A 72,089-nucleotide genomic window follows, 5' to 3' on the forward strand; every position below is an offset into this window, starting at 1 on the left:
TTTTTTCAGAAATACATGGCATGTAAAAAGCTAAATTATAAAATGCTGCAAGCGAAGTTATATCACCTGTAATTCACTATTCATCTTGTAATTAATAAAAAATTACAATTGTTGGATGAACAGTATTTGTACACTCCAGCTAATTCCAAAAAAGATAAGACACTTGGTCACACAGCAAACAATTAACCCCTGTTAATATACTGCAGACTATAGTAAATCAAAATGAAAACAGAAATTATTGGTCCAACGTTTAAATAAAATATCGATTTGTTTAAGTGAATTTTATCATGTAAAAAAAGTATTTTATTACCCTCTAAGGTTAAGAAGAGCCACCAAATGTTTCCTGATTGGACTTGATGGTAAGATTCAGTAAGTGATAAATGTTGTCAATTATCAAGTAGTTCTATAGTGTGAGAGTTTAATTTTGTGTAATTTTTTTTACAAAATAAAATTCACTTAAACAAATTGCACAGTTTAATAAGTGTTATTCATACTTAATTCTCTCAACTTGGGAATAAGATAAAATCCTTAACATGTTGACATTAAGGATTTGATTTTATTCTGAAATTTAAAAAAGAAAAGAGTGGCATCTGTCAGACACTACATGATGAATGAAGAGTTAATTAAGACCATAAGGCATCAATATATCTTTCGAGGAAATGGAATGGGCAGAATTTTTTCTGAGACATTATCTAGGCAAAAATCCCACCCATTCCAAGTTTGTTTCCTGGAAAGAGTTCAGCCCACATTGACTTCAGTCATCCACAGATCCAAAACAGCAGTGGTAAGTTGATCGTGGATGGATAGCTCAATTTTCTTCCCAAAATTCTAAAAAAACTTCTTTTTCTCCTATTCTTTCTACCCAGGGGTGGACTGGTCATAAGACTTACCAGGGAAACCCTGATGGGCCAGAGGCCGTTGTGATATATCACACTCTGACCTCCGATACATTCTCTTTGTTTTCCCCGATAAGAATTTTTGACCCAGTCCGCTAATATTTCTACCCTATTAGAAAAAGGCAAAATATGTCAATCTAAATTATGACAATCTCAAATCACACAAATTTATGAAAACCGAAAAGGGGAATAAAAGCAATAATGGTTTTCCATTAGATTCGGATTTAGTATTAGTAGTGGCAAAATGATGTAAGAAAACAAGGGTTTTCTTTTTTTTAAGTTTAGATTTATTTTATGATTTTTATTTTATTTATTACTATTTTTTTTGTGTTCCTCTGCCCAAAACTATCATTTTTTTTCCCAGGTTGTAGCACAGTTACAGTGACAACCAACCTGAATTTTTCAGGACTGTAATGAACTCCCATTATTTTTGAATGTGCTCTTTCCTCTTTTTAATTCACAGTCTTTTTATTCAGTTTTGTATTCTTAATTCATATCTTGACAAGGTCTTTCTGGCTGAATAAGACAAGGAGAGTGGATCTATATATAAGAGATGGTTGAATATGCTTTGTTTCCATAATTAAAACTTAATATTCCAAACACATTGAAAATGAGTAAATTTGTTTTATCTTTTAAATGTCAAGGTCATTTTCAATTATTCAACCCTTTTTTGGGATGACAAAAAACACCAATAATCATGAACTATGAAAATCTCTATTGATAATCTATATGAATTATTCAGAAATATGCCAAGGATGTGTTTTAGCAAATGAGGTTAAACCAAGAATTACTACTCAAAGTTAATTCTTCAAATAGAATAAAAAAAAAAAAACTCAATGCCAACTTCATTTATAGTTGAATAATGAAAACAAAAGTGTAATGTTATCGATATCTTTTTTCAATGAATTCTATGATTCTTTTCCTGTTATTTTAATTTCTTTCAAAAACCAAAATGATGAGAATCATCCTATATTTATTATTATACAACACGTAAAATATTAATGAGAGATATATAAAATAATTGTACATGTCGGGCATAGTCTCTTTCTGTGCATGGCTCGAGCTTTTTGCCCTAGACTTAATATGGCGATATATTAACTCATTCGCTTACCTGCAGGATGCTGCCACACTGGCTGAAATTTTGCAGGTACGCGTTTATCTAAAGATGCAATAAATGTTCTATATAGAGCTGCCATTTTGTTTCCCTGAATTACCCAATAACTGTTACAATCCTCTCAAGGTCATAACGATAGAGCAATATCCTACGAAGGAATAAGGAAATGCACCATTTCTAATATCCAAATTTTTGCTCTACAATTAGCGCTTACATAATACAGCAGTTGGAATTCTCACTCATGATTAGAAAAACAGTAATTCAATTTAGTTAGCTCATCTTTTGTGATTAGATAATAATACTTTTATTTACTTAAATAATTATTTTTAGTGTTATTCTTTAAGTACTAAGTGAATTTAGACAAGGCTGTAATTATATTTCAGACACAGCATGGGTTTGTTTTTAAGGGGAAAGCTTGTCTGACCAATTTGATGGGAAACTACGATGTGGCCAGAAAGGAACTGGATGCAAAAATAATTTTGATATCATATTAGCATTAGCTTTAGTTGAGGCATATGGTGCAAGAAAGCAAGCTTATAGAGCATTAGCCAAAAAAAAAAAAAAAAAAAAAACTCTTCCCATTTGACCCATCTGGTCACTCCAAATCTCTGTCTAGTTCAGCCTTAAATTTATTTAAGCTATCAATTTCCACAACAACAGATGGAAGTCTGTTCCAGCAATAAATTACCCGCTGGCTAAAGGCAAACTTCCGCACGTCTATTCTACAACTGTCTTTCCTTAGATTTCAGGAAAGCTTTTGATACTGTTGCACATAAAAGACTGCTGTACAAAGTGGAGCACTGCAGCATAAAAGGCTAGTTGCTGTTACGGATAAAGGGATGGTAGTAGTAGTAAGATTTTAGAAGCATCAGTGATTAGGACCACATTGCTTCGTATATACTGTCTGTAAATTGCGTGTGTTCTGTGGTCGACTTTCCGTTTGCTGGATGAAAACCACAATTTTCCGGGAGAAAAAACCATGCTACCCTCCATGAGACCGACTAACTTAGCCACGTTGTGAAAAAGCGTCTTACAAATTTCTCAAGTCATCGACGGGACTCGAGCTCAGGTCTTTTCCACACGGTGTTGACAGGACGGCGATTCTACTAAGTGTGCTACCCACGGGGCACAAAGGGATGGTTGAGTGGGAGTTTGTTTGTTGTTTGTTATTTGGTTTTTAGGAGCATTAGCAACTAAGGCCATATTGCTCCGGAATATGAGGTGATCATTCCCTGACCTTTCCGTATTTGGTGGTGACGGGCTAGAACCCCGGTCTAATCAAGAATCGTGTGCTACGCACTGCTGCTCCTTCCCACCTGGCTACGGAGGCGCGTTGAGTGGGAGAAGACAGAGAGAGGTAATCAATAGACACTGCTCTTCGTGGGCTAATGTTATTAGTGGAGGTCCCCAGGGCTCGATGTTGGGACAATTGCCGTTTTCTATATTTATTCAAGATATTGATGAAGGCATATCAGGCTTAATGTCCAAGTTTGCAAATGATACAAAGGGTTGTTAATGACAGGAATGATGGTATGCTACTTAGTTGGTATGAAAAGTCCAAGATTAATTCCTTGAATGCTTCCTATTTAGAAATTGCTGTTAGTAAAGTCATCAGTTAGTCCTACTGTATAGAAGTTAAAAACTGTCTCAAAGCACTGTAGTCACCTTTACAAAAGCCAACCCTTCTCATTACCCTGAAAGATATTAGAACCTACAGTACTTAGTACCATGCATGAGTTGAAGGTTGAGTTGTTGACATTTAACTTGAATTTTTATACTTTGTAATTTTCAGAAAATACATATTAAAGAAACTTATTCCGGAAAGGTAGTAGATGAATAAATGAGGAAGAGGAAAAGTTGTTTCAGGATTTTTGGAGTTGAACAGTGACTGGATGATGACTGCCTGAGGCACATGTTCTGACTGATTTGGAAGATAGTGGGGAAATTACAGCTGCCAGTTCAGAAGATTAGCACAGAAAAGGCATAGTAGTAGTAGTAATAATAGTGGCATGTGATGCAAGAAAACAAGTATATGAGCTTATGCAGCATCAGCCAAAAATAAAAAATAAATAAATAAAAAAAATACAGCAGAAACTGATCGTCTGTGAGACAAAGAGTGGAGAGACATTGTAAAAGATGGATCATTGATTAACCTGAATGCCATTTTTTGAATGGAGTAAGAAACTTGAGAGAGGTTTTAGGTGTACCACCTAAACTCTGGCAGAATACTCTGTAGCAGGGAGCATTATACAGAGTAAATTACTGTTTAGAAGAAAGTAAAACCGAGAGAACGATAAAGAAATCCCAGTTTTTGATGTAGAAGGGGGGGGGGGTTGATGGCGCATAAGCTGCTGTGATAATGCATGATGCAGAGGGAGCAATATTTGTGATGTGATGCATTTATTCCAAGAGAGATATTACAAGTTAAGGCAATTCCTAGTAGAGCTATGTGATCTTGTCTAGAAATCTGAGTGTCATCAAAGAAGATTATCACAGAAACAGTAAGTTCTTTTTTTGGGCTGAGTTTTAGAAGAATTGAAGTCAGTTATGTTTTCTCGCTCCATTCGAAAATTTTTTGGAAATCAGGAATTCATGGTGTATATTGCAGAAGTTGAAGCTGTTTATGCAGGGCAAGGATTCTCAAACTGGAAGGCGAATGTAGTATGCTGTAATCAGCAAAACTATGGATAGGGTTTTCATTCTCGGGGTTCTGAGCTGGATATCATCATTCTTCTCTTTCTTGGTGGTTCCTCTTTCTCTCTCAGGGTAACTTGGGAATTTTTTTGACGGATGTAGCATAAGCCTCAGGCTTCCTTGCACCATATGGCTAATAATAATAATAATATACGAGGAAAAGAGTGGTTGAAACAACGGCACTTTAGGAATACCAGATATAGTGGACAGAACATCATCTACTATCACCTGAAGTGAGTGTTCAGAGAAAATAATTGGATACCCAATTGCAAAAAACAGTCGACAAGCCATAAAATTGGAGCTTTTTAAAAAAACTTTTATGACAAACACTATCAAAAGCCTTATAAATATCAAGAGCAACTGTCTGAGTTTCACTAATTTTTTCAAAGATGACATTTAACCCCAGGGGCTCGCATCTGGTGAGTATGGGCTTGGCACACCCAGGGTCCTGAGCTGGATATCATTATTCTTCTCTTTCTTTCTTGGTGATTCCTTTCTGCTTCTGACTCTCTCTCTCTCTCTCTCTCTCTCTCTCTCTCTCTCTCGGGGTAATTCAGAATTATTTTTTTGGCTCGTGCAGCATAAGCCTCAGGCTTCCTTGCACCATATAGCTAATAATAATAATAATAATAATAATAATAATAATAATAATAATAATAATAATAATAATAAGCCATTATATCACCAGTAGATCGACATTGAATGGAACACAGAATTAGGCCAAGACCAAGAAGGCCGTCTTCGTTAATGGAGCACAGGAATGCTTTGTAGTGGTTCTTATTCAAAGTTACTTATTCTTTGAATAAGTACACTTTTTTTTGTTCGTAACTATATGTGTTTCGTGACTTTTTTTTTTTTATTTTTGAATTATTTTTAACATTAAAAATAATTCAAAGTGGTATAAGTACGTTAAAAAGAGAGTGGCGCTGCAGCCTGTGTGTTATTGAGCATACGAAGAAGTGACAGTTTGTTTATGTTGACTTCTGTTGAGTAGTAGGTTTGTTGCTTGAATGAATTATTATTGAAAAAAGAAAAACAAACAAACTTTTGTGTCCAGTTATCCTAGAGTGATGATGATCCGTGCAGCCTGATATAACAAATGATTTGCCTGTGTTTTGGATAGTAACTACAGAACCAAACAATGCTAGTAAGAAATCAATGTGTGACTGCTGTGTTTAGTTTTAGGTTTGGATGGAGACATCAAAATAACCTTAGATCTAAGTGTGAACGCTGTGGATAAAAGTATAGCGTCTTTAGATAGGAATAAAAAAAAACAAACACACACATAGGTATTGTAATTCTTGATGAAGGTCCCCCCTTTTTTTTCTTCTTCCACTAATTTATTTATTTTTCTTCAACTGTTGAGATAAAACGTGGGTAAAACTCAGTTTCTGGAATTTTTCTCGCTGGCATGGCATCAGACGATAACGAAGATGATGTTGTTTTTCCAACAGATCAGCCACTTTTGCCAAAAGAATCGGAGCACGAACAAGAAGAAGAAAAGGAAATTTCTCATACAGGAAATAATGGCACTTCTACCACTGTATCTCCAGAATGTTCAAAGGATAAACTAATTCCTCCATCCACTTCTTGTAAAACCAACACAAATATGAAATTAACAAGTAGTGCTCATATTATGCCCACGTATCCTGAACATACCATGGCAAAATCACAGTCAGAGAGCCAAGTATGCAATACAAATTCATTACCAGTCAGCCAGACAAGCAAAGGTAGTCTCATTACGTTTTCAAGTTCTGGCACTTTCTATGACCATTCGACATCAAAAGTAAAAACGAAAATGGATTTTCGAATTACACCGAAAAGAGTGCCACGAACAGCAGGAAAAGGTCGGTGTTGCTTTGTTCACTATCATTTATAGTAACTAATATCTTAGGAAATGTTATGTATTTTATTCAATAACAATTTGTTTCCTCCAGTTTGCCATAGTATGACATTTTAAACTGGAACAAAAGTTACATTTCAGTATGTTTAAATTTAACATATTGAAGTGGAACTTGAGTCAACTTTATTTCATTTATACAGTTAGCTTGATCCGTTAATGAACATGCATGTTAAGTGTTGTAATCTGTATACTGCCATAAAAATGCACAATCTGTTATTGACTGAGGGATCCTTATGTTTGTGGCCATAATGCCACTATATACCTACTGCTACTTTTTATTTTCATTTGACATTATAAGATTGCAGAAATGCAGCAATCAAACTGTACTGCATGTAGCCTGTGTAAGTTTGAAGAAAGGGTAGTTTTATTTACTGTGAATTTACCCAAAAGGGAAAGCTTGCACTATAAATTGGACTGGGAAGTGAGTAGTCAAGATGCTGATTTTGGAAATCTAAAATTTGCTAAGTGACAACCAAACCATAATTCAGTGTAGTTAACCTTCCACTGCTAGCATGGCATCTGACAGATGCCATTTTTTTAATTTTTTTGTTATTTTATCTGGAAATAAAATCAAATCTTCCCATATAACCTTTTTCTACCAATATTCTTTAACTAGTTATACAGTATTTTCTGTTTTCATTTCGATATACTACGAATTACAAGGCATTAAATTTTTGTTTGGCATTAAAATTCCCCAGGTAAGGAAAATCATATACCTTTCTTTTAGGCAACTCCCATTCCCATATGGCAGAAAGTGTCAAATCTTGCCATAGAGCTTTGATTTTACTGGCTAAATGCAAACAGCTGAGAAAAATACAGGTATTCCCATTGCATCTGCCAGACACTGCAGGGTGAATTTGAATATTCTAAAAAAATATTATTGTTATTATTATTATTGATTTCTGCTGTCTAGTTTTCAATTTTTTTTAATTTGGTTTAGCAAATCATAATTAATAAATCACTGTTTTTGATTCAGTAAAAAATCTATTTTTTTTTAATTAAAACAAAAAAACAGCAGGTTTAAATAGATGCTGTGCGAGTGACCTGGTTAAAATTGAGGATGCAAGTGATGGATGGTTAATTATGCTAGATTATAATTGATATACGTGCTGCATTTTGGTGTTCATCCCTTGAAACAATGCAGTACAGTTCAGTATAATATAATAACTGGTTGAAATGTTAAGGATTTTTGTTTAAAGTTAACAAACTTAAGTTAGCAGTCGGTGTGCTACTTTCAGTTGTCCATTTTTTTATATTCATCTTACTGTTTTATTGGAGAGAGAGAGAGAGAGAGAATGAATGAATGAAATTGAATAAATCAATTGAAATATGATAGGAGATTCACATCTAAAAGTACCTAAATGTAAATCCTCCATGAAAACATAACCCCATCTTTGTCAGTAGAGCATTTTTAAAATTTTTATTTTTAATGATCTAATGATATATATTGCCATCATAAAGTGCCAGGACCAAATATATTAAATATATCTGAACTCAAATAAGAAAAGTGTTTTATTTTATTTTATTTTCAGTAAACCATTGGTTCCATGCTTGCAAACATTATTTTCACCTGTTGTCGATGGAAAGTAATTTCTTATCATTGTTTAGAATTTCCCTTTTTGAACAAATGTGTTCTATAAAATTTTGCTTTTTATTGAAAAAAATCTCTCACGGCTACAGAAATGATTATTGAAGTATGTTGGTGAAAAAGCTTTGTACAAGAAGTAAGATTTGAACATTAGAAACACTTCAATAAATGATATATTGGCTTGTCTTCCCCATTAGAAGCATATTTTGGACTGCTTATCAAATAAGAATTGAAGATATAGCATCACAAGCTGGAATATCATGTTGTAGTTGCCAAGTAATCATATCTGATATTTTAAACATGAAAAGATTGCATTTTTTTTGGCCCATTTTTTTAACATCAGTTAAAAATCAAAGAAGGGTAGAATTTTTAGTTTTCAAAAATGTTGAAATTTGATGATCCCAGTCTAAGAATGATAGTGGTAAGATGAAACCTGGTGTTATTTTTTATGACCACCACACAACAAAAGTTCAGTCTTCTGAATAGAAGTGATATGTCTCCCAGGAATCAAAATGTTCTGATTGACAGATATAAAGTAAAGTTGTGCCGGAATTTTTTTTTTTTTTTTTTTGATTATTTATAAGTCATAATTCATTATGAATTTATACTAGGAGGTTATACTGTTAATAATGTGTACTTTGAAATCATTAAGTGTTTGAGAAATGCAATTGGAAGGATGGGCAAGGAAAAACTGTAAAATATTTCATGACAGTGCTCCTGCTTATTGTGCCACAGTAATTTCTGACTATCTTTCCAAACATAGTGATGTCATATAAATCCTTCTTAATAACCTGACCTCGCACCATGCGATTTTTATTTTTTCCCAAACTAAAGAACTTATTAAAGGCATGACCATTTTCTGGCAAAGCAGATGTTTTGGAAGCTATGATAAATACAATCAAGGAACTTTCAAAGACACTTTTTTGCAAGTATATGACTAATTTAGAAAATGTATAAATAGCGAAGATCATTATTTTGTCAAATTTGGTGTGTAATTATCTAAATATTATATTGCTTTAAATAAAAATTCAATGCTGAAACTTTTTGAACCTACCTTGTAGATGAAACTGTATACATCAGAAAGTGGATGAACCATATAATAATAATAAATAGTGGATAATGTATCAGTAGTTCCACTGTAAATTTTTTTTTATTTACCAGTGGTACCCTAGGTATTAAGTCCTTGCATCTAGCACAGTGGCTATGACCACTGATATTTCAAACAATACATGTCATGTATTTTGTTGATCATATTCCTCAGTGTGATGATTATCATTATTCACGCCATACTCTGGAAGATGTTGGAAAAATACCTTGTAATGCTGTATTACAAGTCAGAGTCTGAATGTTCTTGTGATAGTCTTTGTCCTTTAGAAATTATAAGCCTCAAAACCTTGGTTGAGGACAAATAACGGAATGTTATTTGTCCTCAACTAAAAGTTGTTTAATATAATGGGATGTGCCAAGCATTTTAGAAACTGGAAGAAATGAAAACCATTGATGAATATATTGTGAAGAAATTATATCACTGTGTGAGCAGTATAGGAAATTAGTGCCTCATCTTTCACAAGGAGCTGTGTACTACCAGTGACCTCATTTTTGAAGTGCAGGAAATAAGATCAAGTGAGCATTTAACAGTAACAAGCACCTCTCATGCAACTAGGGCACTGAACCTCTTTAAAAAAGAAAAATCCAGTGATGAAATCAGCTGGAGCTTTCTTTCACAGCTGCTGAAATCAGCAGCAGTGAACTCAAGTCATATATGAAAACATGAATATTGAAGTGCTACTTTTTAGATTTTTTGAGGCATGTCTGTTTACAGTTATAGGTAGGCACGCTATCATCTAGCTGGAGATGTGTGGTCCTATAATATTTTGTGGTTCAAGAGCATTGTAGGGCCATATTTCATTCTATCCTTTCTGAGGGGGTGTCCAACCCTTAGGCCACATGCAGTTCACATCTTCGCATAATGTCGTCAGCTCTAAGTGTTACACATCCACCAAAAACTAGTGTCACAAAATAGTTTCACGTTGACATTTAAAAGTATCTATTTAAAAGTTTTTATTAACATTAAATTTTTCTGTATTGCTTTTTTATGATGATTTTATATATCTTCCTCAGTATTTAATAGTATTATTATGACTTTGTTTATGTTATTAGTGTTAATGTTATTATTAGTTACTTGCTAATATTATTAGTATCATGTAATAATTAGTGTTGGATTTTTGTGTAATTAAGCTGTATATACAAACACTGATTGGCAGAAATTAAACTGTTTTTTTTTGAAAAATACATAATTGGCGGTAAGGAACTATTTTCATGGCCTATTATCTGTGAGAACCTATGTGGCCTTCAGATTTTATTCCATTCATCATAAAACAACACCACATGACTTATAGTACGAACACAACACGTCTGGCTAAGCAGAATTGCTGATCATCAAAGAAACAATGGTGCAGTGTGAGGGAATTCTTAGGAATCATATAGCCCAGAGGTTCCAAAAATGTAGGCATATATCCCTGGGGGATGCACTTACATTTTGAGGGGCATGTTGTTTTTATGAAGCACTTTTTTAACAAAATATGTACAAACCATCCCAAATATCCAAGTATGAAGTTTATTTTAAACCGTAACTCTGTGCTGTACATATAGTCAACACGAGGGTTATCAGGTGTCCCCAGAATTTATTATCCGTCCTCGGATTGTTTCTGATGTTTAAAATTATCTCTCCCTGGAAAGGTGACTCAAGAAAACTGCAAATCATCATTAATGTTCTACACGTTATATCATAAGCTCCTCCCAAATGATCAACGATGACATTCACTTTGTGGCCCGTTGGATTCAGATGGCTTTATTATTACAATATTCTTAATACTCACAGTATAACAAACCTTGCCTTCACAGCAAGTTGCCCTGGCATTGCACTACTTTGAAATACTTTTGTTTTGAGGTACTGTAGGTTGGCAGCTTAACTTTTGGCAATATCATTGCATCATCAAAAAGCGATTTAGCTATGGCCTCATTTCTTAAATAAATGGCAGTTTAAGCTTTAGAGCTGTCATTTGTTTTATAGTAGTGTAGAGCCAGGCAATTCATTGTGAAGAAAAATTTTGTTCTGCTGTGAGCATTAAGCCATTTGTATCAAGTAAGCAGTTTAAATCCTGCTTGCTGCAAAAAAAAAAAAAAAACACGATAGGACAGGATAGCCAAATTCCATACAAGTTAATAATTATTTTATTAATTTAATATTATAACCACTTAATATAATATTACTATAATTTCATATTTAATTATTAATTAAATAAATTTATAATTTAATTTATTTAATTATTATTACTTTATTCTATTCACAGAAATATATATATATATATATTTTTTTTTTTTATGAAAACCCCAAACACAACTTCTCCTTCAACCCATGCACGGTACTAAGTACTATAGTACCGTGCATGGGTTGAAGGAGAAGTATGGGGGGAGGGGATGCCGGAAACTTTGCTCTAGACACTAAACAACTTTGCTTATTGGAGGTTTGAAGTGGTGAAACCACTTCAAACCTCCAATAAGCAAAGTGGTGGTATTTCACCGGTTGATGTATATAGAATGGTATATCCTTTTTTTCCATATTCTTTAATTTGAGAGCATTTTGTCTCTATTTTAACAGGGAAAAAAATGGCAACTCTAGTCAACCCATCTGTTTATATGCATTTTTCTTGTTTTGTAATTGTCAATCGTGGGTGCTGTAAGCAGCACCCAGTCTTTGTTAATACTCTTTTAAGTAGAGCAGAATGTAGAGGCTCAAGGTTTCATTTAAAAAAAAACACAATTATTGGCATCTTAATAAGTTAGTATTAATAGTGACAAATGATACAAGAAAGCAAGCTTATAGAGCATCAGCCAACAAAAAAAAAAAAAAAAATCCCATTTTACCTATTCATTCCCTTCAATAGTTTATCAAGCTCTTCTTTGAATTTATTCAAACTGTCCACTTTCACTTCACAATAATGGATGGAAACTTGTTCCACCAGATAGCCTGTCTGCAATGCTCAGAAAACTTCATAAATGCACAAAACTCTGAATGCACAATTACTCCCCGTCCACCACCCATTGGCTAAACACAAACTTCTCCACATCTTTTCTGCACCATTGTTCTCCAACTTGAAATTATACCCCCTCATGTGTGTAATCTGAGCAAGAGGAAGAATCCCATCAGCATTGAGCTTATTCAAACCATTCAAAGTCTTAAATACCTCAATAAGATCGCTTCCCAGGTGCTTGGTCTTGACACACTGCAATTTGCAGCACTGAAGTTTTCCTTGGTAAGAGTACCTCTTTGCTCCCCTCACCAACTTTGTTGCTCTTCTGTGTACCCACTCTAGCAGCTCTACATCCTTCCTAAAATGAGGCCTTCAGACCTCTATACAGTACTCAAGATGTGGCCTGACAATTGCCTTATACAATGGGATAGTCACCTCCTTATCCTTGCTAGCAAAATTCCTATATACCATTGACAAATGATATATAGGAATTTCCTATATGCCATTGACAAATACCACACAGCTTTCCTGACAGCCTATCTGCAATGCTCAGAAAACTTCGTATCTGGATGCACAATTACTCCCATGTCTTTTTCATTTTCCAGTACTCTGATTATAATACCAAATAGTTCTTACATTAATCTGTTATTACTGCTACCCATATGTACTACTTTGCATTTGTCAATGTTCAACCCAAATTGCCATTTCTTAGCTGAACTGCCTAATTTTTCTAGATCCTATTGCAGTAGTATACTGTCATTTACTGCCATTAACCATGCTGCCAACCTTCATATCATCTGCAAACTTAGACATTAAGCCCGATATACCCTCATCAATATCATTAATGAATACAGAAAACAACAATGGGCCCAGCACCAAACCTTGTGAGATTCCACTAATAAAATTAGTCGAGAAAGAGCAGTGTCTCCATTGATTACCACTCTCTGTCTTCTCCCGCTCAACCATCGCTTTATCCATAGCAGCAATTTGCCTTAATGCCATACTGCTCCAACTTGTACAGTAGTCTTCCATGTGCAACAGTATCAAACACTCCTAAAATCCAAGCACTGTATATGATATCAAAATTATTTTTTGCATCCATTTCCTCTGTGACCACATCGTAGTATCCAGTCAAATTGGTCAGACAAGATCTTCCCATAACAAACCCATGCTGTGACTGAAGTATAATTGCATTCCTGTCTAGATGATCCTGCATTACTTCTTTAACCAGTAACTCCATTATTGTCCCTGGAACAGAAGTTAAGCTATTAGGTCTGTAATTATTCGTCACCGTTTGATCCTCCTTTGTGACTTGAGGGTACATTTGCACATCTCTGTCTACAGGGACTTCTCATAATCATGACTAAGGGTTTGCTTGCCTTCTTTGCTGCTGCCTTTAATATAATTGGATAGATCCCATCCACCCCAGGTGCAGGGTGGCCAACTGTCCCAATAAGAGAGGAAAAAACTGTTAATTTATTGATTTTACATATTTTTAATTAATTCTTATTGGAATCTAACAGATGTGTTAAAAATTAATTCTAATATTTAATTTTTTATTAATTCTTAGATTAAAAATTAATTCTAATTTTTAATCTAAACAAACAAAATGACTCTAAAGACATTTTGTTCGTCACTGAGTAATGAAGAAAAGAAAATGCATGTTGATAAAAAAAAAATGGGTAAACTTTTTCTCAAAATTTCTGAAGGCAAATAATTTGTTTCAAATCGTAAGCTCCATATTAAGCATTCCACATTCAAATGCTTCATCAGAAAGAGTTTTCATTTTAATGAAAACTGCTTGGCGGAAAGAGAGAAACCGTCTTTTATTAGACAATTTAGAAGCCGAACTTAGGGTGAAAGAAAACTATAACATGTTCTGTTCAGACTTTTTAAAATCTTTGGAAGGAGAAGAAATTTTAAAATAGCAAAATCTGAAGAAAAATATATAAAGTAAAAGTAGTCTTCCTCGCTGTTTTTAAAACAACTGTTATAAATAATATTATAGTTTATATAGGACAAATACATATTAACAACAATCATATAACAAATAAATACTATGATTGATTGATTGATAAAAAAATTTATTTTAATTGTAATTTTATATTTTCCTTTTACTTTTTGAAGAAAAAATGCTATACTACACATTTTGTTTCAAGCTGTCCCACTTACCAATTTTCAAAATATGGCCACTCTACTCAGGTGCCTTTCTTATGTTTAACTTCACCAATTTCTCTTCCACTTTCCTCTCAGTTATTGCAAAATCATTTAGCTCCCTTAGAGTTTGATCAACTTCTGGCATCTGTCTTCGTGAAGAATTCCTCATGTGAATGGTAGATGTAATGTTATTATTCAGCTTGTCAGCAACCTGAGCAGGTTCATTGGCAGTTAAACCATTGATATCAAGTGGACGAATTTGATTCAGCCTCTTCCTTGTAGTGTTTACATAAGTAAAGAAGTCTTTTCTGTTTTCATTTGCATCATTTGCCAAAGATTTCTCGTAATCTGCCTTCACTTACCTAACCTCCTTTGTGACTTGATTACAGACTATATCTCCATAGGCTTCTGTATCACCTGATCATTTATATTCATCCCATGCATTTTTCTTTGCCACATGTCAGTTCAGCTGACATCCATTTATGTCTAAGCCTTGAACTGTATTTCTTAGTTGTTGGTAACAACATTAGTTGGCCCCATTCTATAGAATTATGAAGACCACTGTAGTCACCCTTTAGAAAACAAAAGCCTTTCCCTTTACTCTTGACAGTAGTTATGTCTTTAATTAAATAACACATTAGTACACTGTGATCGTTGCCACACAGTGGGTCTTTTATCTGCAGATTATTAATGCATGTAGAATAACTGCTGATAACAAAATTTAGATTATTGCTTCCTCTTGTTTCCTCTCTAACATGCTGTTGTAGAAAACAGTCAACCAAGAAATCTACAAAAGTCTTTCTAGTATGTGTGTTACCAACCCACAAATTCCATTCATATCTGGAAAGTTAAAATCCCATATTATAAGGCATTCTGATTTACTTGCCTACTCTGTTTCTCTGTAGAGTTGCTCATTTTACTCATCAGTCATTCGGCCTATAATGCACTCCCACTTTCATTTTTGTTTTTCCAGTGCTTATGTTCCACCAAACTGACTCAACACTGCCTTAGATTTTATGTTCTTCAACAATGCCATATTCAGCTAACCTAGTTTGATCATAGCTTAACTGAAATTTAAATCATTCTTTTGGTGGCACAGTGCTAATAAAAAGAAAATAATTGAACCTTTAAATATGAGATGGCAGTATTTTACTGTCCATCTCTTATTTTGTGTTTCCAAAAAGTTGGCTAACAAAAGCTGAAATTGAAGAAATTGTCTGGAATTCAGATACAAAAGTTTATAAAATTGAATTAAATAATACATAAATAGATCTAGAGGATACTATTTAATTTAATATTAAGTAGATAAATTATAATTTATACTTCATTATATATAAATTAAGCAATGTAGTGTATGATAACTAATGCTTAAGCAATTTATAGAATTACTTTGTTTTGAGGCTGAATTAGAAAAGTAGCCGTATTTTATAGTTATAATAATTTTATTATTTGAATTTAAAGATCTGCTATAGCTTACATATTAGATCTGTCAGTGTAAAATAAGATCCATTATATTTTTGTGTTCAAGAAAATTGTTCAATAACTCAAAATGAAAGAGAGATGATTAACACCTTATTTTGCCTTCTGTTTATTGACCTCTAAAACCACATAAATGAACAGTCATCCAATATATATAGAAAATATATATTAAGCAAAATACACAGCACTTTTTCGCGTAAACCCACATGATAATGGAAATTAAATAAGAAAAATACTGCACAAATTTTCATGACACATTGCAAATGAAATAAGGTGGAAAATATTCCATAACTTTTTGATATGGTGCATACCTATGGCATTCTCTCCCCCCAAATATTTGGTTAGTATGAACAATTTTCATTCAGATTAAATGTAACATTCCTATAATGCAGTGGTTGCCAAATGGAATGCGTCTCACTGTCTGTGGGAAGGGGGGGGATGGAATGCATCTACAGGTTAATTCGTTGTGGATTGCTGAAATGAAAATGTTGCTAAGTGGGGAGCAACATAAAATAAATTTAGAAACTGTTTCAATTTTTAAAGGTATTTTTACTCTTGATTTTTTAAGGAGTCCTTATGTGCTGTAATGTAATAACTAGATCGTATGTATAGCTTAGCTTAATTTTTAGGTATTTTTAGTAAAATGCTCTTCTTAAACATGAATGAATATGTTTTGGTGGCTGCCACTGACTCCATTAATCTTCAATATGCAGTTTATACTTTTTTTGGAAAAAACAGAATGAAAGTTTTTTAGCACTGTGAAAATTTATTGGATAGGAAAATGTGACATTCTGTTTAGATATTTTCTATTTTATAAGACAAAGTGATCCATTATATATTTAATGTTTTAATTCAGTCCTGTGTATGTTGTTCAGTATACACTTTCTGTTTGCTACATCAAGCCATGCTTTTTTTTTTTTTTGGATTGCTGGTGTTATGTATTTATCATAATTTCCTGAAGAAATTTGGATTGTTTTCTTTTCTTTAATTTATTTATTTGCTGTATGTTTTCTTTTTCATTTTGTAAATTTTCACTTGATAGATTTTTAAATCGTTGAACCTGGCTTCAGAATAATTTTAAATTCTAGATTCTGCAGTGTTGTTAGAGATGCATAAAAAATAATTTTTAAATGAATTCTGATTTATTTATTATTTTTTATTGTTTTCAGGAATTTTATGCTTATTAATAATTTGAGTTAGTCTGTATTGCTCAATTTAATTTTAACTAATTTGAAACATTATGCGCTTGCTTTTGCTTGGGCCCTACTTTTGTTTTGCATGATTGGGTACAATTGCTTGTGTTCACCTCTTTATATTTAGTACGTCTTCCTCATAAGCCTCAGATACTTAGTAGCAGACCATGTCAACAACCATCCTTCCATGCAGAATCAACTGACTTCCGACAGATGGAACAAGGTTTATTACAACTTCTGGATGATTTTCACTCAGGAAAACTGGAAGCATTTGGTAAGAAAATATTTTACTATTTTATTTTTTTATTAAATTATTATTTAGCTTTTATACAATATAAGTTTTTATATATAAAAAAACCCAAATGAAAGGGAGTAACTCATAGGAAGTAAACCATAACTTCCAAGTCTCAAAAACTTTAATAAGAATTAAGTAATTAAAAAAAAAAAAAAAGCAACCAAAACATAATTATCAAGTTCAGCAGTACCTGTTCAGCATGACTAGATACAAAAAAATACAGGTTAGAGTGGAGATATCTGCATGAAACATTCTTATTTAATAATGGGGAGGTAGTGTTTCAAAAAAGATAATAGAAAATCACATTACAAATGTCAGTAATATATATTGTATATATATATTTTTTTTCTTACAGTATTTTCCCTTTCATTTTATGATGGGTATATGGTAACTTTATTATAATTATTAGTTTATCATAACCTATCAGGCCCCATAATGAAACCAATTGCTTGGATATTGTCCCAACCAGGAAAAAAAAAATTTTTTTTTTTTTTTGAAAACTGTTTCTGTGCATTGCTTTTCAGTCTTGACTGTCTAGAGCAGTGGTGTGCTGGTAAATTTTTAACTGGCTCACTTTAAAAAAAAAAAACATTTATAAATAACAGAAAAATTTAAATAATATTGCGAAGTATTACACTTCCCTGCCCAGCTACTTCACAATACTACCCGACTGGCAAAATTTTCTGGGAGAATACTGCCTTTCATTTATTTTTTATTTTATCATTATTTTTTAATGGTACTGGACTTGTCACTTATACCTATATATGTGTATTCTGTATGTAGAAATGTCTGTTATAGGTAAATTTGCATGTTATGTGAGGACTGAAAAAATCTGCATAACTCTCAATGCACAGGGGAACCCTGTGCATTGAGAGTTATGACCAGCTAACTACAGACTGTTGGAGAGAGAACTTTAGAAATTTCTCCAGTCTTTAATGGAAATCATACAAATGGGAGATGGTGATGTATCTTGCTAATTGAGCTTCCATGAAGGACGACTGTCACTTCTCGAAATACATTTGAATAAACAGTTCTCCTTCAAAAGGATTATATTGTTATTTATTTGAAAGAGTATCACTGCTCTGACTCACAGTTGTTTCAGTGCGGTACCACCCAAAATCCCGACAGCCAGATTCCCAATGGCCAAAATCCTGATGGCCGAAAATCCCGACATACCGATTGTATTTAAAAAAAAAAAACAAAGTTAAAGTCTATATCTCATAAACTGTTTTTTGCAATAAAAAATGTTTTTCATGTAATCAAAACGGCCACTAAAAACATTAAAATTTTATTCGAACACATGGAACATGTATATGGCAGTTATGCAAACAGTATATGATAATGTTAATATTTCATGTCATATTAATGAATAAAACAACAAACACTTATATATATGCACACTAACAGTATACAATCAGTTCACAAAAACCATATTACTGACAATAATCACAGTTTATTAATTACAGTATATCACAATCGCACATTAAAATTTCCAAAAAATCTTACAAATTATAATCAAACGTTTTAAGTATTATAATAATCTTAATATACTTCAACAATCTTAATAATAATACTTAAATAATCTTAAGTATTATAATAATAAGAAGAAAATTGGATATTTTTTCCAGGGGATATTAATGTGGGAAATAATACTAAGTATAATAATAATAAGAAGAAAACGGGATATTTTTTCTTGTTACCTCTTTCAAAATATCATGCCGGCACCCATGGTCAGGCCTAATGTACTTGTCAAAAAATTCGTGAAAGTACAGATAATAACAAATACCTGTATAATTATAGTTTTAGTTATGCTAATGATCTTTATGACGTCGCTGCCAAAATACATTACTCTAAATTTTCATATTCTGAAAGTATTCTTATTTCAAGTTTTTTATCTTTAGCATTTCAATGCTATACCTATAATTATTGCTCAAATGCCCTATAAAAATACCAAAAATTAATAGTTAAATGCAATATAATAAAGTAAAATTAATTAAGTTGTTTTTATTTGCTGATTGTATTTTAAAACTGTTTGTTTCTATAACAGGAAACATGATCTTCAAATTGAGAGAGGTATTTGTCATTAAAATCTTTGTTTTTTATATTCTTTCTATAAAATTAATCTAATAAGTTAAATTTTTACTTACTAAAAAACTAATAAATATATAGAATTATATTTTTACAATATAGTAGATACTGTCGGGATTCTGGCCGTCGAGATTTTGGGCCAGGCCCGTTTCAGTGATAGTATACTACCTTATGAGAGAACAAAGTTGATGCTTGGTTTCACAATGAAAAGACATTGAAGTTGATAAAAGAATTAGCTTTATGTAAACTACTATGCAATCCTCAAACTGTTTTTTTTATGAAAAAAATATACTTTTCACCTTTTTGTACATATTAGCATTAGCAAAGGCACATGATGTAAGAAAGCAAGTATATAGCATCAGCCAAAAAAAAAAAAAAAAAAAAACCATCCTTATTTCACCCATCCACTCACTCCAAATGTTTGTCAAGTTCTCCCTTGAATCTATTTAAGCTATCAACTTCTACAACGACAGATGGAAGTTTGTTCCAGCAATCAACCGCCCGCTGGCTAAAGGCAAACTTCCGCACATGTATCCTACAACTCTTTTTCCTCAATTTGAATATATGCCCTCTCAGGTGATTATTCTGAGCAAGAGGAAGACTCCCATCAGCACTGAGCATGCTCAAGCCATTTAAGGCTTTATACATCTCAATCAGATCACCTCACAGGTGCCTAGTCTCCAGACACTGTAATTTGAAAAATTTAAGCCTTTCTTTGTAAGAGTAACCCTTTGTTCCATTCACTAATTTTGTTGCCCTTCTCTGTCCTCATTTCAACAGCTCTACATCCTTCTTAAAATGAAGCCTCCATACCTGTATACAGTACTCAAGGTTATTTTTTTTGCCCTGATTATTTTTTTTCCTTATACAAGGGGATAATCACCTCCTTATCCCTGCTAGAAAAGTTCCTATATATCATTGAGAAGACACCATGAGCTACTCCTGCAGACCGTCTGCACTGCTCAGAAAACTTCATATCTGCCTGCACAATTACCCCCAGGTCCTTTTCATTCTCTACCACTGTCCGTGTGGTACCACAGAGTTGATACGTTACTCTGGGATTACTGCTTCCCATATGTAGTACTTTACATTTGTCAATGTTAAACTTCATTTGCCACCTCTCAGCCCATCTGCTCAACTTTTCTAGATGCTGTTGCAGCAGTGTACTGTCAATAGTGTCATTAACAACCCTGCCAACCTTTGTATCGTCTGCAAACTTGGACATTAAGCCTGAATACCATCACCAATATCATTTATAAATAAATGATCCCTGTTTACTAATACTCTAATTTATTCAGATATAGCTATGTATTTCTGATGCGCTTGCACTATATTTATACATGGTAAATACAGAAAACAACAATGGACCCAACACTGAACCCTGAGGGACTCTACTAATAACATTAGTCCACGAAGAGCAGTGTCCATTGATTGCCACTCTCTGTCTTCTCCCACTCAACCATCCCTTTATCCATAGCAGCAATTTGCCTCCAGTGCCACACTGCTCCAATTTGTGCAGCAGTCTTCCATGTGCAACAGTATCAAAAGCCTTTCTAAGATCCAAATATATAATATCAAAGTTATTCCCTGCATCAGGTTCTTTTGTGACTGCATCATAGTATCCAATCAAATTGGTCAGGCAAGACTTTCCCTTAACAAAACTATGCTGTGTCCGAGCTCTAACTGAAGTCTTGTCTAGATGATCCTGCAATGCTTCTTTAACCAGTGCCTCCATTAATTTCCCTGGAACAGAAGTTAAACTAACAGGTCTGCTGTAATTACCTTTGTCTACCTTTGATCCTTCTTTGTGGATTGGACCACATTTGCATATCTCCAGTCCATGGGTACCTCCCCTGAGTCCAGGGAAGCTCTCATATGGCTAAGGGTTTGCTTGCTTCCTTTGCTGCCTACTTTAATATAACTGCGTAGATTCCATCCACCCCAGGTGCCTTTCTTGTGTTTATCTTGAACAATTTCTCCTCCACTTTACTCTCAGTTATTACAAGATTATCTAGCTTACTGCCAGAGTTGAACACACCTCTGGAATTCCCCTCCCTGAATAACTCCTCATGTGTGAATGTCGATGCAAAATATTCATTTAGTTTGTTAGGTACCTGAGCAGGATCATCAACAGTTGAACCATCGATATGAAGTGGACCAATCTGATTAAGTAAAGAACTCTTTGCTGTTTTTCTTTGCATCCTTTTCCCAAAATTTCTCATAGTCCGCCTTCGCCTGCCTAACCTCCTTTGTAACTTGGTTACAGACCAGCTTATATCTATCATAGGCTTCTCTATCACATGTCTGATTAGTTTATCTGACATCCATTTAGGCCTAAATCTTGAACAATGTTTCTTTGTTGGTATGAAAAGCCTAGATCCAAGATTAATTCTTTGAATGCTTCCCATTTTGAATTTTCTGTTGGTAACATCATCAGTTGGTTCCACCGTATAGAATTTAAATACTGTCTCAGACCACCGTAGTCACCTTTACGAAAACAAAAACCCTTCCCTTTACCCTTGATGGTAGTTACCTCTTTGAGTAAATCCCACTTCAGCACACTGTGATCACTACCACTTAGTGGTTCCTTTATCTGCAGATTCTTGATGCATGAAGAATCATTACTGATAATCAGTTGCCTCCCGAACATGCTGATGTAGAAAACAATCATCCAATAAATCCACAAAAGCCTTGCTAGTGTGTGAGTGACCAACCCACAAATTCCAGTCAATATCCGGGAAATTAAAATCCCCCATTATAAGACACTCCAATTTACTGGCCCACTCTATTTCTCTGCACAATTGCTCATTATACTCATCAGATTCATTAGGCCTATAACACACACACACCTACTCTCATTTTTCCTTTCCCAGTGCTTATGCCACACCAAACAGACTCAACATTGCATTGCCCACCAACATCAATTGGATGCACCTCCTTAGATTTTATGTGTTTCTTAACTAACAGCATATCCCCTCCTGTCCTGTCTATCCTTTCTGTACACATTGCACTCCCCAAATTCCAGTTCTGCACTTCTTATGTCTGTGACACCATGTCTCTGATATCCCAACAATATCTGCCTTTGATGTCTTGACTAGCACTTCAAGCTCATCGAATTTATTAACTATACTCCTTGCATTGGTGTACATGCAAGTATACATGCACCTATTTCTACTCTTAGTTACCCTAACACAGCCCATGTATTTACTTGTTCCACTATGACTCCCAGCAGTCCTGGAAATTCCCATTGCCTTGCTTTACAGGCTGCTGCTCAATTGCATTTCAATAGAAGTAGTGCAAAAATCACTTTTACCTCTGTCAGCAGCTACTGTTAATCTATTTGTCCGCGTATCTCCCCAAGCTAGCAGTTTTCCGACCCACCTAACTCTGCCTCGATAGCATCAGCAAATATTCTTACACCCTTTCTATTTAAGTGTATCCCATCCCTGTAGAAGCAGTCTCTCCTGTTAACAAGCACAGACCAGGCTGAGAAAAATTTTACCCCTCTTCAGGGCCGAATTGATTGACAAGGCTCTCATCATATACTCCCTCCTATCGTGTCTGGGCAGAATTGCAGATACTTTCAAATTCAATCCCTACCTCACTGCTTTTTTTCAGCATTGTCTTGTACTTGTTAAGTAATATCTGGTTTTTGGCAAGAAAAAGCATTCTGTGGGTTGGTCAAGTTATACGAAATAATTACCAAAATTCTCTACTGTTATTTTTTAGCATTTCCAACTGCATATACATGCTTTATACCATTGTTTGCATTCAATGTATCCAAAAATTTATTTTTAATGTGATGTAAGTTTATACTTTTAATTTCTAATCATATTGAGACATATAACAAAGAAAACAATTTTTGTAAAAATAATTTTCTCTAATTTTAATATTTTAAACAATCCAAGGTGTCATTTTTCATTAAATACCTTATGTAGCTGAATGAGAGCTGCAGAATTTTGATATTTTAAGTTTACAAATTACAATATGTATAGTATATTGGGAATGTGTGTATGGAACAGTTGCGTAACTGAGAGATTACTCATTTGCTTAGTAAAAGTATTTAATTGTTATAGAAGACTGTAGTAATCCAAATGTCAGGTGAGGTTTGTATTTGTTCATGGAACAGTCTCGTGTGTTTACAAGGAAATACATGAACAGGTATAGGATATATTAATATAAACAAAAACAGATGTTGAAAATTTACTATCATTATAAATAAACATTTATTTTTAGCTGGTAATTGTTTTAACTAATATTATGAGCTGTAAATATTTTTAATGAAACCATTTATTATGTTTAGGACAAGATTGTACATTTGAAAAGATGGAGAATGTTAGAGAACAGCAGGAAAGACTTGCACGTCTTCATTTTGATTTAAATGCACAGCAAGAATTATGTGGGTATGTTGTACAATGTAGAAATCAGACTTTATTATTTTGAGAAATATTTTTACTTATTCATATATTTTTATAATTTTGCTAAACAGGCATTATCTGCTCTGATTATTTTTTTTTTTCCAAACTTGAATTAGCTGTCTTTAGAGATTATTTGGAAAAGAATTAATTAAATTATCTTTAGCTAAGAATCCTGAACAAAAGACATAAAAAAAAACAAAAAAAAAACAGGATTACTCAGATAGCACCTTGTGTAAAAATATTTTTTCTGTTAATTCTTTTTTATTATTATATAACCTAAGTTATTTCTGATTTTACCCAAAAAAATGGACTTGCTCAATAGACCTTTCCCATTTAACATGTTCAATCCTCACAAAAATGTGGCATCAGATTTTTATTCCACATGAAGGGAAAACCACCGTACTTTTAGAATGTTTTCTTCCAGTTTGAAAGAAGAACAAATGGATAGTCTTGTGAAGCAACTTCACCAGAGACTAATTAATTCAGTCATAGTGAGAAGAAAGCCCAAAAATATCTCTGCCCTTTCCAGTCCAGATGGATTCAATTCTGGGTCAAAAAGGTTATCAGAAAAGGCAGCAAAAGTGTTAACTGATTTTTGTAAACCAGATTCTTGATCATTCACAGTTTACCCCAAGATCACCATTTCACCAAAAATTAGTATAAACTGTAATCTGAATGGAAATTACAATAATGAAAAAAAAAAAAAAAATGTGTGGATGGTCAACTATTTACTGCATAAATAAATAATTATCCAGTGCTATTGTAAATTATCTTGTTTTACTTTTACAACACAGTAATTATTTTAATTAATTTAGCACATCCTTCAGTAAGTTACCATTCAAATATCCAGAATGCACATGCTTTGTAATAAACAAATTTAAATCATTAATTCTGAACAGTTGCATAATCAGAAAAACAATTAAGCAATGCAAAATAATAAATACAAGTGACACATAAATTCAAGGTCACACCCATATTATAACTATATATAAAATGCAATAAATGAAATTTAAAAAAATAATAATAAAAAAATATATATATATAATTTTTTTGAGGTAAACTCCTCTTATTATTTTACAAAAATTATTACCAATGTAGAACGTATTGAGTATTACAGCTCTGATTCATACTATCTAATTTTTCAGTGCATAAGGGCAACAATTATTCAAATCCATTGCATCCGTGGAGCAATCAATGTATTGGTTGTGTATGCACGGATTTGTCTAAAATTCGAAATGCTGTGATTCCCTGATCATTATTGGCCTTGTGGTCTTCCGTCAAGATGGGGCATAATGGTCAATCTATTTTGTTGGTCCACTGCAGCATCAGCCACTGTTCCAGTGGCTGGTGCTGCAGTGGAACAGTGGCTGATGCTGCAGTGGAACAGTGGCTGATGCTTATGCAGCATCAGCCACTGTTCCAGATATTTTTCAACTCCTCTTTTTCGTGATATTTCACATAATTTGGACCTGGTGCCATTAAATTTCAATTAATTGACTTTTTCTAAAATATTTTTGTTATTTGGTATTGTATATTTTGGCTTTTCTAAATTATTTTAGGAGCACTCTTTCTGCAATACCCTTTCTCTTCTCCCCCTCCCTTTCATTTTGTTTTATTATGTATGGTTTATTTTTATTTTCACTTTACTGGTTGGCTATGTATTTTATTTGTTTTTATCTTTCAATTTATTATTAGCAGAATGCAGTGGAATACGCATTAATGCAACCACCTGATGTTTGCAATACTTTTTTTTTTCTTTTTATGATAATTAGATAAAGTTTTCAGTCTATATGTACACTGTGCTGCCACTTTATTAGGTACATCCCTGCTGCGCACACAAATGGTTTGTCCCACAATGTTGCAAGTCACATCACCACAGTTGTTGATATAAATGCAGCAGAGCAACCTTTCTAGTATCAGTTAAGTGTACAAACCATAGCAAGAATGGGAAAAAGGAGCGATCTAACGGACTTTGAACGTGGCATGGTAGTAAGCGCAAGACGTGCTGGACAAAGCATCTCTGAAATGAGAGTTCTCCTGAACTTTTCATGCACCACAGTTTAAAGGGTATATCAAGAATGGTGCAACGAACAGAAAACATCCTCTGAATGACACTCCTGTGGAAGAAAATTGCTTGTTGATGAGAGAGGTCAAAGGAGGATGGCTAGAATTGTGCAAGCAAACAGACAAGCCACAATGTCACACATCATTAGCATTAGCATTAGTAGAGGCATTTGATGCAAGAAAGCAAGCTTATGCAGCATCAACCAAAAAAAAAATAATAAATAAATAAAAAATAACCACTTCCACTTCACCCCTCTGTTTGTTCGAAATACCTGTCCAGCTGAGCCTTAAACTTATTTAGGCTATCAACTTCCACGACAAGGGATGGAAGTCTATTTCACCAGCCAACCACCCGCTGGCTAAAAGCAAATTTCGTCATGTCTATCCTACATCTGTCTTTCCTCAATTTGAATTTATGCCCTCTCAGGTGAGCAGGGCATAAATTCTGAGCAAGAGGAAGAATCCCATCAGCATTGAGCATGCTCAAACCATTCAAGGCTTTATACACCTCTATCAGATCACCTCGCTGGTGCCTAGTCCCCCAGACACTGTAATTTGTAAAACTTAAGCCTTTCTTCGTAAGAGCACCCCCTTTGTTCCATTCACTACTCTTGTTGCCCTTCTCTGTACTCGTTCCAGCATCTCTACATCCTTCTTGAAATGAGGCCTCCAGACCTGTATACAGTACTCTAGGTGTGGCCTGACCATTGCCTTATACAAGGGAATAATCACCTCCTTATCCCTGCTAGAAAAATTCCTATATATCATCGACAATACACCATGAGCTACTCTTGCAGCCCGTCTGCACTGCTCAGAAAACTTCATATCTGCCAGCACAACCAACCCCAGGTCCCTTTCATTCTCTACCACTGTCAGTGTAGTACCACAGAGTTGATACGTTGCTCTGGGGTTGCTGTTTCCCATATGTAGTACTTTACATTTGTCAATGTTAAACTTCATTTGCCACCTCTCAGCCAATCTGCTCAACCTTTTCAGATCCTGTTGCAGTAGCATAGTGTCAGTAGTGTCCTTGACAACCCTGCGAACCTTCGTATCGTCTGCAAACTTGGACATTAAGCTTGATATACCATCATCAATATCATTTATAAATACAGAAAACAATAATGGACCCAATACTGAACCCTGAGAGACTCCACTAATAACATTAATCCACGATGAGCAGTGTCCATTGATTATCACTCTCTGTCTTCTCCCCCTCAACCACCCCTTTATGCATAGCAGCAATTGGCCTCCAATGCCACACTGCTCCAATTTGTGCAGCAGTCTTCCATGTGCAACAGTATCAAAAGCCTTTCTAAGATCCAAGTATATAATATCAAAGTTATTCCCTGCTTCCAGTTCTTTTGTGACTGCATCATAGTATCCAATCAAATTCGTCAGGCAAGACTTCCCCTTAACAAAACCATGCTGCGTCTGAGCTATAACTGAAGTCTTGTCTAGATGATCCTGCAGTGCTTCTTTAACCAGTGCCTCCATTAATTTTCCGGGAACAGAAGTTAAACTAACAGGTCTATAATTACTTGTGTCGCCCTTTGATCCTCCTTTGTGAATTGGGGTCACATTTGCACATCTCCAGTCCATGGGTACTTCCCCTGAGTCCAAGGAAGCTCTCATAATTATGGCCAAGGGTTTGCTCACTTCCCCTGCTGCCTCCTTCAATATAACTGGATAGATCCCATCCACCCCAGGTGCCTTTCTTGTATTTATCTTCAACAATTTCTCCTCCACTTTACTCTCAGTTATTACAAGATTCTCTAGCTTACTGCCAGAGCTGAATACACCTCTTGCATTCCCCTCGCTGAATAACTCCTCATGTGTGAATGTCGATGCAAAATATTCATTTAGTTTGTTAGCCACCTGAGCAGGATCATCAACAGTTGACCCATCGATATCAAGTGGACCAATCTGATTCATCCCCTTCCTTCTAGAGTTTACATAAGTAAAGGACTCTTTACTGTTTTTCTTTGCATCCCTTGCCAAAAATTTCTCGTAATCTGCCTTCACCTGCCTAACCTCCTTTGTAACAGATCAACTTGTATCTATCATAGGCTTCTGTGTCACGTGTTAATTTGTAGGTATCCCATGCATTTTTTTTCTCTGCCATATGTCTCATTAGTTCATCTGACATCCACTTAGGCCTAAACCTTGAACAATATTTCTTAGTTGGTATGTAAAGCCTAGTAGCTTCCAAGATAAATTCTTTGAATGCTTCCCATTTTGAATTTGCTGTTGGTAACATCATCAGTTGGTCCCACTGTATAGAATTTAAATACTGTCTCAGTCCATCGTAGTCGCCTTTACGAAAGCAGTAACCCTTCCCTTTACCCCTAATGGTAGTAACCTCTTTGAGTAAATCCCACTTCAGCACACTGTGATCACTGCCACCTAGTGGTTCATTTACCTGCAGATTCGTAATGCATGAAGAATCACTACTGATAATCAAATCAAGAGTATATCCCTCTAGTTGCCTCCCGAACATGCTGATGTAGAAAACAATCATCCAATAAATCCACAAAAGCCTTGCTAGTGTGTGAGTGACCAGCCCCCAAATTCAAGTCAATATCTGGGAAATTAAAATCCCCCATTATAAGACTCTCTGATTTACTGGCCCACTCTATTTCCCTTTACAGTTTCTTATTATACTCATCAGAGTCATTAGGCCTATAGCACACTCCTACTCTCAATTTTGATCTCCCAATGCTTATGTCACACCAAACTGACTCGACACTGCACTGTCTAGCAATGTCGACTGGCTTCACTTCCTTGGATTTTATGTATTTCTTAACTAATAGCATAACCCCTCCTCCCTTCCTATCCTGTCTATCCTTTCTGTAGACATTGTACTTCCCAAATTCCAGTTCTGCATTCCTTATATCTGTGTGACACCACGTCTCTGAAATCCCCACAATATCTGCCTTTGATGTTTTGAGCAATACCTCAATTTCATCAATTTTATTTACTAAACTCCTAGCATTGGTGTACATGTAAGTATACATGCACCTGTTCTTTTTCTTAGCTACCCTAACACAACCCATGTGTTTATTTGTACCCCAATGATTCCCAGCAGTCTCTGAAATATCCTGCATCTTATTTTCCAGGCTGCGGCTCATTCCAATAGAAGCAGTGCAAGAATCACTTTCACCTCTGCCAGTGGCTACTGTTAATCTATTAGTCCTTGTATCCCCCCAATCTAGCAGTTTTCCGACCCACCTAACACTGCCTCGATAGCATCAGCAAACACCCTTTCTATTTAAGTGTATCCCATCCCTGTAGAAGCAGTCTCTCCTGTTATCATTCAGAATACAACCTTGATTCGCGGAACTAAATATCGCAAATGCGACCACTAGTTGCACTTTGTCGCGAATGGGCTACAAAAGCCGACGGCTACATCGCGTACCTTTGTTATCAATGAAGAACAAGACAGCACGCATCCTGTGGGCACAGCAACACCAGCACTGGACTATCGAGGATTGGAAAATAGTTGCTTGGTCTGACGAGTCAAAGTTCCTGGTGCATCATGTTGATGGAAGGCTCAGAATTTGTCAAAAACAACACGAATCCATGGACCCCGTCATGTCTGACGGCAAGGTGGTGGGGGCAGTGTTATGGTGTGGGGAATGTTTTCTTGGCACACGTTGGGTCCATTGATACCCATAGATTCACGTCTGAATGCCACATTGTACCTAAACATCGTTGCTGACCAAGTGCATCTGTTCATGTTGACAGTTTATCCTCAGTCAGATGGTTACTTCCAGCAGGATAATGCGCTGGTGCACAAAGCCCAAATCACTATGGAATGGTTCCAGGAACATGACAATGACTTTTCTTTACTGCAGTGGCCTGCTCAGTCCATGGATCTCAATGCTATTGAACATCTTTGGGATGAGCTGGAAAGGGCTGTTTGCTGCAGCCCTACACCTCCGTCGAATCTCAAGGAACTGCGTGACACACTCATGTCTGCATGGTATCCATTCCTGCACAACGTTTTCAGCATCTTGTTCAATCCATGCCTAGACGAATTCAGGCTGTTTTGAAGGCTAAAGGAAGCTCAACACGCAACTAGGTAGATGTACCTAATAAAGTGGTAGCACAGTGTATATATATATATATACATATATATTAAAAAGATAGGAATCTCCTAAATGCTTCTATTTCTACTAAAATCACTTTCCATATACTAATCTTCATACAGTTGGGCTCCAGAATGCTTTCCTATTTCTCCAACTTTACATTTATTCCTTCACTGTCCCTATTGATCAGTACAATATTATCAAAAAATAGTAAACGTGAAATTTCTTCATATACCCTCCTTGTTTACTCATCCAAAATCACGATAATCAGTTATGGGCATAATGTGAATCCCTTGTGGAATGCCTACTGGAATGTTCCTGTTTCCTTACAAATACTAATTGCACTTATAATGACCCCTTCATACATGTCCTGAAAAGCCCTAATATACCTAAAATCCCTTGGGACCATATCATAGACTTTCACTTAGGCAGTAAACATATCCATTAGCATTAGAAAAGGCATATGATTCAAGAAAGCAAGCTTATCAGCATCATCCAAAAAAAAAATCCCTTCCCATTTCACCCAACCATTTCCTCCAGATGTTTGTCTAGTTCTGCCTTGAATTTATTTAAGCTGTCAACTTCTACAATGACAGAGGGAAATTTGTTCCATCAGTCTTTACCCACTGGTTAAAGGCAAATTTCCACATATCTATTCTACAACTGTCTTTCCTCAATTTGAATTTATGCCCCCTCAGTTGATTAATCTCTGCAAGAAGAAGAATCCCATCAGCACTGCACTGCACTCAAACCATTCAAGGCCTTATACACATCGGTCAGATCACCTCGCGGGTGCCTAGGTTCCAGATGCTGCAATTTGCAGAACTTAAGCCTTTCTTCGTAAGAGCACCCCTTTGTTCCCTTACAATCTTGTTGCCCTTCTGTGTATTGTTCGAGCAGCTCTATATCCTTTCTGAAATGAGGCCTCCAGACCTGTGCAGTATTTAAGGTTTGGCCTGACCACTGCCTTATACAAGGGGATAATCACCTCCTTATCACCTCCGAGGGCTAGAAACATTTCTGACAAGACACCATGAGCTACTCTTGCAGACTGTCTGCACTGCTCAGAAAACTTCATATCTGACTGCACAATTACCCCCAGATCCTTTTCATTCTCTACCACCCTGAGTGTAGTTCACACAGTTGGTACGTTTCTCTGGGATTACTCCTACCCATATGCAGTACTTTACATTTGTCAATGTTCAACTTCAGTTGCCACCTCTCAGCCCATCTGCTCAACTTTTCTAGTAGCATACTCTCATTAGTGTCATTAACAACCCTGCCAACCTTTGTATCATCTGCAAACTTGAACATTAAGCCTGATATACCTTCATCAATATCATTAATAAATACAGAAAACAACAATGGATCCAACACTGAACCGCGGGGGCTCCACTAATAACATTAGTCCATGAAGAGCAGTGTCTATTGATTATCACTTTCTGTCTTCTCCCACTCAACCATCCCTTTATCTATAGCAGCAATTTGCCCTTAATGCCATACTGCTCCAATTTGTACAGTAGTCTTCCGTGTGCAACAGTATCAAAAGCTTTCCTAAGATCCAAGTATATGATATCAAAATTATTTTTTGCATCCATTTCCTTTGTGTCCACATCACAGTATCCAATCAAATTGGTTAGGCAAGACTTCCCCTTAACAGACCCATGTAGTGTCCGAACTATAACTGAACTCTTGTCTGAATGATCCTGCAGTACTTCTTTAACCAGTGCCTCTATTAATTTGCCTGGAACAGAAGTTAAACTAACAGGTCTGTAATTATTTATGTCACCCTTTGATCCTCCTTTGTGAATTGGGGTCACATTTGCACATCTCCAGTCCATGGGGACCTCCCCTGAGTCCAAGGAAGCTCTCATAATTATGGCTAAGGGTTTGCTTACTTCATTTGCTGCCTCCTTTAATATAACTGGATAGATACCATCCACCTGAGGTGCCTTTCTTATGTTTAACTTCAGCAATTTCTCCTCCACTTTGCTCTCAGTTATTACAATATCATTTAGCTCACTGCCAGAAATATAAAATAAACTAAAATAATAAAATGGAAATAGGATAAAACTGCATGAAATAATGTTGGCTGATATTTTATTCTTATTATTTGTTTTCTGTATTTTCAAATTATCAGATATATGTGTTTAAACTTTAATGAAAAGAAAAATAACCAGGATATATTTTTTAATTTTCTTTGTTAGACCACACTCAGATGAAGGTATACGAATGGCTAAAGATCATCTGGCTCAACTAATGGAAGATGTAAGTATAATATGTTAGAGTATAATATGTTAGATGTAAGTATAATATGTATAATATGTATAGTATGTTAGAGAACATTTTATTAGACATTTTATAGAGTACATATATAGAGTATTAGAGTACATTTTATTAAAAAGATTTGCATAGTAGTTATAAAAATAACATGTGATTATTATTCAGAACTATTAAGAACTTGAGAATAGGTGAAGTTTGTACTGTTTATTATGTTATGGCAGGTCAAGCAGTTGCGGTGCTCTCTGCAGGAACAGTTTTTGGATTCTGGTTGATGGAAAATATACAGTTATATTTACTATCAAAATAAACTTTTATTATGGAATATATTTTACAGTTTCTGTAAAATATATAATCTGTGATTGAATTATAAACTTTTTAAAAGCTTATAAAGCAGCCACTATAAATATCTCAATATATTATTTTTATCCAGGCTTAGAGAAAGTAAAAAATAATTAATTAGTACTGTTAAAACTGAATAAAAATTTTACAATGTAATAATAATTTTATTATACTAATAAATAAAAATACTAAATTTTTGTCTTACAATTAAAAATAAATATTAGTATGTGATGTAGCTATCTTTTGCTGCACCAGCCAAAAAAATAATAATAATAAATAAATAGTGAAATAAAACAAACTACCTATTTGACACCTTCCTCACACAGATGTCTATCCAGCTGACCTTTGAATTTCCCCAAGCTCTCAGCCTTGACACTTTTAGCCATTAAGTAATTAAAAAATTATGGCTAAAATTTCCTGCAATCTAGCCTCTACTTCTGGAATCATTTATAAAAGTGAAAATTTCATCTCGTTCATTTTACTTTCACTGCTTAGAGCCTTATATACCCCTATCTAGTCTCCTCTAAGGTACTACCTAGTTTCCAGGCTCTGTATCCTATATATTCAAAGTCTTTTCTCATATAGACCCTCCTTTTGCCAATTTCACCAGGTGAGTTACCCATCTTTGCATCCTTTCAAGAACTCGATGTAATTTTTAGGTGCAGTTTCCATACTTGAACACAGTATTTGTAGCGTGGTCTTTATGCAGTGAAATTATAACCTCCCCATCTCTACAAGCAAATGTTCAATAAATCATCACTAGGACACCATAGGCCTTCCTTCTACCTGTCTACACCATTTGGAAAACTTCACATCCAACCTTATTGCAATTACCAAATCCCTTTCTTCTTCTGCTGTTTTTAGTTCAACCCCACAAAGTGTATAAGTGATTTCGGTGTTGCTATTTCTCAAGTGTAAGACCTTTCATTTTGCAGTATTAAAACAGCGCTGCCACTTTTCTGAGCACTGTGAATCTATGTAAATCATCTTAAAGAGCTTTACATACTTTTATGCATGTGGCATAAAAGTATGTAAAAGTTATTGTTGTTACTGTTTTGGTGGAATGTGTCCATTCTACTGCTTTCTTAATTGCTGACCAATATTTTCAGTGGGATTTAAATCACAATTGCTAACAGGAATTTTTAATATTAAACATTATGCCATTGCCAATATTTTTTGATCAAGAATAATTCATATTGTATAATAGCATTTGTACCCTAATGGTAGAAGTATACTAAATAAATTTGATGAATTTGAAGTATTAGTAAGATTTTCAAATGTGGACATTATAGGGATATCAGAAACATGTTGCTGCTGCCACTCAGACTTAGTGGATGTAGAGTTTAAATATGGTGTGTAGAAAGTATAGACAAGACAAGTGGAGAGAGTTATGCCTTCCCCCTCCCAAATTATCCTTGGTTCACATGCATACAGAATCTAAGGCAGTGTACCCAGTTGACACGGGGTGCCATTGTAATGATGAATTAGTTTGGTGTAACATAAGCATTGGGAAAGTAAAAATAAGAATAGGAGTACAATATAGGCTTTGTTTGTTTGTTATTTGGTTTTTAAGAGCATTAGCAACTAAGGCCATATTGCTCCGGGATATGCGGTGGTCATTCCCTGACCTTTCCGCATCCTCCATATTTGGTGGTTACGGGCTCGAACCTCGGTCTAATCCAGAAGTGTGTGCTACGCACTGCTGCTCCTGCCCACGGAGGCACCTCTACAATATAGGCCAGATGACTGATGAATGTAATGAACAACTACAGTATATAGGAAAATATAATGGGCCATAAATCAGAATGCCTTATAATGGAGAATTTTAACTTTCCAGATATTGAGTGGAACTGGTGTGTGTTTGTTACTCTTTATAGTAGCAGAACTTTTCTGGATTTATTGGATGACTATTTTATACACAGTACCTGGAAGAGAAATCAGTATTCTTGATCTGATTATTAATAGCTACTCTTTATGCATTAAGTATCCCCAGTAAAGGCCATTATGATCACCACCTATTGGTGGTGAACATAATGTATTGGTTGGGATTTATTTAAACTTATAACTAATGTAAAGAGTAAAGGGAAGGGACTTTGCTTTCATAAAGGTAACTACAACAGTCTTAGGTAGTTCATATATTCTTTTCAGTGGCACCAGTTGATTATGTTAACAGTTACAAATTTTAAAGGGGAAGCATTCAGGGATGTAATCATAGAAGCCACTAAGCTTTTTCTACTAACTCTAACTGATATTGTTCAAAGTTTAGATTTAAGTGGACGTCAGGTGAGCTGATGAGACTTCTTCTTTTTCTTCACCTACTTCCCACATTTATATGGGGTCGGCATTGAAGAAAATAAAAGTATGTGGGATGATTTTAAATTATCAGGGGACACAGAAACCTAAACTAAGTATAAAGCATGAAAAAGGTTGTTGTTTATGCATGGGTAATGCACTTCCATCATTTCTACTACCCAGGTAGTATGCATGCATCATTTAATTATATCTCATATTGTGAATACCTTCACAACGAGTTGCTGAGGTATTGCACTGCTTTGAATAAAAAATTAAATAAGCACTGCTTTGAATAAACAATACCTCAGCAACTCGTGAAGGTATTCACAATATGAGATATAATTAAACAATGCATGCATACTACCTGGGTAGTATAAATGATGGAATTGCATTACCCATGCATAAATAACCTTTTTCATACTCTTAGACATTTAGTCCAGAAATATTTTCAATTTAAAGTATAAAGTAGTTTGCAACGAAGTCACTCATTAGAAGTTCTTGGCTAAGAATGTCAAGAAAAGTAGCAAAGAATTCTTTGATTATGTTAACACTTGAAGCAAAGGGAAACCTTGGTTTGAGAACGAGTGTAGCCTGTGCGGATGTAGCTTTTTGCCGCTCCTGGAACAGAGAAGTTTTTTCTGATTTATTTTCTGTTTTATTAGCTTAAATTGGCATATTAACTTATTTTCTAGAGTAGCTTTATATTCCTATTTACGATACTTGTTTAAAGTAATTTAGATAGAGATTTTGCAGGTATTACTCAGTATCGGTAAGGGTATCAAATCCACTTGTTGACCGTTCGTAAATTGCCGCCATTGTAACGCGATACAAAATATCTCGAACTAGATAGCATAAGCTTAATATAGTATAGTATACTACATAATATTGTCAATTAATCAGTAAAATCTATTAATCTTGTTGAACTTCATTGTCAATTAAATTGTACTTTTAACTATACATATAACGACTTAGGTTACATAACATAAATAATTAGAAAAATAAATAATTAAAACTTAACTTGATACGGAAGTTATAAAAAGGGATTTCGTAGATAACACTCGATACTGAAACATAAATATAGCGTTATAACTGTGTTGGGATACAAGTTTAGGGTTTTAATTTTGTACTGAAATTGAAATTTTATTGAAATTAAATCGAAATCATGACTCAAACCAGAGCAGCAAAGCAAAAGGCTCAAGCTAATGGGAGTGCTGTGGCCCAGAGGAGAACTGAGGGGGGCAGTTGCCCTCTGAATCACCGCCTTTTAAAATGAACTACTTGCTTGATGTTTGTGGAGCAGCCGGGTACGGGACATGATACTGCCATGGGGGATGTCTTTGTTTGTGCGCAATGCAAGGAGTGTAAGGAAATCAGGCGACAACTCAGCGTTGTTATGGGCCTATATGAGAGCCTGAAGGACAGGGTGGATGCCCTCGAAGGATTAAAAGTGAGGGGCCCATCAAGCTCTCAGCTGCCCACACCAATGCCAGAGCTTGCACTTGGTCATTGCGCAACACAGCGGCAGCCCCCAAGGTAGAATGCGCTGGTCCCAAAGGAACTAGTAGTTGTTGGTGACTCTATTGTCAGGGAAACGGGAAACATGCTTTGTAAAAAGGATAGGTGGAACAGGACCAGGGTATGTCTGCCAGGGGCAAAGGTCGATGACGTTGTAGAGCGGATATCATCTTTTAAGGGCACAAAAGGTGATATAGTTGTACATGTTGGCACTAATGATATTAAGAATAGGAGACCAGCGGAATTACTTAACAAGTACAGGTCACTGTTGAAAAAAAGCCGTGAAGTAGGGTTGAATTTGAAAGTGTCTGCAATTCTGCCCAGACACGATAGGAGGGAGTATATGATGAGAGCCCTGTCGATCAATTCGGCCCTGGAAAGATTGTGCAAGGCCTCAAGGGGTAGAATTTTTTTCAGCCTAGTCTGTACTTGTTAACAGGAGAGACTGCTTCCACAGGGATGGGATACACTTAAAAAGAAAGGGTGCAAGAATGTTTGCTGATGCTATCGAGGCAGAGTTAAGTGGGTCGGAAAACTGCTAGATTGGGGGGATACAAGGACTAATAGATTAACAGTAGCCACTGGCAGAGGTGAAAGTGATTCTTGCACTGCTTCTGTTGGAATGAGCAGCAGCCTGGAAAATAAGATGCAGGATATTTCAGAGACTGCTGGGAATCATTGGGGTACAAGTAAACACATGGGTTGTGTTAGGGTAGCTAAGAAAAAGAACAGGTGCATGTATACTTGCGTGTACACCAATGCTAGGAGTTTAGTAAATAAATTTGATGAATTTGAGGTATTACTCAAAACATCAAAGGCAGATATTGTTGGGATTTCAGTGACATGGTGTCACACAGATATAAGGAATGCAGAACTGGAATTTGGGGAGTACAATGTCTACAGAAAGGATAGGAAGGGAGGAGGGGTTATGTTATTAGTTAAGAATTACATAAAATCCAAGGAAGTGAAGCCAGTCGACATTGCTGGACAGTGAAGTGTGAGTCAGTTTGGTGTGACATAAGCATTGGGAGATCAAAATTGAGAGTAGGAGTGTGCTATAGGCCTAATGACTCTGATGAGTATAATAAGAAACTGTACAGGGAAATAGAGTGGGCTAGTAAATCAGAGAATCTTATAATGGGGGATTAATTTCCAAGATATTGACTGGAATTTGGGGGCTGATCACTCCACACTAGCAAGGCTTTTGTGGATTTATTGGATGATTATTTTCTACATCAGCATGTTCAGGAGGCAACTAGAGGGATTAATACTCTTGATTTGATTATCAGCAGTGATTCTTCATGCATTAAGAATCTGCAGATAAATGAACCACTAGGTGGCAGTGATCACAGTGTGCTGAAGTGGAATTTACTCAAAGAGGTAACTACCATTAGGGGTAAAGGGAAGGGTTATTGCTTTCGTAAAGGCGACTACGATGGACTGAGACAGTATTTAAATTCTATACAGTGGAACCAACTGATGATGTTACCAACAGCAAATTCAAAATGGGAAGCATTCAAAGAACTTATCTTGGAAGCTACTAGGCTTTACATACCATCTAAGGAATAATGTTCAAGGTTCAGGCCTAAATGGATGTCAGATGAACTAATGAGATATATGGCAGGGAAGAAAAATGCATGCGATACATACAAATTAACACGAGACATAGAAGCCTATAATAGATACAAGTTGATCTGTAACCAAGTTACAAAGGAGGTTAGGCAGGCGAAGGCAGATTACGAGATATCTTTGGCAAGGGATGCAAAAAAAAAACAGCAAAGAGTTCTTTACTTATGTAAACTCTAGAAGGAAGGGGATGAATCAGATTGGTCCACTTGATATCGATGGGTCAACTGTTGATGATCCTGCTCAGGTAGCTAACAAACTAAATGAATATTTTGCACCGACATTCACACATGAGGAGTTATTCAGCGAGGGGAATGCCAGAGGGGTATTCAACTCTGGCAGTAAGCTAGAGAATCCTTGTAATCTCTGAGAGTAAAGTGGAGGAGAAATTGTTGAAGATAAACACAAGAAAAGCACCTGGGGTGGATGGGATCTATCCAGTTATATTAAAGGAGGCAGCAAAGGAAGTAAGCAAACCCTCAGCCATAATTATGAGAGCTTTCTTGGACTCAGTGGAGGTACCCATGGACTGGAGATGTGCAAATGTGACCCCAATTCACAAAGGAGGATCAAAGGCTGACACAAGTAATTATAGACCTGTTAGTTTAACTTCTGTTCCCGGAAAATTAATGGAGGCACTGGTTAAAGAAGCACTGCAGGATCATCTAGACAAGACTTCGGACACAGCATGGTTTTGTTAAGGGGAAGTCTTGCCCGACCAATTTGATTGGATGTCAGATGAACTAATGAGATATATGGCAGAGAAGAAAAATGCATGCGATACATACAAATTAACACGAGACATAGAAGCCTATAATGATGCAGTCACAAAAGAACTGGATGCAGGGAATAACTTTGATATGATATACTTGGATCTTAGAAAGGCTTTTGATACTGCTGCACAAATTGGAGCAGTGTGGCATTGGAGGCAAATTGCTGCTATGGATAAAGGGGTGGTTGAGGGGGAGAAGACAGAGTTGTAATCAATGGACACTGCTCATCATGGACTAATGTTATTAATGGAGTCCCTCAGTGTTCAGTATAGGGTCCATTATTGTTTTCTGTATTTATAAATGATATTGATGATGGTATATCAAGCTTAATGTCCAAGTTTGCAGACGATACGAAGGTTGGCAGGGTTGTCAAGGACACTACTGACACTATGCTGCTGCAACAGGATCTGGAAAGGTTGAGCAGATGGGCTGAGAGGTGGCAAATGAAGTTTAACATTGACAAATGTAAAGTATTACATATGGGAAACAGCAACCCCAGAGCAACGTATCAACTCTGTGGTACTACACTGACAGTGGTAGAGAATGAAAAGGACCTGGGGAAGTGGTTGTGCAGGCAGATATGAAGTTCTCTGAGCAGTGCCGACAGGCTGCAAGAGTAGCTCATGGTGTATTGTCAATGATATATAGGAATTTTTCTAGCAGGGATAAGGAGGTGATTATTCCCTTGTATAAGGCAATGGTCAGACCACACCTAGCATACTGTGTACAGGCCTGGAGGCCTCATTTCAAGAAGGATGTAGAGCTGCTGGAACGAGTGCAGAGAAGGGCAACAAGATTAGTGAATGGAACAAAGGGGTGCTCTTACGAAGAAAGGCTTAAGTTTTGCAAATTACAGTGTCTGGAGACTAGGCACCAGCGAGGTGATCTGATAGAGGTGTATAAGGCCTTGAATGGTTTGAGTATGCTCAATACTGATGGGATTCTCCCTCTTGCTCAGAATAATCACCTGAGAGGGCATAAATTTAAATTGAGGAAAGACAGATGTAGGATAGATGTGCGGAAATTTGCCTTTAGCCAGCGGGTGGTTGGTTGGTGGAACAGACTTCCATCCCTTGTCGTGGAAGTTGATAGCCTAAATAAGTTTAAGGCTCAGCTGGACAGGTATTTCGAACGAACAGAGGGGTGAAGTGGAAGTGGGTTTTTTTTTTTTTTGTTAGTTGTTGGAACATCTGGTTCTGTGGCCATAATGCACCTCCCAAGGTTTTTGCAGTACTTTGATCCAAACCCGAGGCGGGATTCGAACCCGTGACCTTTGGGGTGCTAGGCAGGCACTTTACCCACCCGGCTAGCCCGGTCAGCGTGGAAGTGGTTATTTTATTTTATTTTATTTATTTATTTTTTTTATTTTTTTTATTTTTTTTGGATGATGCTGCATAAGCTTGCTTTCTTGCATCAAATGCCTCTACTAATGCTAACCACATTAGTCCATTAGATATGAATAGCATAAACTATTGATGATCCTGTTCAGACAGACAGACAGGTTGCTTATACAGCACATGGGGGTTCTATCAGTGATATACAGGAATTTTGTTAGCAGGGAGGAGGAGATGATTATCCTGTTGGCCTCATTTTAGGAGGGATGTGGTTTTGTTGAAACAAGTACAGAGAATAGTTACAAATTTAGTTATGGATGCAGAAGGGTATGCTTACCAAGAAGAACTTCAATTCTGCAAATTGCAGTGCCTGGACACTAGTCACCAATGGGAAGACCTGAGTGTATTGTTTAAGGCTTTAAATAGATTAAGTAAATTAAATTTATGTGACTCATTCTCAGATGAGTCACATAAAGGGACATAAATTTAAATTAAAAAAGGATGGTTGCAGGATAGATGTGTGAAAATTATCTCTTAGCCAGAGAATGATTGTTGGAACAAATTTGCAGCTACTGTTGTGGAACTGGGTAAATGATACTTCAAACAAATTCAGCCTTTCATTTTTGTATACATTTTTTACATAATTTATTACATACAGGCACTCCCTGACTTATGTAATACTCAACTTACATAAATTAGACTTTACGTAAGTTTTGCTGGCCAGTGCAAACTGAAAAAAATATGGAAATGTATTTTGTATCCCGTAGGAATAATATTGTATTGTGAACTCAATAACACTGTTTTTTTTGGTAATTTGTTCTAAGACCTCAGAAGTTGAAATTTTTGCTATATAACTAAGTTATTTAACTCTCTGAAAGGTTAATTTTATAATGAAAATTGTATTAGTTTTATGTAAATTTATGTCAAATAAGCACAGCACAAAAATCACTTTTAACTAAAGGATGCATAAACGTTCAAGCAAAAACAAGCAGTATTTATGAAAATATTAAGGATAAGTACAGCAAACCTCAAACCAGGTTCGTGGCAAGCTGCAGTTTAATAGGTTCAAGTGTTGCGCTGGTTTCCACGTTAAAGTAAAATTTTTGTAATTGCACATTTTTGAAATATTTCCTGCGTATGAGATAAAAAAAAAATTGAATAAATAATTCTATATTTATATGTTCGTCGAACATTTCTTTTTTGCTTCAATCAAATTCAGTGTGCATAGTTACGAGTGCAGAATACATAGTTGCAAGTTCTGCAGAATACAACCCTTACATAAGTTGGGGAGTGGCTGTATTTGTTAAAAAAAAATTACATTTTATGCTCAGTAGTTAATTTATTTAATCCATATGCTATGTTCCCAGTGATCATAATCATCGTCCAAATCTGTTATATTCAGTAGGTATACAAGGTCACTGTGATAATACATGTCCTTCTAGACTCAGCTTTCCTTTCACTGTTTTCTTTCATGGTATATTATTTGCTGTTAGATCTTTAGTTGCTGTTAGATCTTTCCTCTAATACTTGCCTGTCACCACTGTGTCAGTATCCATTGAGCTGTATATGCTTATTGCTTTACATGTGTCACATTTTGAATGGGGAAAATTTATTTTCACAGAGGTAATTTTTTTATTAAAATAATTTTGTCTGTGTGTATATATCTAAATATGTTTTTTTTATTATTATTTTTCAGCTTCAGCAACTTAGTCTCTCAATGTATCCTTTTATCTTCAAGGATATAGTATTATTCTATATTTTATAGAAACTGTTTTGATGTAGAACAATATTATTTAGATGTAATCTGAATATTTTATTATATAATTATAATAAATGCTACTAGGAAAGTAATGTTTCTTTTAAAAGAAATGCATATGTTTTTTATGTAGTCAAGGTTTAGGGCCACATTGTGGTGTAATATTTTATTGAATGATGAAGTTTTATACAGAAAGTTTCATTGACTGTGTTTTCCAGTTTTGCTCCTCTTACTTCATAAGTATGGAGTAAGGCAAGCAAAATAGTTGTCTTATAACATCACAATATACATAATGATAATTATTGTACATTAATAATTGTTTGATTATCAGAACCTTTTTTAGGACTTTTTATACGGTGTTGAATTAGCCTCAGGGATACAATAGATCTTTTCTCACAGGAAATTCTAGCTTTTACCCCATGGTTTTTTCATGATTTTAATTTCAAGAATTCATTCATTTTATAAACATAATATGTTTATAAAAATGAATGAATTATAACCCAGTCCCCCACTTTGCATTGGGGTTACATTTTTAAAAACACAACACAAACTGAAACAACACAAATCAAATTACAATTCTCCATTAGAAATCATTTAAATAACGAAGATAGGTACTGGTACATTTTAAGGAATTGTAAATTAATCATCGTTTGCCTTTTCAATTATGAAATAAAAGAATGAATTGATATAAACAGAATTTTTCAACATATAAATATAAAAGTTATGTGAAACTCGATTTTACGAGCAACTAATTTGTTCAGATTCTGAATTGTAAGCTTTGACGTTGTTCTTTTAGCATTAATTATTAACTAAAGTCTGCTGAAGAGTTTTTTTTTTGGTCATGCAAATTTACTTGTAGCAACTGATATCATGATGCACTGTTGCATGTACTGCTTTTGGACTTCTTTCCCTTGTCATTTGTAAAAATATCAATAGCTTCATTGATCAAACTTAGGAATTGCACAACAATTTGTTCAATATGTATTGCTCATTAGCTGTTTGTAAATTCAGTTGCATCGACTCTTCATTGCTCATGTCTTTGTGTGAGGCAAACAATTCATCTATCACTCTTGTCCATTCCCTCATAGTTACTAGCTAAGTTGGCTATTTCTTGGAAATTGGTCAACTCCTAAAATGGCACCATAGCTATCTTTCATTTTCTGCACACATTCTGTCTATATTTTGTGCCAAATTCATACATGAGGATTTCACCTCCTCCTCCTATGAGTGAAATATTTTTTATGGCATTCATTATGTTTTCCGTCAACAGCATTTAGAAGCTGTTTTAATATACATCAGAGGTATTAATTACTCCTGCCAGGAAGTAATTTCAACTTTTAAAGTTGTAATTACTCCCTTATCCATTGGCTGGATCAATGATGTGGTATTAGGAGGTAAAAACATGAATTTTACATTTTCTGATATGTCATTGTGGTAAACGGGGTGACCAGGAGCAGTATCTGATAGAATTTATTTAAATAGATGTCTGATAGAGTTAATTCAAAACTAAAAACTGGATATTTGGATATCAATAGGCTGTAATTCAGGCTTTGTTTGCTCTCTAGTACAGAGGAAGTAAATTCGATCTTTTGAATAGCCATTTGTAGCTCTCTGAATTTCTGAGAGGTAGACAAGAAGAGATTTAAAATCTTCCTCTGCATTACCTCCTAAAAGAAGAGTAAGTCTGTCTTTGCTGGCTTTAACTCCTGGTGTAGGTTTCTCCATTTTGGCAATTAAGGTTTAGTTGGTAGATATTTCCAAAATAGGGCAGTCTTATCCACATTAAAGACTTGACCCAAACATACCACAATGGGATGAATGTAGGATTTATGACTCAAAGCAAAATTTTGGTTTTAATTGTTTCACAATGCAACATTGAGAATGACACAAATCAAAACAATGCAAAGCAGGGTCTGGGTGTATAAGCTACATCATGGCTTTAAGTCTGTCTGACACAACAAGATCTTTCCTGTGTGAAGGCCACATTACACCTGTGCTAGATGTCTGGTAACTCAAGTGGTCGGTTGGGGTATGAGAAACATTCCAGGTCTTACATCATTTTCATAATTAAATTTTGTTTTAATAATTATGTCACCCAAGTTGTTACATAAAATTCACCTGTTATACAGGTGATTTTTACATCACAACTTGGGAAACTCTTGCATTAGTATAGAAGTTACAAAGAACTATCACATGCAGTGACCATTCAAAGCAAAACTGGATATCTGATTGTAAAGATTGAAGGGAAACCATAAAATCGAAACTTGTTTTGAAGACATTTGTGCCAGACATGATCAAAAGCCTAAAAATATCAAGAGCAACTACTTGGGTTTCTTCAAACTTTTCAATGGAATTTTTTCAACAGGTGACTAACATAAGTCAAGGCATCAGCATCAGATTGACACTGACATGTTCTATCATGTCAGTTTCAAGACAGTGTAAGAGCTGGTAGTTGATGGATTCTTCCTTATTCTTGAAAGTGTTGAGGTAAGTGCAATAGGATGATAACTGGATGGGATGGATTTGTCATCCTTATTAGAAACTAGCTAGCAAACTTCAAAGAAGAAGCAGAAACACTGGTGGAATAAGAGAGTATATATATAAAAAAAAGCGACAGAAGAGGTCAACTCTGCAGAACAGGTTTTAAGATCAAGTAGAAAAATTTCATCAGAAGATCATACACTGTGCTGCCACTTTATTAGGTACACCTTACCAAGTAGCGTGTTGAGCCTCCTTTAGCCTTCAAAACAGCCTGACATCGTCTAGGCATGGATGCCTAGACGATGTCAGGCTGTTTTAAGCTGCTGAAAATGTTGTGCAGGAATGGAGTACCATGCAGACATGAGTGTCACAGTTCCTTGAGATTCGACAGAGGTGTAGGCAAACAGCCCTTTCCAGCTCATCCCAAAGACGTTCAATAGGATTGAGGTCTGAGTGGGCCACTGCAGCAAATAAAAGTCATTGTCATGTTGCTGAACCATTCCATAGTGATTCGGGTTTTGTACACTGGCGTATTATCCTGCTGGAAGTAACCATCTGACTGAGGATAAACTGTCAACATGAACGGATACACTTGGTCAGCAACGATGTTTAGGTATGATGTGGCATTCAGACGCGAATCTATGGGTATCAAGGGACCCAACGTGTGCCAAGAAAACATTCCCCACACCATAACACTGCTCCCACCACCTTTCACAGTAGTCGTACAGACATGACGGGTCCATGGATTCATGTTTTTTTCGACAAATTCTGAGCCTTCCATCAACATGATGCACCAGGAACTTTGACTCGTCAGACCAAGCAACTGTTTTCCAATCCTTGATAGTCCAGTGCTGGTGTTGCTGTGCCCACAGGAGGCATGCTCTCTTGTTCTTCATTGATAACAAAGGTACGCGATGTGGCCGTCGGCTGTTGTAGCTCATTTGCGACAAAGTGCAACTAGTGGTCCATTGCGATATTTTGTTCTGCGCACCAAGGTTGTATTCTGACATGATGTGCGGCATTTTGGCCTGTCTGTTTGCTTGCACAATTTTAGCCATCCTCCTCTGACCTCTCTCATCAACAAGCGATTTTCTTCCGCAGGCATGCCGTTGAGAGGATATTTTCTGTTCATTGCACCATTCTCGATACACCCTTGAAACTGTGGTGCTTGAAAAGTTCAGGAGAACTGCCGTTTCAGAGATGCTTAGTCCAGCACATCTTGCACCTATTACTATGCTACATTCGAAGTCCATTAGATCACTCCTTTTTCCCCATTCTTGCTATGGTTTGTATGCTTAACTGATACTAGAAAGGTTGTTCTGCTGCATTTATACCCACAACTGCGGTCATGTGACTTGCAATGTTGTGGGACAAACCATTTGTGTGCACAGCAGGAGTGTACCTAATAAAGTGGCAGCACAGTGTATATACAAGTATTAAAATAAGAGCTAAAGCTAATAAATCAAAGAATAAGTCAACTGTATTTTAGATGAGGATGCAATAACACTGTCAGAAATGTAGCAGAAATGAAACTATGATAGGCAGAAATTGTAGCCAAATTAGATTCTACAAGAGATAAAATGGACACAACTACTATTTGGAGAAGAAGCAAGTTTCCTACTTTTAGCCTTTTCAAAATCGAATATGGATATGTTAACTTGTGTACAATTGTTTTGTACACAAGTTTTGGTGTGGGCAGAAAATGAAACTGTGGATTTGAATACAAGCAAATTGCAATATGCTGTTATCTTATTCTGGAGTCTTAGGACAGTTTTTTAAAACCATAGTTTAGATAAAGGATGACAGTTTAGGGTCGAATGAGGAATTAAAAATATTTTACTCCTACAAGAATAATTGCAGTGATGCTATTGAACCAAAAATCAGAAAATTTAGAATTATAGTCCCACCAATAAAAAGAGTTGAATAGAAATTGCTCATTTTGCATTCTTGTAATGGCAAATGACATGAGGCCAAGAATGGTCATGGGACAAAGGTACTGTTAGAGAACATCAACAAGTTGTGACCTAAGATAGCTAGAGGACAGCCAGCATTAATGTATACTTTTAAGGGGGCACCTCCGTAGCCAGGTGGGCAGGAGCAGCAGTGCGTAGCACACACTTCTTGATTAGACCGGGGTTCGAGCCCGTGACCACCAAATACGGAGGATGCGGAAAGGTGAGGGAATGACCACCGCATATCCCCAGAGCAATATGGCCTTAGTTGCTAATGCTCCTAAAAACCAAATAACGAACAAACAAACTTTGAAGCGTTGTCAGTGTTAAAAAGATTGTTAGGTGTGCAGTTAGAAATATTTGGTATTCTTATAGGTAAATGAGTAAGTTGTTCAAGGTCATTAGTTATAGCAAAATACCTCAGCATTTCTATAAGCTGGTCTGTGTTACTAGAAAATTGAAGCCAGATGGAGTTGTGAGCATTAAAATCACCAAGAAAAATTACTTCACTGTTTGGAAAGTTAGATGGAGAGAGTCAAGTTTTAATGAAAGAAAATCAAAAGCTTCTGAATAAATTGGCAGTGATAGACAAATGAATTTAACAGAATGGGATGAAGAGATTTTGAGCCAAACGGGATCAGAAGGAAGAGATTCCAGATCAGAAAGTCTCTGACAGGGAATATCAAAATAGACACATGCAGAATTACCATCTTTAAAGTAGAAGGAATCACAGAGTGAATAATTAGAACAAATGAGATGAGTTTTATTTTACACAGCCAATAATTGAGATTCTCTCAGAAAAAGGAAGTGACAGAACTAAGGCTTAAGATGCTTATGTGCTGTAAAACCAATTAACTCTCCATTTGAATACAGAAATCTGCATAATGTTATCTGAAAACAGTAGCAAATCAGTACCATAACTGTGTGATATTTTATTTTTATGAAAATCCATCCAAACATGAAGGGTATCAAAACCTATAGTACTAGTACTGTGCATGGGTTGAAAGAGATTGGGAGGGAGGGAATGCTGGAAACTTTGCTCTGGTGACTAAACATGGGTTTCACCACTTCTAGCCTCCAATAAGCAAAGTGGTGGTATTGCACTGGTTGTTAAGAGTCATCAACCACGTAGATGTGGAGTGGATTAATTATTCACTTTTTGAAGTTAACAGATAGGCACCTACATCAATATCTGCAGATTTCAAGACAAACCTAGATTAACAGACATGCAGTACACATTCCCCCTGCCCCATATTGCATTAATTGTAAGTTTCATTTCATATAAATAAATTACTCTGTATTCTTGTAAGTAAATGAGCAAGTTCAAGATCATTAGTTATAGCAAAAGCATCAGCATTTCTATGAGCTGGGTCTGTGTTACTATAGTTTTTATCACCTTTTATTACAGGGGTGTTTTCATACCACCATCTGATAAAAAACAGACAGTCTGGTGGTAGATTTCAGTCACATGCATTGCTAGAATTCAGACAGAGGATAATTAGTGGCTCAAGGTTAATGACGGCTCCCCCCTCTCTTCCCAGTATTGGCAGCATGAGTACAGAGTGGGGAAGTCTAGAGAATGTCAGTTTACATCTTTCCTTCAGTGACAATAGGAGATGACATGTATTTCCACACAAATATTATTCATGTACATCACTTAATAATTGATATGCATGAACTTAGTTTTTATTGTAATTTTTTTTCTGATGAGAGGGTTGGCCTTTGAATAATACACACTATACTGCCCGTTGTAATGAAAAGGTTGCCAATCCTCTGCTTTATGTAATAGTAAGGGAGGTTTCTTCATTGAAAATCTAACTGCATAATGGAAGAGATTAATTGGTAATGAATGAATGAGTAATTAGCAATGAATGAGTTTTTGTTGTCACAAGATTTATTGTTAATAAATACAGTACTATTGATAATCTTAAGAACATGTATTTCCCTGAGTTATAATTTATATTATTACTATATTTACCCTAATATATTTTATTGTCTTTGAAATATTCATAAGTATAAGAGCTTCGTAAGCCAGATATAATTTTTTGTGTTCCTGCTCTCAAATTTTTGTTGGCTTCCTTAATTAAGATTCATAGTGAACAGTTACAGTCAGCTAGCCCAGGAGTGCAATCAGGAATATGATCTCAAGATACTAAAACTTGATTTAAACATTGCTCAAAAGAGCAGTTTAATTTTAGTCAGAAGTTCAAATAAGCACAGGGTATGAAATTAAAATACAGCCAGTCCTTGCCTTACACTCGTGATGAAGTCCTGGAAAACAGAGCATATTGCGAAAAATATTTTTCCATGCACTTAATGCTATAAACTTGGGATACATTCCAGATAGATTGCAAATAAAAATATATATATTTTGGAAATTTAATAAATAATACACGTAGATTTAATGAAATATACATGCATTAGAAATGCAACAGATTGTTTTAATCATTGAGCATCACAACGAAAAAGCATCTTCTGTAAGATAATGTTCTTTATCTCTGACAATATTGCTCATCATTATTTATCATAGAATGAAATGTTACATTAATTTTAGATCTTTTTAAAGGGGATTTAATGAAATACATGCAATAATAAAACAGTGCAAATTCCTTTTTACAATGATCAAAATTTGGGCAAGTGAATGAAATGACGGTTAAATTTGTAATAAACTGATATTTACATATGTATGTTTTTTAAATGTTAATTTTGTTTCTCTAACAATACGTATATATTTGTAATTACAGTACATCACAAAAAAGTTCTAAATATGTAATTTCAAAAAAGTGCAAAAATTCTCCATAATAAAATAACTTTGACAAATAAAGCATAATTAAAAAACACACCGTTATGTGAATGAACACAATGTGAGAATTAATTTAATAGAAAAAGAATGTGATGCAGGGACTGTCTCTAATTTCTTGTAGTTAAAAAAAAAAAAAAAAAAAATAGTTAAATTGAAAATGCCATTAAGATGATGTACTCTTAGTGCCAAATTTTTATCATTATTATTATTATTATAAAAAATTTGTTATAAAGGTGCTATTTTGAATTATGTATCCATTTTATATACAACTGTTAGGCAAATGAAAAATGAGCTGCTTTTTTTTTTTTTAAGGTGAGAAATAGAAGGGGGAAAAAAGAGAAGTGAATATGCAGTATTAAAATTTTGATTATATTATGTTGATGTTGCTTAGGTAGAGATTGAATTATTCTCAATGCATTTAGGTGTTTAAAATACTGGTATGTGTTACACTGTAAATTACTCTAAATGCACTAAGGTGTCAATTATTGATATGTCATAATGAAACTTTTATACTGCCCAAGTCTACGAAATTGCGGTATATGACATTTCATGAAAAACTATTTTCATAATAATTATATTTCCAGTATTTCTACACTACTTATTGTAAAACTACTTCACCAGAGTAAGAAAGCCAACTAGTTATTATCAAGCCAAATAGTTATATATCACCTTTTTACTTCCTTCCTAATCATTATAGACAAGAATACTCAAAAATGCATAAATTATAACATTCATAACTTAGTATTTATAGTACTGTTTGTCCGAGTAGGTCTTATACTGCTGCTTTGATCAGATGCCTAATTTCTCCTCTCATTATTAAATTTAAATGGTAGAACTTTTGTACAACTCTTCATGTAATACTTTACTCTTGGCCATATGGTGTATGGAAGCCAAATTTTTGTGGTAAAAGCTTGGTTTCTCCTTGGTGTAATTTCAAGTAAACAGCTGTTAAATCGGGCTAAAAATTTTATTCAAAAATCAAATTCAGATTTTCCTCACAAAAAAACACTTCTATAGAAACTGATTGTGATCCTGTTTTGAACTGCATTTTCTTGGTGTGAAAAACAAAAATTCAAATATTTTATTTATAAAGTAGCTAATTCCATTTTAGCCTTTTCAAAATAAAAATTCTAGAGAGAGAACAAAAAAAGAAAGAACTGCTTTTCCGTGTGATAGATTATTTTTAGGACCTTCCCACAACCACATAATACAGGATGATCAATTCAAATGTGAACTAACGTATGTAAATGCAAATAACTCTGAACACTGGAAGCCTGAAATTTACAAGCAGCATTCTTTATTCTCTGCTATCTTCTTTTCTTGGTGGATCCCACTGTTGAGCCACCACTTTACTATACTTTTCTATCCCTGAAGACTTTACTTAATTTGTCACAAAAAAAGTTGAAAATGGTCATTATTGTAATCACAGCATAATAAAGCATGTTTGATAACCTTGCTTGCAGCATGTTGGAAATGATGGATATGTTGCTTTTCAGTTCTTTCACAGCACATTGATTTATTGTTGTAGGCATTGTCCTTGATATAGCCCCACAACAAGAAATCTAATAGTGAAAAATCTGGCAAGTGTGGTTGCCATATTCCTTTTGAAATTATCTAATTTCCAGAAAAAAAATGGAACAGCTTGTCCGTAGATGCATATGAAATGTGACTTGTGTTAACATTGCCAAAACTATGCTTCAACAATCTCCACCTCCTCAGCCTCAGTAATTCATGGACTGTCAATGCGCTATTGACATGTTAAGTTTCTGCAAAAAAGGTGGACCTGTACGTCCTGTGGAAAGTCATTGCGCACACACACACACACACACACTAATCTTCACAGGCTGTAGAGGAGCTTTTTTGTACTGGAAAAATGGGGATTTTCTGCACACCACAGGTGAGCGTTCTGACAGTTTGTGCCCATTCAAATGAAACAAGGCCTCATCGGAGAAGAATGTTCATTCTAACATCTGAGAGGTTTCATCCACATTTTCTAGTAACTGCCACAGTAATGGCTTCATTTTCCACAGTATGGTAGCAAAAGTTGCTGCATATCATGCACTTTTTTTCAGAAACAGTTTAATTTACTCACTGTAGCATCATTACTATATATATTCCCATTTGTTATGCAGGATTCTCTAGTGACTTACGAGGACTTGCATAGATCTTCCTAATCTGTGCTAAACTTCGTTCAGTTGCAAATTCATTGTGCAAACACGACTTACAATATTGACATTCCCAGTCTTCTTCCCATATATTTTTGCAAGTTTCCATATTGCAGATTTGGATGATGCCTTACATCAAAATTTCCTACAAAAATTACGTTGAATAGGTTTAAATTACTTTGTTTTGATGTAATATTCCACACTGAACACATGCTTTTTTTATGCTGAACACACTATTTCCATTTATAGTTTGCACTATGTATTTTATGGGTTGCTGACAGATAGCAACACCATGCACAGGATAAATAATTTAATTTGTAAATTGTCTTTACCACTCTCCCAAAGTTGTTTGCATTTTCATGCGCTCATTTAAAATGAACAACCTGTACAAATTAGGTAAAATAATTAAAATTTCTTAGTTAGGTAAAATACATTATTTGACCAAACTGAGAAAAGTTACAATTGTAATGTTTTCTGCAGTTCATATAATCATACCATAGATTTGCTTTTCATTCCAGGTTGCTGATTGATCAAAGTATGACCTGTACAAAGAAGAAAAAACTTAGTTTTATTCATTTAAAATGGATATATAAGAAAGAGTGGATTGTTTTTCTGATGAATAAACAGGTAATACCAGAATACTAATGAGCAGACTATAAGAAATGTAAAGAACTTTCTCTGCCCATAATCAAGATAATAACAAAAAAAAAAAAAAACCATAGCTTCTAGATGCATATTTACTTTCAAAAACAAACTACTATAGATTCATCACATGCCGAGCAACATTACATGCAACTTATATACTCACCACACAAATTATATTATTGGTGGTAATGTTGGCATTATTTTGTATATGGGGTAACTAATTACCCCAATACAAAATAGATTTCATATTAAAAAATGTTACTCACTGCAGTCCATGTTAGAAAAATATGTAACTCGTCACATTCCAGATCTCTTTTTTGTCTAAAAGTAATAAAATGTTAAGTTAATATTATGATTTTAACATTTTATTCCTTTTTATTAAAGAACACTTATCTTAGTCTGTAAAAAGTTGACAGCCTGGATGCAAAACATTATTTACCAATAGTAACTCCCCTCCCCATTCTGCATGTGGGATATTATATGAGGAGCTTAGATAAAAAAAAAAAAAAAAGCATGAAAAACAAAAATAATTGAATCCATCAAAAAAGAAATTGAGGATCATTTCAGCTTATTATTATTACAAATTGCTGTTGAATCATATAAATCATGTTTTCCCACAGACCTGTTTAATTCTCTAAGTATAATATATAAAGTTATGATTACAAGCCTTGTTTTTTTCTTAAAACATGAAAAATTCAGATTTTTTAAATTTATGTTTAATTGTGCAAAGTATCTGAAAATATGATTTCACCATTTTCACTATATCACTTGACATTTGTATATTAATCATTGGTCTTCCTTTTAATATAAAGCTGCAATAATTTACATTTAACTGGAACCACTGTTCCATAACTCCAGCAAACATAATAGAATGGTCAAGTTTTACCTAGGTCCCTTGATAGTTTAAAATTATTATTTTTTTCGCAGAATATTGTTTTTCACTAATTTACAAATGCAGCAAAGTATCAGTTATATAAACTAATTGGCATTTGGCCAAGTTGGAGTAATAACTTATGCAGTGTAAAACTCAATATGCCCCATCTTTAATAACATGGGAGTAATGACAAACCCTGATTCTCTGCTGATGTTATTGAAGGAAGACGAAATGGATATGACCTAGAATAGTCAGAATATAAGTTCATATACACCGATGAGCCAAAATATTATGACCACCTACCTAATGTGATGTTGGTCCTCCACGTGCAGCCAAAACAGCTCGTGCCCGGTGAGGCATGGACGCTACAAGATTTCTAAATGTGTCTTGTGGTATCTGGTACCAACACGTAACCAGCAGATCCTTTAACTCCTGTAAGGTCTGTGGTTGAGTTGCCGCAGATCGGAGTTGCTGTTCCAACACAAACCACAGATGGGATTGATGTATGGGGAATTTGCAGGCCAGGGCAATACCTGGAAGTCTTCCTCATGTTCCACAAACCAGTCTCGAATAATCCAGGCAGTGTGGCATGCGCATTATCCTGCTGAAAGATCACACCGCCAGAGGGAAGACCATTGCCATGAAAAAGTGTACCTGGTCAGCAATGAGGTTTAGGTAGGTGGTAGATGTCAGAGTGCCTGGCACATGGATGACTGGACCCAAGGTATCCTAGCAGAACATTGCCCAAAGCATGACACTGTCACCACCCGCTTGTTTTTGTCCCATGGTGCATCCAGACACAATCACTTCCCCAGGTAAATGACGCACATGTACCTGGCTGTCCACATGATGCAACAGGAAACGTGATTCACTGGACCAGGCAACCTTCTTCCAATCACTCAAGGTCCAGTTTCGATGCTCACGTGCCCATTGTAGATGCTGTCGCCGGTGAACTGTGGTTAGCATGGGCACTCGGAGTGGCCTGCGGCTACGCAGTCCCATTTTCAGCAGGGTTCGACGTACTGTGTGTTGTGACACATTACTCCTGTCACCAGCATTCCAATTACCAGCGAGTTGCACCACAGTCACCCCTCCGTTGCCACATACCATCTGGGAGAGCCTCGAGGAGCTGTTCGTGCTTCGATGAGCTGCCGGCGGTTCATGGGTTCCCCTCCTCAGACCACTTTCGGTAGATACTAACCATGGCTGACTGTGAGCACCCCACCAGCCATGCTGTTTTGGATATGCTCTGACCCAGTCGTTTGGCCATTACAATTTGGCCTTTGTCAAACTCGCTTATGTCCACTACCTTTCCCATCTGAAGAACAAGAGTAACACTGATTAATGGAGCTCAGTATCAGGTGTTTTTTATACCGTGTCCTGACCGATGCATGCACCATAGTTCACCTTCAGTTGCTTCAATTTGCATAACGACCTGCTGGTCAATGTTTTGGCTCATCGGTGTATACTTGTGGCTGTGTTTTTTTTTTTTTTTTTTTGTAGTTGTTGGCGCATCGGCTTCTGTGGCCATAATGCACCTCCCAAAGTTTTTGCAGTACTTTGATCCAAGCCCGAGGCGGGATTCGAACCCGCGACCTTTGGGTTGCCAGGTAGGCACACCTGGCTAGCCCAGTCGGCCTTGTGGCTGTTATACATATTTTTGTCTTTTACAAACTATGAAACAAATAGTATATTAAAATACCAAGTATGAGACCCCTGCTAATAAACAGAGGAACAGTGAGTGTGAGCTATGATGGATGACTATTGACCAGCATATGAACATAAATGTCACTCTTCATACAGCCATTTTGGTGTTTTTTGTCACCTCATCAATGAAGAGCTAAACATAGATGAAAGACAAAGTAAAGTTGTATTAAACAACTTTTTAAGTCTGGTGCATGCAACATAAACCCATACTAAACAAAATAATAAAAACCATTTTATACTGAAATAATGAATTATTACAAATGATATCAAATTTTATTTGGTATCATTAATATCAATCTTAATGATACCAGATAAAATCTCAAAAAAAAAAAAACAACTCATCTCAAATGAAATTAATATAATTATAACAAAAACAAAAAATTTAAAAAAGGCTTCAAATCCTGAAATTGAAGTAAATTGTTGTAGAACAGTGTTACTAAAATGCCAAAAATTACTCTCTTAAATGGAATGCTCATACATGCATCTTGAAGCTTGCATAGACAAATAGTATATTCAAATACCAAGTAGAGTATTTCAATATGCTATTTATATATAAAAACTAGGAAAAGTGATGGTACTCTTTTCCTGTCACAAGTCTCCAAAAGCATACTTGTATTGCTACCACCAGGGTCACTAAGAACTGAAAATTTCTGTTCTATTTTTATTCGCGCAGTGAGTTATGTTTTTTCAGAAATCTGAGAAATATTTAGTGTAATTAATGACATTTCTCAAATTGAGAGAATTCTGCATGATGAGTTTATCATTTGTGGATACTGAATTGTTTAGGGCATTAGATTGAAAATGTGTGGAACATTGTTCTCATCTAAGATCTTCTGTCTATTATCCTAAAATTGCAAGTAAATGCTACACTTGTCAAATGTTTGTTTAGCTTATAACCGATGCTTTGCTGGTAATATACTTTTCATAAATAGCATATAAGTTTTCCATTTTTTTTAAATGAAATTGTTAACTGATTGATGATAAAATGTTTTGATATAAAAATTATTTTTGAATTCTAGTATTACATATTTGAAAGATTTCATGCTTTTATGTTATTTATTCATTCAAAAAAAAAATTGAAAATGAGTAAGTGTAACAAACATAACATGTCTGCCCCATATAAGTAATATTCTATAAGGATATTCCCATCCATAAAAACTAACCAAGTTTCGTTTAATGTGAATAATTTTTCCTGTTACAAATTGTGATCCTTATATTCACTCATGTAAGTTGCTCAATGATTTTATTTACGACTGTTATATGTTAAGATTATTGTGGTTATATATACTTTTTACTTCCTGAGTGATTGCATTTTATATATAAGTTTTACATACATTTCAACATGTGTACCACTTTTATCAAAAATGTAACCTAATTTAAAATTTTCTGTTTAGGATTAGGCCTTTTAATTTCAAGTTTTCTTGCTACAAATTATTTAGAACTAGATTGAAATGAATGCACCCCTAAGCAAGGACCACTTAAAAGATTCTAGATGTTACAAATTGTTCTTAATCTGCTTCTTTTCCATTGCTGTTTCTGTTTGAAGTTTTAAGCAGTCATTGTGCTATCTCATTAACACTTGCTCTATAAGAACCAAGGATGGAATTGTAGCTATTCTTGTTAAACTTTGTGTCGATCCACACCTAAGCAGTAAAATGCTTAACATTATGCACATATTAGCTCTTGCCCAACTTACACTATTAGTAAAAATATGCCATAAAATATAATAAAAGGCTGTAGTTAAGTGTTTTTCATGTATGTCTTTGTATATGTATTCTAATTGACGGAGTTTATAAGGTACAGCCAAAAAGTAAGTTCCACCCAATCACTCAAGCAAATGAGAGAACAAGATTAAATGTGAAACCTACAATGCAAGGTTTTTCTCTCGGCAAATTTTTAGTTGCTGTTTGATATACTTTTTTTTCTTTATTCAGCATCCATGGCAGTCATCATGAACTCACTGATTTTCAACAAATTGTATCAGTTGATAACCTCAAATATTCGGACATTTTCATTACACATTCATCCATTATGAATTCTACTACATGGTCTAGAAATTTCAGAGGCATGGTCTTCGGGCTTCAACATTTTCTGTTATTTATTTACCACCTTTGAATTAGTGACTCCATTTCTAAATTGTATTTTGCATGTTCAACACAGATTGTTACCAATTCATAAGTGATACCAGTGACATTTGTACTTTTTGCAAAAAGTTGAATAATGTAATGTTCTTCAAGAGTGAAATTGATAAAAATTCAACAGTCTCAAAAACGTGACTTTTCAACTCACTTTCAAATGGCATTTAATCCTCTGCCATTTGCATGCCATCTTGTGAACATCACTTTTTAAAATTTTCCCACATTTTGGGTAAATATGCAGATAAAATCAAATCCTCCTGTGTACCCTTCCCAGCCAATTTTCTCTAAATGATTATTTTATGTTGTAGTTTCAGTATAATATGTATTATTAGAAATCAGATTTTCGTTTGGCATTAAACAGAACATCAGGTGAGCAATAGCATCTCTGTTTCTTGTATGCAACTTCATATACAGTTGTACATATATTTGATGTACACCAATGCTAGGAGCATAGTAAATAAAGTTGACGAATTTGTAGTCAAGACATCAAATGCATTGTTGGGATATCAGACATTGTATCACCCAGATATAAACAGTGCAGAACTGGAATTTAAAGAGTAGAATTTATACAGAAAAGACAGACTGGATAGGAAGGAGAGAGGAGTTATGCTCTTAGTCAAGAAGCATATAAAATCTAAGGCAGTGCATCCAGTTGACATGGATGGACAGTGGAATGTTGAGTCATTTTGGTGTGACATAAGCAATGCGAAAGCAAAATTGAGGTGTTATAGGACAAATGACTGAGTACAGAGAAATAGAGTAGGCTAGTAAATCAGAATGTCTTATAATGGGCAATTTTAACTTTACAGATGTTGACTAGAATTTGTGGATTGGTCAAGTGCATTGACTTGTGGATTTATTGGATGACTGTTTTCTGCAGCATCATGTTAGAGAGGCAACAAGAAAGAGTAATACTCTTGATCTGATTATTCATGCATTGAGAATGTGCAGATAAAAGAACCACTAGGTGGCAGTGATCACAATGTATTGATGTGGGATTTACTTAAAGATGTAACTTCCATCAAGGTAAAGGGAAAAGGTTTTTGCTTTCGTAAAGTTGACTACAGCAGTCTCAGACAGTTTTAAAATTTTGTATAGCAGGACTAACTGATGATATTACCATCAGCAAATTTGAAATGGGAAGCATTCAAGAAATTAATCATAGACGCTACTTAGCTTTTCATACCAACTAAGAAATACTCTGCACGATTAGGCTTAAATGAATGTCATATGAAATGATGAGACTTGTGGCAAAGAAGAAAAATGCATATAAATTACCAGGTGGTATAGAAGCCTATGGTAGATATAAACTAGTCTGTAATCAAGTCACGAAAGAGGTTAGGCATGTGAAGGCAGATTACAAGAAATCTTTAGCAAAGGATGCAAAGAGAAACAACAGACTTCTTTACTTATGTAAACATTACAAGGAAGGGGATGAATCAGATTGGTCCATTTGATATCAATGGTTTAACTGTTGATGATCCTGCTCAGGTTTCTGAAAAACTGAATGACTATTTTGCATCTACATTCACACATGAGGAATTCCTTAGGGAATGGAATGGTAGAAGTTTATCAAACTCTAACAGAGAGCTAAATGATTTTGTAATAACTGAGAGGAAAGTGGAATTGAAGTTAAACATAAGAAATGCACCTGTGGCAAATGGGATCTATCCAATTATATTAAGGGAGGCAGCGAAGGATGTAAGCAAACCTTAGCCACAATTATGGGAGGTCGCTGCAGACTGCAAATGTATCGCCATTTCCAAAGGGTGACACGAATAATTACAGATGTTTGAAACCATACCCAAATGGAATACATTCTATATCTCAGTAAACATAATTGGGTGTTCAAATCCATGTTTGAAGAGCCCTTTGTTATTTTGAATACAAAAATCGATCCTCTTGATAGTGTTCCAAGAGTCACATATAAGTGTTTATGCTGTGATGTTTCCAATAGCTGTTTTAACTTTCACTTTTAAGTTTGTGTGCTTTTGGGATTTGTACACAGTGTTCTTCAGTAAATTCCCTCAAAAAAAATTGGGTCACAATTGTTTGATTTTGGGCATTTTGAATAATACATAATTGGAGATAAAAATGTTTCCTTTTGAGTACAATTTTAAAAGCTTGCTCTGTATAGTTTAATAAAACAAGTAAGACGTTCTTGCCTTCTGCTTTCTCATCAGCACAAGTGGGCAGAAATTACTTCTTGATTGTACCTTGTAGATAGTTCTTGTTTTTAACTCTTGTTCCTAACATTAGTTCTAATTATTAAAATTTTAAAATATAGTTGGCATTTTCAGATTACGGGATAAACTCATTGAATAGCAAAGTGTCATATATACTAATTGCCAAAAAATACAGTTCATCAGATTGAAAACTGAATAAAATTTTGAAAGTTACTTGAGCTGCCTTAATCCTCATTCATAATGAAACAATATTTCTATCAGACATTCTTGGATTAAATTTGCAAAATATTTTCTTTTTAAATACTCCCTCTGTGAGCATATATATATTTTTACAAGTAACGTTTCAATGACTAAAATTATTGTGGAGTTTGTCAAAAAGTTAGACTTTGCTTAGTGCAGAGTTCTTAAAATTAAATTATTGTTTTGTTAACCGTGCTCATCCAGAAGTGCTGTCTGCATTCAAGTTAATCTCTCAGTAATTGTATCAATCTTCTATTTAAAAACCTCTTGGGAAAATTTTTCTGGTTTCCCTATTAAAAATATTAGAAATCCAGTCAAAATGATCCCTGTGTGCCTATGAATTTTGTGCAATTACTGCCATGTTAAAAGAGAATGAGGAGACCATGCCTGTCAGCCATCCTTGTGGCAGACAAGCTGAAATTATCTTGAATTTCAGATTCAGAGGTTGATGGAACTGAATCAAGTATTTGTAAAAGATGTAGAAGGTAGTATTACATTAAAAGAGGAAGGAACAAGTTTTTATATATTTTAAAAATCTGTTTGATTTCTGAAATAATTTAACATTAATATTTAAATGCATTTTTGTATAAAATAATTTATGAATTTTCAAACAACTCTGCCCTGGGGGCCCCACACTGATTACAAACTTGCTTGTGAAAAGGTTAAACAATTTGTCTTGCTGGCTGCTGCAGAACTGAAAACAAAAATATACAAATATATAATTTTGTGTGAAATGTATCTTCCCTTGGCAAACAATTTTATTTTTGTATTGTACATTTAAATGCAGCTTATATTGCAGTTTATAGCACAACTAATTACTTTTTTAACCCTGTATTGGTTGCGTGAAAATGCAAAATTCCTCTGTGCCCATGAAAAATTTGGAAAATCAGCAAATAATAATTCAAAATAGTTTTTTTTTTATGCCACCTATAATTTCAACTTTTATAAAAGATTTAATTAAAAACATTTTTAATTAATTTTTTAAAATTAAAACCCACTTTAGACCTTTCAGAGAGCGAATGCAGATTTAAAAAGCATGCCCTTCAACCTATGCTTCGATTCCTGGAGCACATATCAATAACAGCAGTGCATGCTGCTTGAAGCACTTATGTAAGCAGTTTGATTCCAGATGATGCAGCTGTCATAAAGCCAAAGAGCGTCTCTTCATGATGTGTCAATCAAGACACGGATATAATTAGGTTTAACTTAATCATTAATTTTTACTAATTGTACAGTAATTAACAGACATTTCTAAAATTTTTCTGTAACTAGTTCAAAGAAATCACATTTCAACAACAGGTATTAGGTGTGTAGATAGAGTAGATGAAGCACAAATTGCTGTTAGTTGCGCAGGATTTAATCAATCCCATGCAACAAATACAGGATTAAAATTTAATTTTTAGGAAAACAGATTAATGTAGAATGATTACATCTGTCCTAGAGTAAGGAGAAAAACAATACACATCTCGAGTTCAATCATTGGGCCTATCCACTCGATATTATGAAGAGGATGACATTGAGCCACCTATTGTTTTTTTCCTTATTATAGCATATCTCTTATAATTATTATTTTATATTTGAGTCGAGAAGATATTTGAGTCATTTCACTGTTTTTGTTCTTAGCATATATATAGAGTAAATAAAGAGATTGGCAGTTCAAGGATCTGTTTGAAAATTTCATTGCTGCATATTTAAAATAAAAATAAAAAGTTTTGGTTCCAGTTGCTTACTTTCTGTAGCTCTGAAATTTTTACATGTAACTGTTGATTCTAGTTTAATAGTCGAATGTGTGTTTTAGATAGTATGCATATGCAGTGTGCATTTTCTCAAAGTGTTGTGACATTTCCACATATATTTATGGTCGCAATTAATTAGCAGATCACAACAGTGCAAAATGCTTACACTAACAGTGCCAAGAAAATAATGTGAGGCACAGTGAACTGCTTGCACAACCAAAAATTGCAGGGACTCTGTGTTTTGATATTTTACTAACATTTCAATGTTTTTTTTATTGCTGTGAATTCAGTGAAAAAATGTAATAACCAATTTTTTTTTTTTGTAAAATATGCAACTCTGATTTGAAATGGAACCATTCCATATATGCAGGTATCAGTTTTCATTCCACAGCAAAGAATATTTGTAATTTATTTTCTATTTGAAACAAAAACTTGTACTTAAGGCTAATTTTATTCTTCCATAAACATTATATATAGATCCTTTAAAAGATTTTCATGTGCATTTCTAATAATAGTGTTTTTACATTGTGGTATTGTAGGTGTACAAATATTAAATATAGTTGACATTTTTTGTAAGTAAATGATAGTGTAGTGCAGTGGTGTACATATTTTGAGGACCAGGTTTGTGCAGCATGAATTTTAAATGCAATTCTGTTACTTGATGCATTAAAAATACTTGCTAAAATTTACATCCTGTATTATTAATTGTATATTAATTTTTAATATATTTTAAAATTTGAGAGTTGTGTTTAATGAAAACATTTTTGCAATCTTTCACTAGTCATTTGTTTGTTCAGGTTAAATTATATATTGTACAAAATGTTTGCTAAATTAAACTTATATTTAAAAAGATACTTGTGTGCAGGCATGAAATGTTTACCACTTCATAGTCACGGTGTTATATGATGGCAGACTGGACCACTAGGAGATTTTCAAATGGGCCTTCTTCAAATCCCACAATAAGACCAGTATTATAAAAATATTTAGGCTAGTTTAGAAAGGATATCCAGGACCATTTATTATGAAAGGTGTTGTACAATATATGCAACAAAATTGCTGCATGTATTATAATAACTCTGTTTAATTGCTACATTTCAAAACTTTGAAACTGCCGGTGAAGAATGCATTTTGATGTCCATATATTCAGGATCATGTTTGGTTAAACTCCCATTATAATGCTTTTGGTGCTCTTTTCTTCTGGTCCCCATGGCCAATGCTATGAAATTCCAGGCATTTATTAAACATAACACTTCTATTTAAAACTCTTTTCCTGCTTATATTGATTTTTTTAAGGTCCCAACAAGTAATAAACCATCTTACTGTTGACCTTTTGGTAAAGGGATGGCAGAGACATTTATGGTGCAGTTTATTTACTTTGTAGAAATCATTAATGGTGTACAAGACAATTTCATATTTAATTGAAAGCTCTGAAGGTAGAAAACTGCTCTTTACCACTCAGTGCATAACCATTTTTCATTCTTTTTAACCCTACCCTGCTAATGTGGCATTTGATAGATGCCACTGTTTTAAATTTTTTCATAATTTCTTAAATTCATAACTGAAATAAAATCTTCCCACCTACCTTTGCACACCAATATTCTCCTAACTGATTACATAGTGGGGTTTTTTTTTTTTTTTTTCAATATACTGAATTATGAGGCATTAATCTTTTTGTTTGGCAGCATAAACAAATGCCAGGTGAGCAAAATTCTCTCTCTCATATAGGCAACTCCCATTTCCATGCAGTGTCTGTGAGGTGCCAGCAAGAAATGTCTGATCTTGCTGTAGAGCTTTGGTTTTGCTGGATAAATGTGAACAGCTGACAAAAACAAAGCTGTCCACATTACACCTGAGTTTGAATTCGGGGTAAAGGGACCCTGCAAAATTTTTAAAAATACAGTAAAAATATTTTTTTTATTACTGTTTCTCCAGTTTGTTTTTGTTCAGTATTTTTTGATTTGAGTTCATAACATATTTAATGTTTTAAATTCAGTAAAAAACTAAATTTTATTTTAATAAAAAGTGCAGTGCCTCACAGAAACCATATGATCAAGGAAAGTTCCATTTAGGGTGCAAGCAGCTTACAAAACAATCTAATTTTTTACATTACAGAATAATTTAGGGCTAAAGCCTCAGGTTATGTAGGGAGTTAACTAGCATACAAGTTAGTGCAATTGCATCATTTCTGTACATAGCCAACTACTTAAGTAGTTATAAATTGGCATCATTGAGCATATCTCATATTGTGAATACTCAACACCATCACGCATCTCTTATATTGTGGAGTTATACTTCACAACTGGGTTGTCATCTTTGCAACACCAGGGTACCTGCCCACCACTGATGAGGAGCCAATAAGCTCTGAAACGGTGCCATAAGGGTGATGATATCCGCTGAGAATAAGTAACAATAGCCTTCTCCTATGGTGAAGCATACAGAAATGGTGCAATTGCACTAATTTGTAGTCTGATTTTTTTTACTTAAAATGTTTTGATAATTTTAAGTACATTAGGAAAAGGATGAATCACATTGAAATATGAATGGTATAACTGTTGATGATCCTGCTCAGGTGGCTGAAAAACCAAATAGATATTTTGCATCTACATTAACACACAAGGAAATTTTTACATGACTATGCTAGAAGTATATTGATTCCTAACAGGGAGCTAAATGATTCTGTGATAACTGGAAAGGAAGGAGGAAGCAAAATTGTTGAAACTAAAAGTGAATAAGGCAGCTGGGATATAATCAGATATATTAAGAGAGGTGGCAAAAGACAAACATATCTTTGGTGAAATTATGAGAGCTTCCTTAGATTCAAGGGAGGGCCCACTGGATTGGAGATGTGCAAACATCTCCCTAATTCACAAAGGAAACATTCTCATTCTCAAAAAAAAAAAAAAAAAAAAAAAAAAAAAAAAATCCACCTTATTCTGATTAAGGGAAGGCCTCATTAGCCCCTGAAAATTACAGTTAAATGTTTTTTAAGTTACATAAAGGCTCAGAATCTTAACTACAGTAAGAGTCCAATGATCTAGCATCTGATTTATCCAGGAAATACAATAAACTGGCTTCTGAGTGGGCCAGCCATACGGTACATAGTTTTTATTTATTATATTTTTCTCTCCTCATCCTCAAATGCTTGGAAATTTCACTGCATAAAAAGAGAGATGCTGAATAAGATTCTTTTCAATAACACCAGGAATATTAGGGGCTATTTTCATAACGTGGCTGAGTTAGTCAGTCTCATGCAAGCATAGCATTATCTTTTATCTATCAAACAGCAAACTGACCGAACGAGACACTCAATTACAGCACCATCTACTGATGGATCATAGACTTAGTTATTTTGTCGCTTGTTGCACGCACGCACACACAGATTTCCACGTTCAAACTTTGAAATGAATGCACTAATGAGTGATGCAACAGTTATTTTAAAATTGAGGCATGTTTGTGTGCTTCAATTAATTTATGATATAGGGGAAGGTTATAGGATTGATACTATTTGGATATAAAATTAGTGACTCACTGATATTAACAATTGCAAACTGAAAAGAGTTTCTCAGTACTGAGTATCTTACATGATGTGTTAGGTTGACATAACAGATATATTGCATCTACATTCACGCATGAGGATTTCTTTAGGAAAGAGAATACCCTAAGTTTATCAAACTCTAAAGTGGAACTAAATGATTTTGTGATCACTGAAAAGTAAGTGGAAGAGAAATTGTTGAGACTAAACTTACAAAAGGATCCAGGGATGGATGAGATCTATCCAATTATATTAAGGGAAGCAGCAAAGGAAGTAAGCAAACTCTTGTCCATAATTATGAGAGCATCCTTAGCTTCAGGGGAAGTCCCTATGGACCAGAGATGTGTTCAATGTATCCCCCAATTCACAAAGGGAATCAAAAGGTAACATGAGCAATTACAGACCTGTCAGCTTAACATCTGTTCCAGGGAAATTAATGGAGTGACTGGTTACAGAAGTAATGCAGGACAATCTAGACAGAAATGCAATTATACCACAGTCACAGCATGGATTTAAGGGGAAGTCTCGTCTGACCATTCTGGATACTATGATGCAGTAACAAAGAACTGAATGCAAAAAATAATTTCGATATTGTATACTTGGATTTCAGGAAGGCTTTTGATACTGTTGAACATATTAACCCCAGGAGCTCACATCTGATGAGTATGGGTTTGGCACACCCAGGGTCCTGAGCTGGATATTATCCTCTCTCTCTCTCTCTCTCTCTCTCAGGGTAACTCGGGAATTTGTTTGTTTTTTGGCTGGTGCAGGATAAGCCTCAGGCTTCCTTGCACCATTATAGCTAATAATAATAAAAGACATCTGTACAAATTGGAGCAATGTGACATTAAGGGCAAGTTACTGGTACAGATAAAGGAATGGTTGAGTGGGAGAAGGTAGATTGGTTATCAATGGGCACTGCTCTTTTTGAACTAATGTTATTAGTGGAGTCCCCTCGGGTCAGTGCTGGGCCCATTGTTGTTTTCAATATTGATTAAAGATACTGATGAATGCATATCACACATAATGTCTAAGTTTGCAGATGATACTAAGGTTGGTGGGGTGGTTAATGATGGTAATTAAGGTAAGCTGTTGCAACAAGATCTATAAAAATTAGGGCAATGGGCTGAGAAATGCAGTTGAAGTTTAACATTAACAAATGCAAGGTACTGCACATCAGTAGCAGCCATCCTAGATTAACATAACTGTGTGGTACTACACTCACTGTAGTGGAAAATGAAAAAGAACTGGGTAATTGTGCAATCTGATATGAAATTTTCTGAGCAGTGCAGACAGGCTGCTGGGACAGCTCGTTGAAACTCAGTCAATAATATACAGGAACTCTGTTTTTGCTAGAAGGGATAAGGAGGTGATTAACCTTTTTTACAAGGCAAGTTAGGTTGCATCTTGAGTACTGTATACAGGTCTGGACACCTCATTTTGGGAAAGATGAAGATGCGTAGAAAAGGGCAATGAGATTGATGAAGGGAACAAAAGGGTGGTCTTACCAAGAAAAGCTTCAATTCTGCAAATTGCAGCATCTTGAGACTAGGCACCTACAAGGAGATCTTATTGAGGTGTTTAAAGCCTTGAAAGAATTGGGTAAGCTCAATGCTGATAACATTCTTCCTCTTGCTGAGCCTACGCACATGAAGGGGCATAAACTCAAATCGAGGGATGGTTACAGGATACATGTATGGAAGTTTTCACCTTTAGCCATTGTCAATTGTTGGAACAAGCTTGCATCTTTTGTTTTAAAAGTGGGTAATTTCAATAAATTCAAGGAAGAATTAGACACTTTCCTGAAGGGGGATGGAAGGGTAATGTAGATAGGTTTTTTTTGACTGATGCTCTATAAGTTTTCTGCTTTCTTGCATTTTTTACCAATAGTAATAATGCATTGCAGCTGTGTTTATAACGCACACCTACACATGAACTTTTAACCATATGTACACTGAGTGATAACTGAATTATGACCACCCTTATGAAAAGTGAATGCGACCCATTGACTAAGTGAGGTACAAGAGTGCACAGTTAGTCGACTTACGTAGCATAGATAAGGTGTCAATGGTTCAGTAGGTAATAAAATTCTGAACGTGATGGGTAAAAGGAAGGATTTATCAGAATTTGATAAAGGACAGATTATGGGAGCCGAACGAGCTGGTGCCGCGATTTCCCAAACAGCTGAACTGGTGGGGTGTTTGAGAGCCGCTTTTGTTTAAGTGTACTAGGACTGGTGTCAAAATGTTCAAACAATGACCAGACGGCAAAACTGCAAAGGTCAGCAAAAGGTTGAAGTTATAGGTGAGTGCCGGGTCCAATTACTTTTACAGGCAAACACGCACAGCACTGTTCAAGCGTTGACTACCCAATACAACATGGGCCAACCCAGAACAATATCTGGCATGACCATGCGTCGCACGTATGGGCTATACCAGCAGACGGTATCCTCTCCTAACTAAGGTTCATCGGCGTAAAAGACTTGCCCGGTGCAAAGAGAATGGAAGTTGTATGTTAGAAGACTGAAAGAAGGTATGCTGGTCAGATGAATCACGTTATTTACTCCACACCATAGATGGTCACGTACGGATTTGGCATCAACAACATGAGGCTCTTGATCCATCATGCATGGTATCAAAAGTGCAGGCCAGTGGAGGCGGTTGTATGGGGTGGGGCATGTTTCACTGGCAGGAACTTGGACCACTGGTGCATGTGGAACAACATATCAGTAGTCTCTGCTATCATCGACTGCTTACTGACTGTGTACACCATACTATATTAAAATTTTTCCAAGATGACAATGCGTCAAGCCATCAGGCACTTGTTGTGCAGGAAGGGTTTGAGGAACACAGTTCTGACTTACAGCATATCGATTGGCCTCCTAACTCTCCCGATATCAATCCCATGGTGGGACACTATGGAAAAGCATATCAGGCAGCTGGATACACCAATCGCCTCCATACCTACATTGCTGACTGCATTACACACAGTTTGGTTGGCCATACCTCCTGAACACTTTCAACATCTTGTTGAATCAATGCCACGTCGGATAGCTGCTGTACTGAGGGCAAAAGGAGGACCTACGAAGTATTAGGTAGGTGGTCATAATTTAGTGTACTTGATCAGGGGAAAATAAATGAATATTTGAACTGTATATATCTGGAGTTTTGTTTGCAAATAGAATGTTTGGAAAGAAAACAAAATCTTCAAAAATTGTTGAGTATCAATTTAAATGTTGGTCTTTACTCATTTAAAGCACAAATAATAACAAACAAATTTAAAATTTGAATTTCTATAAAAGAGAATTGCGGCTAACATTTTTTTTTTTATTGCCGTCCCAATTTTAAATTTTGGAAATTTTCAAATTCACACTAGGAGATACCCTATAATTTATCATATTTTTGTGTGTGTGTGTGTGTGTGTGTGTGTGTTTTCCCCGTTTGCTTGGATATGAGATAATTAATTTATCATTAATTTTAGCATATAGAACAAAAAATTAACAGTGTGGAGAAATTGGAAAGCTCTAATTTTCACAGAGTTTAAACCCCTGAAATTTTGGCATTAACAATTCACTTTTTTTTTCTTATTCTTCCTTAAGGAACATATATGGGATCTGAAATCAGCCCATTATGGCTATAGTTGCTGATGTGTCAGTAATTTTCTAACCACAACAACCACGTACTCCATGAAACTAATGGCTGGCTACATGTTATCTCACCGAGGGTTGGCTCATTTTCTCCATTATAATCAAGTCATATCATGTACCCAAAAATTAAAAATATTGCAAGGTTAAAATGTTGTTGGATTTGTCTATGATCAAAGTGAAAACAATATGAAAATGGCCACTGAATTTGGAGTTAACTGAGAAATACCTCATTTGTTTGTGAATATCTCAAATGATATTTCCTTTATGATTTGCTACATCTGTTTAAAGTACCAAGCAACAATTTGTTGAAATATTATATCTGGATCAAAACAAGTCAGTTGGAAGTGTGTGTGTATATATATATATATATATATATATATGATTATTTGTTAGTGAGAAAATAATGGATTACCATGTCCAAGACTAACTACACTTTACATGAATCCAAAAGCAAGAAAGAAAATTAAAGTCCACTTAACACAAGTTTTAAGATATTCTGTAAGAGATGCTGCTTCACAAACTACTATTTTGACTACTATTAATACTACTGCTTTGAAAGGGAAAATAAGTTCATAATACCTATATTAGTCTACATCAAAGTTTGGGAGGATATACTAAGATCTTTTACAGAGTGGTCATTTATTGATGCATTTGGAATAAAATACTAGACGCAATACAAAAAATAGTTTGATAACTTAGAATTCTGCAATCTAACTTAGCAAAAGATTTAAAAATCAAGAGTTTATTTTAATGAAGTACATTCATTAACCAAGATGTCTTGAAAATACATTTAGCATTATTAGAGGGAAAAGAGGTCAACTGCAAGAAAAATATAACTAAATTTTAAACTTATAGAATTGTATTTAAAAACATAATTTTCATTATGTAGAAAGAAGCATAGATTCTTACGTAAATTGAATGAATGTTTAATTTTTATTAACTGATACAATATATAAATTAATGGGTGACATGGAAGCCTATGATAGATATAAGCTGGTCTGTAACCAAGTCACAAAGGAGATTAGGCAGGCAAAGGCAGATTATGAGAAATCCTTGGCAAAGGATGCAAAGAAAAATAAAATAAAAGAGTTCTTTACCTATGTAAACTCTAGAAGGAAAGGGATGAATCAGATTGGTCCACTGGATATTGATGATTCAAGAGTTGAGGATCCTGCTTAGGTAGCTAACAGACTAAATGAGTATTTTCAGCTACATTCACACGTGAAGGGTTATTCAGGAAGGGGAATGCGAGAGGTGAAGTAAACTCTGGCAGTGAGCTAGATGATTTTGTAATAACTGAGAAGAAAGTGGAGGAGAAATTGTTGAGGATAAACATAAAAAAGGCACCCGAGGTGGATGGGATCTATCCAGTTATATTAAAGGAGGCAGCAAAGGATGTAAGCAAACCCTTAGCCACAATTATGAGAGCTTCTTTGAACTCAGGGTAGGTACCCATAGACTGGAGATGTGCAAATGTGTCCCCAATTCACACAGGCTGACACAAGTAGATGTGAGCTGCTGGAACGAGTACAGAGAAGGGCAACAAGATTAGTGAAACGAACAAAGGGTTTCTCTTATGAAGAAAGGCTTAAGTTTTGCAAATTACAGTGTCTGGAGACTAGGCACCGGCAAGCTGATCTAGCATTAGCATAGGCATATGATGCAAGAAAGCAAGCTTATTCAGCATCAGCCAAAAAAAAAAAAAAAAAAACCACAACCACTACTCCCATTTCACCCCTCCGTTCATTCGAAATACCTGTCCAGCTGAGCCTTAAATTTGTTTAGGCTATCAACTTCGACAACAAGTGATGGAAGTCTATTCCACAAACCAACTGCCCGCTGGCTAAAGGCAAATTTCCGCACATCTATCCGACATCCGTCCTTCCTCAATTTGAATTTATGCCCTCTCAGGTGATTATTCTGAGCAAGAGGAAGAATCCCATCGGCATTGAGCATGCTCAAGCCAGTCAAAGCCTTATACACCTCTATCAGATCACCTCGCCGATGCCTAGTCTCCAGACTTTGTAATTTGCAAAACTTAAGCCTTTCTTCGTAAGAGTAACCCTTTGTTCCATTCACTAATCTTGTTGCCCTTCTCTGTACTCGTTCCAGCAGCTCTACATCCTTCTTGAAATGAGGCCTCCAGACCTGTATACAGTACTCAAGGTGTGGCCTGACCATTGCCTTATACAAGGGAATAATCACCTCCTTATCCCTGCTAGAAACATTCCTGTATATCATTGACAAGACACCATGAGCTACTCTTGCAGTCCATCTGCACTGCTCAGAGAACTTCATATCTGCCTGCACAATTACCCCCAGGTCCTTTTTTTCATTCTCTACCACTGTCAGTGTAGTACCACAGAGTTGCTATGTTACTCTGGGGTTACTGTTTCCCATATGTAGCACTTTACATTTGTCAATGTTTAACTTCATTTGCCACCTCTCAGCCCATCTGCTCAACCTTTCCAGATCCTGTTGCAACAGAATAGCGTCAGTAGTGTCCTTAACAACCCTGCCAACATTTGTATCGTCTGCAAACTTGGACATTAAGCTTGATATACCATCATCAGTATCATTTATAAATACAGAAAACAACAATGGACCCAATACTGAACTCTGAGGAACTCCACTAATAACATTAGTCTACAATGAGCAGTGTCCATTGAATACCACCCTCTGTCTTCTCCCCCTCAACCATCCCTTTATCCATAGCAGCAATTTGCCTCCAATGCCACACTGCTCCAATTTGTGCAGCAGTCTTCCATGCGCAACAGTATCAAAAGCCTTTCTAAGATCCAAATATATAATATCAAAGTTATTCCCTGCATCCAGTTCTTTTGTGACTACATCATAGTATCCAATCAAATTGGTCAGACAAGACCTGCCCTTAACAAAACCATGCTGTGTCTGAGCTATAACTGAATTCTTGTCTAGATGATCCTGCAGTGCTTCTTTAACCAGTGCCTCCATTCATTTTCCTAGAACCAAAGTTAAACTAACAGGTCTATAATTACTTGTGTCAGCCTTTGATCCTCTTTTGTGAATTGGGGTTACATTTGCACATCTCCAGTCTATGGGTACCTCCCCTGAGTCCAAAGAACCTCTCATAATTATGGCTAGGGGTTTGCTTACTTTCTTTACTGCCTCCTTTAATATAATTGGATAGATCCCATCCACTCCGGGTGCCTTTTTTATGTTTATCCTCTACAATTTCTCCTCCACTTTCCTCTCAGTTATTAGAAAATCATCTAGCTCACTGCCAATGTTTACTTCACCTACGACATTCCCCTTCCTGAATAACTCCTCATGTGTGAATGTAGATGCAAAATACTCGTTTAGATTGTTAGCCACCTGAGCAGGATCCTCAACTGTTGAACCATCAGATTGAGGTTAAAGCTTTGAATGGTTTGAGCATGCGTAATACCGATGGGATTCTTCCTCTTGCTCAGAATAATCACCTGAGAGGGCATAAATTCAAATTGAGGAGAGACAGATGTAGAATACATGTGCAGAAATTTGCCTTTAGCCAGTGGGTAGTTGGTTGGTGGAACAGACTTCCATCCCTTGTTGTGAAAGTTGATAGCCTAAATAAATTTAAGGCTCAGCTGGACAGGTATTTCTAATGAATGGAGGGGTGAAATGGGAGGGTTTTTTTTTTTTTTTTTTTTTTTGGCTGATGCTGCATAAGCTTGCTTTCTTGAATCATATGCCTCTACTAATGCTAATAATTCTAGAGAACTAAGTTTTATATAATTAAAAATATATTTTTATGTGAAGTTTAAAAATGATAATCTTACATTTCTACAGAAGGGTACTGGTTAGCTGTAGCTCCAAATAAACACTGGAGTTGTAGCAGCTAACTCTTCTGCAAATGGTCTATTTGTTATTTATTCCTGCTAACTCATGTTTAGATACTGATAATGCCATGTCATGAAAAAGTCCCACAAAAATTCCTCTCGTTATTCTCATTATCGACAAGACTCAAAACTCAGGTTTTTTCCACCCGATATGGGGAGGAAGACAATTTTACCAATTCTACTTCCCACAAG

At 35.3% G+C, this 72,089-nt stretch overlaps 2 protein-coding genes across 2 annotated transcripts in view; one reads left to right on the forward strand and one right to left on the reverse strand.

Moving 5' to 3' along the window:
- The window catches only part of LOC150081330 (mitochondrial pyruvate carrier 2-like), a 29,774-nt gene extending 27,553 nt beyond the window's left edge, over positions 1-2,221 (reverse strand). Inside the window, exon 1 of the mRNA XM_090379190.1 lies at positions 2,008-2,221. Coding sequence (XP_090235316.1) covers positions 2,008-2,092 — 85 coding nt within the window. The 5' untranslated portion in view covers positions 2,093-2,221. The remainder of the gene's footprint in view (positions 1-2,007) is intronic.
- A 14,983-nt stretch (positions 2,222-17,204) lies between these two features.
- LOC150081331 (coiled-coil domain-containing protein 28B-like) lies at positions 17,205-48,607 on the forward strand. The gene is made up of 5 exons (XM_090379673.1): positions 17,205-17,332; positions 23,745-23,844; positions 32,222-32,282; positions 41,873-41,895; positions 48,462-48,607. Exons 1-5 carry the CDS (start codon positions 17,272-17,274, stop codon positions 48,505-48,507), a joined length of 291 nt encoding a protein of 96 aa, XP_090235799.1. The 5' UTR covers positions 17,205-17,271; the 3' UTR covers positions 48,508-48,607.
- Positions 48,608-72,089: the final 23,482 nt, after the last annotated feature.

This window comes from Mastigoproctus giganteus, chromosome 8 (genome assembly GCF_048544385.1).
Source record: "Mastigoproctus giganteus isolate SK-2022 chromosome 8, ASM4854438v1, whole genome shotgun sequence".
Taxonomy (NCBI): domain Eukaryota; kingdom Metazoa; phylum Arthropoda; class Arachnida; order Uropygi; family Thelyphonidae; genus Mastigoproctus; species Mastigoproctus giganteus.

Coding starts and splice junctions, on each gene's coding strand:
- LOC150081331 (XM_090379673.1), top strand. CDS start 17,272: ATGGAACAAGGTTTATTACAACTTCTGGATGATTTTCACTCAGGAAAA. Junction 17,333..23,744: donor AGGAAAACTGGAAGCATTTG/GTAAGAAAATAT, acceptor TATTATGTTTAG/GACAAGATTGTACATTTGAA. Junction 32,283..41,872: donor TGGCTCAACTAATGGAAGAT/GTAAGTATAATA, acceptor ATTATTTTTCAG/CTTCAGCAACTTAGTCTCTC.